The sequence below is a fragment of the Panthera uncia genome (genome assembly GCF_023721935.1).
Source record: "Panthera uncia isolate 11264 chromosome A3 unlocalized genomic scaffold, Puncia_PCG_1.0 HiC_scaffold_12, whole genome shotgun sequence".
Lineage (NCBI taxonomy): Eukaryota > Metazoa > Chordata > Mammalia > Carnivora > Felidae > Panthera > Panthera uncia.
This window is the reverse complement of record NW_026057579.1, coordinates 2864820-2928293: the sequence shown is the minus strand read 5'-3', so window position 1 is coordinate 2928293 and position 63474 is coordinate 2864820. Positions and strand designations below refer to the sequence as shown.

General features: G+C 52.0%; 1 protein-coding gene across 2 annotated transcripts; it reads right to left on the bottom strand.

Moving 5' to 3' along the window:
- Positions 1 to 3895: 3895 nt before the first annotated feature.
- PAX8 (paired box 8) lies at positions 3896 to 61840 on the bottom strand. Of its 2 annotated transcripts, none has more exons than XM_049652111.1 (11): positions 61731 to 61840; positions 29837 to 30002; positions 27187 to 27384; positions 25760 to 25848; positions 25324 to 25449; positions 24891 to 25063; positions 20680 to 20800; positions 20007 to 20213; positions 12841 to 12942; positions 6534 to 6620; positions 3896 to 5089 (listed from the first exon to the last, which is right to left on the bottom strand). In XM_049652111.1, exons 1-11 carry the CDS (start codon positions 61753 to 61755, stop codon positions 5013 to 5015), a joined length of 1371 nt encoding a protein of 456 aa, XP_049508068.1. In that variant the 5' UTR covers positions 61756 to 61840; the 3' UTR covers positions 3896 to 5012. The 2 variants fall into 2 exon arrangements, with proteins under 2 accessions (XP_049508068.1, XP_049508069.1); XM_049652112.1 differs by lacking the exon at positions 61731 to 61840 and adding an exon at positions 47734 to 47788.
- Between the last annotated feature and the right edge of the window lie 1634 nt (positions 61841 to 63474).

Below are 63474 nucleotides of genomic sequence, written 5' to 3'. Positions count from 1 at the left end.
ATGCGGGGGAGCAGGGCCCCGCTTCCCCTCTCCCCTCGCCCAAAGCCCCGCTTCCCGCCGCCCGCGGGCCCCGAGCCCCTGCCCCAAATCTCCGGGCAGCCTCTCAGCGGCCTCTGCTGCTTTGCAAGACCAGGAGAGAGGGCGCCGTCCAGGGGAGGATGCTGGCCCGGAGGGGACCGGCCTTGCCCGCTTCCTCCGGCTTCTTAGAAAGCCAGGCGGCTGGTTCCGTCCAGGGGCTGGGGCACGTGGAGGCGGGGTTGAATGTGGTGGGTCTGCCTTCAGGAGACAAGGCCTCCGTGCCTGTGTCCCACGGTCCCCCAAACAGCCAGGGGAACAGAAGAAGGTAATGAGAAGAACAAGAAGCCAAAAGATAAGCAGATGGAGAGAAGAGACGCACGTCCTGGCATTTGTGGAGCAGGACGCAGGACCTCTAAGCCCTTCCCGAGCGGTCACTTCCTCTCTCACGTGTCCACACCCCTGCAGGACGCAAATAGGGGCGGAAGGAATCCTTTGCTCCGGACCCAGCGGAGGAGGAACTGGAATAAGAAACTAAGAGATGCAAAATGTCAGGACAAAGAGGTGAGAGAGGTTGAGGGACGGGGTTCTCCACAAGAATCACAGCTATGGTCACTCAGCTTGGTCACTCCCTGTGGAGGGTGACGCATGAACTGCGGGCAGAGGAACAGTTAGATCCCCTATAGATGGAAGTGCTTTGTGACCCTAAAGGTAGGACGGCAGCTGCCAAGGGATGGCCGGAAGAGAAACTCACGGCCAAGGACAGCGGAAACGGGGTCAACCCGGTGCTCCTGGGCCCAGTCCTACCGCCTCCGCCCGTAGCCTGACCTCTGGACCTTCCATCCAGCACTGTTTGCCCTGTCAGGAGAGCATGGAAGTGCCCTGGGTGCTCACGTGCCTGCCATCCCTCCCCACAAAGTAAAAGCCGCCTGAGGTCTCTGCAGAAGCCTGGCCACATCCAGGTATCAAGGCCCTAGATTAGGATGCAGAGTTGGCCTTAGATTAGGGGTTGGGCTGTGGTCCCTGCTCCTCTGAATGACCTTGAAAAAGTCAAGTAATCGTTTGCTCTCAGTTTCTCCACGTGCAAAATGGGGCCGATGTTCAGAATCAGAGACAAAAGTTGATATGAATGAGCTTTATAAACAAAGACTAAGCCTATGTGGAGGATTAGGACGTCTTCTGAGGATGAGGGAAGATGGGGGTGGGGGTGGGGGGACAGTTAAGTAGGGAGTGAAGGGGGACCGGACAGGGACCTCCAATCCCTCTTGGCCTCCCTCTGCTCCTGAAGCTCAGTCCCACCGACCAGGGGGTGTTGTGATCTCCAGGCCCCTCCTCCTGCACCCACCCCAAAGGACAAGGACATCAGGAGTCTCCTAAAGAGGACCTAGGTGGGTACACGTGTGCATTGGGGGAGGGAAGCAGGAGGATGACTCGGGCCGGCAGGAAAGCAGCAGCCCTAGCAAGTGCCTCGACTTCCCTGGTCTCCTACTTCCTGTCTGAAAACTATGGCCACTGACTGCTCTTGCCTGAGCTTGTTGCCAGGGTGAAGAGCGTGCCCGCACGCGAGGGACAGAAAATTCACTTTCTTTGCTAACAACTCGTGGCAAGGATATTGGAGAAGGGAGAGAGGGGTTGGAACCCGCCTGGGGCTGGCCTTGGAGGCAAGACTCGCAGCTGCCCCTGTCCTCACCCCTGCAGGCTGTGGGGTCAGACTGGGGCGTCCACACAGCTCCAACCCACCTTAGAAAGGGGGGGGTGGGTTCTGTCTGCTCCACCTGGTGGCCCCGGGGGGTTTGAGCCGCTCTGTGTCTTAGCCGGAAGCTGTTCAGCTGCCTGCGGGGGCTGCCTGGCCCACTCAGACCTCTCGGAAGCTTCTGGTACCCTGGGCTGGCCCCCCTGCGCTAGGAGGGGCAGAGGGGGTGTGGGGAGGTGTGGTGGGCGGTGGGGGTCACTGAAGGTGATGGAGTGAAGACGAAATGATGGAACAGGAGCTGGGAGAGCTGCCTGGAAAGCTGAGGAGGCCTCCCCACACCGGCTGTGACTGGGATTGCTTTGGTTGAGAGGCAGGTGGGTGCCTCTCTCGCCTGCTCAGGCCCAAGCCTCACCTCAAATCCTCCTCCGCACACGCTCTACTCCCACAAGTCTTCGCAGAAACCAGGGCCTGACCTTGCTCCCCGGCAAACCGACCCCCTCACATGCAGCTACTCACGGGTGCTTCCCACATTCCCGCGTCTCCTCCCTCCTCACAATCCTTTACCCCCGCCGGGGCCACCCCAACTTCTCCCAACGCTGCCCCCAGTGCTGGGGCACCTCCAGTCGTTGCTTTCCCCCAATACAGAAACGACTCTATTTTCTGAGACCCAAAGGGGGACCATGGTTTGACCGTGGATCGAACGTCTGGACAGGCACCTGTCTAGTAGGACACATGGCCGTTGGCCCACACCACACACTAGTCAACACCCGCTTTGAGCACAGTGCCCTGAGACGCTCAGCTCACCTCAGAGAAAGGGAGGGGAGTTCAGAACCACGGTTACCTGCAGCAAAAAAGCACAGCCCAAGTCCCTTTGTCGTTTGGGGGTTGGAGAGGGCCTGCCAGGAGCACCAAGTGTTCCCAGAGAGGGTTCTGTCTGCAAATGCAAAATCGCTCTGCAGGCTCCTTGGGGCGCCATGCATCTCAAAGTGATCCTGGAACCAGGGCACCAGGGCGGGGGGGGGGGGGGCACTGTCTTAGGGCACTCAGGGACCCAGAGGTTCGAGATGATGAGGAGCCTCAGATACGACGGGATTCAGTCCTGCTTCCATGCTCATAGCTAGAGGCAAGTGCTATTCTTGGAAAATGAGCCTCATCTCAGATCCCCTCAGAAAAGGAGACGGGTTTTCTCTGCGGGAGGGTCCCGTGGCTCTACTCTCGTACCATCCTTGGCGAGCATCCCTGGCCTCTCTTTAGGGAGGATGGTGGGGCAAGAGGCCTATCTCTCTGCCTCAGCCCTCCTAGTCTTGGAGTCCCTGGTGGGTGAGGAGTTTCCTCTCCATCTGACAACCTCCCTTTGCTGCCCTGTCGTCAGCATTCACCTGGGCACCATGCTACACAGAGCCCTGCCCCTAGTTCCAGCTGTGTCCCCGGTGGAGAGGGTCCCCACAGGCCAAGCACCCTCGTGGGGGCACAGCCCTTGCAGTCACCATTTTATGTGACCCTTGTTCTCCAAAACTTCTTAGAAAGGGATTGTCTGCCCTGCGGCCTCCCTCACCCCCTCCTGGCCCTGCATGCCCAGGGCCACCCATTGCTCGGTCTTTCCAAGAGGACTTGATTGAACCCCACCCCCCACCCCCACTTCCCACCTGGGGCAAGTTATTTCATTTTGCCGGAGCCTCAGTTTCCTCAAATCTCGAATGGGGCTAATCCCAGCTTAATTTATGGGAGGCCCTCCACACGGAGCCTTGCACACAGTAGAGCCCGGGAAATGTCTTCTCCCTCCTGTCACACCGCAGGGCGCATGGGAGCGGTTACCTGGGCTCCGGTTTACAGTGTTCCCAGAACCTTCACCAACCCTCCCCGCTGATTCTCTGGCTTCCTGTGAATAACAGGAGCAGCTGCTTGTGGGGAGTCTACGATTGGCCCGGCATCGTGCCATGTGCTCATTTTAATCTCACATTCACTCACAGTGGAAATCAAAGCTTAGGATAAGTGGCTGCCCGGAGTTAAACATCTATTAACAGAGGGAGAGGGAGAATGCCAAGTCAGGGCTCCTGGGCATCAGACGGTCTTTCAACCCCCCCACCCCCCACCCAACATGAGTTCATTGTCCACAGGGCTCTGGGATTCTCTGGAGAAAGCCCAGACCCAGGGTGCTTCCTTCCCCAGCTGACCCCAAAGCCTGAGACCAAGAGTAATGGTTTATTGAGTTATGTGGTAATGGTGGGTTGTCTTTAAAAAAAAGAAAGAAGCGTCAAGGAGAGAAAGCCCAACATGGCAGGGAGACAATTCACTGAGAGGCCAAAGTCTAGGGGTGGACAGAGGGAAGCTTGACCCAAACAGAGCTTCATTTACAGTATTTACAGTCAGGCTTCTGGGGCAAGGGCTGCGAGGGGGCCAGGGGGGGAACCTCCATTGCTGGCTTCAGGGGGTCGCCTCAGGGTCTTTTCCGTTGCTGTGGGCTTGGGTTGTAGGCTGCATACCTGGCTTGGCAGGGGCAGTGGGGAGAGGGAAGCGGTCCCCGGCAATTCTGCCTCATTCTGCCCCCCGGGAAGGGCTGCAGCTCACTCCCCAGGAACCGGGGCCCTGGGGAATGTCTGTCTCAAGCTGTAATAGGCCGACTGGCTGGCAAGGAATGATCCACCGGAGGAGAACCTGGGGCGTGCTCACACATTCTCAGCAGCAGGCGAAAGGCAGGCCCTTGACCGCCAGGTGGAGCTTCCGGCTGACTCCACCCGGCCCTCAGCCCGTGGCCGGGAGGGAGGCGCGGAAAGAGCCAAGCAAGCCGAGTGGAGGAGGTGGACGGCCAGAGCCTCGGCTGTGGGGCAGGCTGCAGGTGACGATCAGCGGGGCTGTGGGGGGACAGCCTCCGCGCCCGGCTGTGGTGTGCGGGCTGGACAGAAGTGCTTACAGCCCAGGACCGCCAGAGCGCGTTGATGGAGCCACAGACGCCTTTGCGGCCCTAAGCCCCTCGTGGGGCGCGAGCCGTCCCTCTCAAGCTCCTCGGCGGTTCCCTCCTCTCTCCACATTTCTCCTCCAATTCTGTCTCTTTTGGAATGGGGCAGTGCTCTCTCCCTGGAACTCCTGCCCCTCATTGCGGAGTCTTTAGAGGACAGTTTGGCCTTCTCCAAAGTCATCCTGTCTTTCATGGTTCATTAAATCAACCACACAGGGAGTGAGCCGCAATGCTGGACTTGTGGTTATTTTTCATGTAATAAATAAAGATTCCTTTGTGTGACTCTCCGGGGCCTGTCCCAGGCCAAGTCCTCCTGTTGCTCAGTTGCTCCCACTGTCCCCATGGCAACTACAGGTGGTCAAAGGCTGTGGCAGTGGTGGGCGGTGCGCTTGGCCTTGATGTGGAACTGTAATAATATGGGGAACCTGGACGTGTTTTAAAAAAACAACAACAACAACAACACTGCTGGTCAGAAGGGGAAATTGCACCACAGCCTTCCCCTGCATCTGCTAACCTTTAAGACAACACAAGTTAATCATCTACCCCTCCGGCCTATCTGATCATCAAAGATTAACTCCTCTCTGGGCCTATTTCCTCCTTCCCTGGCCTCACCTTTGGGTTTCTGGCCAGAATGAGAACTGTTGGCTTCTTGCCCCTCCCCCCACGATGGCTTTGACCTTCAACACCCTCCTTTTCAGGGAGAGGGCAACTGAGAGCAGTTACATCTGGAACCTTGAAGAACCAAGCGCACCTGGGGATCACTGGGGCCTTCTCCAACCTTGCATACACAGTGCGAGGTCAGAGAATCTTCTCCTTAGGGCCCATTCTAGTCAGAAGGACTAGAATCCTGACTGGCCATGGAGGATGTGCGTTTGAGGATCTCCAAAGGGAGGCTCCCTACACCTGCAGGATGCGCAGCCCAGGAAGGCTTGGTGGGGAGGTGCCCTGCCCCTGGCCCATCTCAGCACCCTCATCCTTTCTGGCTAAATTGTACAGAAAGGTGAGTTGGAGTTGACCCCTTGTGGCAAACAGAGCCCAGGTTAACTACCCTCCCAGTCATTTTTGGAATGCCAGAAGGTAATGGGAAGAAAGGGGGTTCTTGGGGGATGGCTGGTCCTGCCAGGCCCTTGGGGTGGGCCACACTTGCTCCACTGCTCCTCTTGGGCTCAGGTTTGTTCTGAGACCCTCAAGGTCATCACTCAGGGAAACTCTAGTGGGATTCTTCAAGCCACTTATGGGGCTTGGTTTCCTAAAAAGCTTCCTTACCCAGCCCATGGCCCCAGGGCAAGAGAGGGGTAAACAGGAGCCCATAGCTCACTCTCTGGACCTCCATCCTGAAGGGTGTCCACATCTCAAGCCAAATATCAGGAAGGTACTGAACAAAGGGTCCCCGTATGAGGGTTCTGGTGCTGGATAATGAGTACCAGTGCGCCACTTAGATGGTTAATGTGTGTGACAGGACAGCCTTATTTGCACTCCTGTAGGGCGTCCTTGCCTCAGTGTCCCTGCTGCTGCGCTGTGAGCCCCGGAAGGCAGGAAGTCCACTCTTAGACTTTGCTGGAGTCCACCTTTGCCCTTCCAAGGCCTGAGCCCTGAATCTCACACAGAACCAAGATTTCAGAGACATGGCCTCAGGCAGTAGGAGGGAGAATGATGCCGAGAAGTCTCTTGCTTGTGTGCTCTCCCTCCAAACACCTAGGTACTTGGCCTTCCCTCTACCTGCTTGGACTGCCAAGAACACCTGTCTCCCAGAAGCCCTCCATCTAACCTGGGCCTCCGGGCTGCCTTTCAGGCAGACTTTTGGCCCAGTCTTGTACCCCAACCCTGCCCCACACAGCAGAGGGCCTGGGCGGCCCCGAGGGGACTTACTCAGCAAGCTGGAGTTGGGGAAGCGCCAGGCCTCGCCGTAGGAGGAGTAGGGGGTGTGGCCGTAGGCATTGCCAGAGTATTCACTTCCTGTTGGAGGCACACAGGTGAGAGGCCTGTGAGGTGGACGTACCAATGTAGGCTTGGGGGTGGGGGAGAAGGGTCTGCAGGGCTGGCACTGGGCCAGCCCTGGGAGCATGGACAGCCAGGGCAGAGACCATGTGAGCTCAGATGTCCCTCAATCCACCCTTTGGGGGCCCCTCAGCCTGCATCAATTTGGACAGGTACCAGAGGCGCCGCCCTGACAAGCTCAGTCCTCCCAGGTAGCCCAGGAGGGACGTGACATTATTGTGCCCATTTTTCAGGTAAAGAAGCTAAGGCTTGGAGACCTCTAGAAGCTCACACAGCTGAAGGGTTTGGTGATGTTTGGAAGCTGAACTGTGTCTCCGGCGCCCAGGTTCTACCACTTTTTCTGGGCCTGGACCTTCAACAGAAGACCTTTCCAGGAGGGGCAGAAGGGAGTGAGCGGGGTCACAGAAGCAGCCATAGAAAGAATTAGCACGTACAAACTTTTTAGCCTCCCTAGCTCTGAGTTTGTTAGGGACGGGTGTGGGGTATGTGTGAGGCCGTGGCGGTGGGGGAAGGGGGCTGCTGAGGATTAGAGGAAGGAGCCCAGGGAGGAGCCCTGCAAGGCACCAACCTCTTGGGGACTTGCTCTGAGGACGTGGGGGTCCCATCCTAAGTGGGCCACTTGAAGCAAACTCAGTGCATGACTTCCAACACAGCAAATCAGATCACCTCTTTCTGTGAGTGGATTCTTGGCTTTACCAAAAAGGAATGACTTACCAAAGAAATGACATAAGGATTCCCTTAAGTAACAACAAACCCAAGCAGACCGCACCATTACCATGGGGACTTGGTGGGGAGCTTAAAGTCTGCAAAACATGTTCCCATACACTATGCTCCTTTGTCCTCATCAGCATCCTATGCAGCACCCGTTAATATGGCCAATTGAGAGAAGAGGAAATTGGAGTGCCGCAGGATTAAGCAGTTTGCCTCACATCAAATGGCAGAGCAACTTGGCCTCAGGGCTCTTAACTCTGAATTTCGGATAATCCCTTTATGTGCTTCTGAGACAGTTTCGTCTGAAAGCCAGGTTCCTGCCAATCCTGCCAAACCATGAATATCTGCACCGCCTTTCAGAACCTCATCTGCTATTGGGAGCTAAGAGCCTTCGGTGGCTTCTGGTCTCCTTCACCGACACTGGAAGGGAAGCCTGAAACTGCCTGGCTCTGGAGCCGGCCTGCCTGGAATCAAATCTCTGCTCCCAAATCTCCCACTTCCTAGCTGTATAACCTTGGGCAAATCACTTAACCTCTCTGAGCCTTGCTGTCCTCATCCGTAAAATGGGACGAATTATTGTCTCTATGTCATGGTGTTTTAGGGAGGATTAAATTGGATAATATACGTTAAACGTTTAGCTCCACTCTTGGTATATAAAAAGCACTCAAGAAATGCTAGCTTTTACTATTTTCCCATCAAGCAGGCGCTAGAATAAAGCTCAACCGAGGATCACGAGTGAAGAAACTGCTCCCCAGAGAGGGAAAGACATTTACCCCAGATCCCCTGTTCAGTTAGAGCCTGCACTAATCATGTGCCCTAGCTCCTACCCCAGGGCTCTTTCTTGTATCCCACAATGGAAACTGTTCCCCATTAACTGCTGTTGTATCCTCGATTTGCCTGGTTTCAGAACACCCTAGAAGGAAGCTGATTCTACGTGGGCTACACAGCTGGGGCCTCTAACCACAACCCCCACTCACCCCACCCCCCTGCCCAGTGCCAAACTGGGCTTCGAAGGACAAGGAAGAGAGGTGGAAAATACAATGTGTTTCCTCTCTCATTTTGTCACTTATTCATGCATTCACTCACTCACACGCTTACTCATATACTGAACACACATTCACCAAATACCTATGTGCTTCGATCACACGGAAGCTGGCGGAGGGGTTGGGGCACAGGAGGCGACACGCACCTGGGTGCCGCGTCTTCCCACCACCAGACCCATCAACCTGCATGCAACCCCAGTGGATGAAATGTTTCCGCATCCGTGAAAGGCCAACCCGTCGTCTTTGCTCCGCATCCCACCCCTCTCACCTTTCCAAGGACTTTCCCCCTACAATCTATCCCCTTTTTTCCTGCTTCATCAATCCCTCCTTTTCTAATTCACCACTTCTTCCAGGCAGCAAACATGCTCTGCCATCTTCTGTTTTAAAAAATTCTCTTCCTGCCGCGTATCCAGCTACCAGCCCCTTTCTGTGCTCCCTGGTCTCTGCCCTCACCTCCTCATTCCCCTCCAAACAGGCCAGTGCTGATCCCCTGAAATCCCCACAGCCTCCATCCTGATCATTCCAATGGTCACTTCGATGCCCACCCCACCCCCTCAACCTCCTAGCCAACCTTGATTCAGGTCATTGCTCCCTCTATGCCTTTGGGTTTCACGATGCCTTTGCCATTAGATCCACTGTTCCCTCCCACTCACTCTCCTTGCTGGTGTCTTCTCTGCTCAAGCTCTAAGTGCTGAAGGCTTGGTCTGTGAGCCTTCTGTGATTTTCCATCCACATTCTCTTTCTAGTGATCTTGTCAAATCACTTGGCATTAAATAACAGCTTGGTACAATGGCTGAAATTTATGTCCTAGCCAGAATTCGTTCCTTCAGACATATATCAAGTGCCTACTAACTTATTAAACCGGGTATTTGGAGGTGTCTCAATCCTATTATGGCCCAGTAGAACTCTTGATTTCCACCTGCCACACATTCTATCCCTTCCTCTCCTGGTCTCCCATATATATACTCGCCAGCACCACCATCCACGCATTTTCCCAAGCTTCAAGCCTAGGAGTCATTCTTGCTTCCTCTGTTTTGGAACCCCCACAGCCAATTCACCAAGTGTTGTTGGCTGTACGGCTAAAATACCTTCAATGTCTCTTTTCTCCTCCCTCACTGCTTACCCCCCCGCCCAGCCCAAGCCACCAAGGTCTTGCAGGAACTATTACGGTTGTCCGTCCCCTAACTGGTCTCTGTGCTTCTTCTTTTGACTGTCTACCTTCCAGTCCCACTAAGCTCCTCCCAAGAATGAAAGAGCAGTCTGTTTCCCCGGCAGTTGTCTTAAAATTCGACCCAGCCACTACCAACATCCCCTCCTTTTGTAGTGCCTTCCCCATTTACTCGTTGTTCTTGGATATACTCACCAACTCCTTTTTAAGTGTGATCGCGCTAAACTAGTTCCTGCCTTGGGGCCTTTGCACTTGCTGTTCTTTTGGGCTGGGGGTGGTTTGCTCTAGTTTATCACTTGGCTGATCACTTTGAAAACCATCTCAAAGAGGTCTCCCCTGTTCACCCAATCTAAAGTGGTTATCTCCTCTCCCCATGGCTCTTTAATACATCATCCAACTTTACTGTCTTCACAGCACTTGCCACTATCTGAAATGATCTTGTTTACTCATGTGTTGACTTGTTTACTGTACTTTTTTCTTCATGATTAGGTTGTAAGCTCCATGAATAGAGGGGCCTCCTGCCTTCTTCACTGCTATATCCTCAGCATCCTATACCATAGATATTCAACCAGTATTTGTCAAGTGAAAAAGAGATGAATGGATGAAAGGATGCAAGAATGGTTTAAAGGCTGGAAACTGGATGATGGATGATGGAAAGGTAGACAGATGAAATGATGGATGTATAGAGGGATATATGGATGGATGGATGAATGGATGGATGGGTGGATGGGTGGATAGAAGGATAGATGGATCAATGAAAGGATGGATGTAAGAAAGGATGGATAGATGAACGGATAGAAGGAACTATCAATGGAAGGAAGAAATGGAAAGATGGATGATGGATGGATGGAAAAATGTGTATAAAGATGCATGGATGGAAAAGTGAGTAGATGGATGGACGGATCCATCTATCTGGAGTTGTCAGTTCAGCTCTAGAACTGGTGTGAGGGTCATCAACTCTGTTAATGGGGCAGGAAAAACAACAACAGCCATGAGAAGGCAAAACAGATGATGAGTGGACAGGAGAAGTCTGTGTCCTGGTCCTGTTCTTGTGTCATTTTGCTATAGCTTGCGTTGTTATTTCTAGTATTGGGGGAGGCAGTATGGTGTAGTAGAAAGAACCCTAGATTTGAAATCAAAAGACCTGGGTTTGAACAACTCAGTCACAGGGTATAGTTAATTAAGGCCCTGAGCACACTCCTTTGCTTTTCTAAGCTCGTTTCCTCATCTATATTAAACTAGAATGATACCAGCTTCCTAATTTTATGGTGAGGATTCAAGAGGAAAGTTATATCTATGAATGGCCAGGCACACAGGAATTAATGATCTTTTCCTTCCTTCCACAAATGATTGAAGAATGCCCACTGGCATGCCTTGTTTTAAGCATGTATTATGCATCTAACACACAGTCGGCACTCAGTGAAGTTTTTATTAATTTTAATAGAAGGAATCACCGTTTAGTCAACTGGGAGATTGCAGCTACTATAGAGATGGACAAATAATTTTTGTGCAAAAAAATTCCTTAAGGATTAATTTGTACCACGGAGTTCCTAGGAACCAGAGGATACATTTAAATAGTATTGCATTTTCTGAAACCTGATTTACATATGACTTACTGCAAAGTCCATGCACTGCGCAAGGCAAGGCCCACCCCTTTTGTAATTCACTTGAAGTTGATGTTGTAGTTGTGCTATTTTTTTTTTTTTTTTCCACAACACTCACTCAGGATGAGATCCTTCTGGAAACACCTGCGGGCCTTTGATGAGAGGCCCAAACCTTCCAGCTACCTCACGGGTCATACTCTGGGCCCCAGGACCCCCTTGCCCTGGGCCTGGCCTTGGGGAATGATTCATAATTAAGAGAAAAGCCCTGTGCTTTCTGTTTCCTCCTCCTCCTCTAAGCAGGCGGCAGGGAAAGGTGGAGAGGTTGGAAGGGGGATGGGGGGAGCCGACTGGAGCCTGGGATTTTGATTGAGAGGCCCCATTATCCACACTCTTAAAAAAATAACCGAATCTTTTCCTTTTTTATCTTGACCAATCTCATTTCACGCTCCAGAAGAGGAAGGGAGGGAGGGAGGGAGTCCAGGGCCAGGAGGGAGAGAGGAGTCAGTATTCTGTATTTTCAACGCTGCATTAAGCACATCGCCACGGTAACCAGGCAGCAACAAGTGCCAGCTCAGCAGGTTCCCAGGGAGCGCAGAGTCTCCTTGCCTCCTCTCTTCTCCCTCCCCTCCCTCTGCCCTGGAGAGCCCAGCCCACCTGCTTCAGCACAGGGCACCCAGAGTGGGTGGCTGGCAGAGAACAGCCCCTGCCAGGGAGGGAGGGAGGGAAGCAGCCTGGGTGAATGTAATGTGTTAAGTCTCTGGGGTCAGGGGCGTCTGCATGGGGGTCACAGATGTCCTGATTCAGAGCTCGTTCCAAAAGCTCCACGTCCTGGGGCCTCTTGGGGCAGTAGATATGACTCGATTCTGCCTTGTCCTCCCTTGGGTCTTTTCTATACGGTTCCTAAAAGAGTGAGTGAGATTCGCCCAGAAAAACTCCTTGTCCTCACTTGTCTAGACCTTGACACCCTGGGTCACTATTGGGTGATGATCACGCCGGTGGATAAAGAAATCCACATGACTGGCAGGCAGTATTCCAGGACAATGCCAGTGATGATGGAGAAATCCTTCCAGCTCATGTCCCTGCAGTACCTTTGGAGTACCTAGAACACGGGTCCTGCCCATGCAGGGTTGAGTGCATGTGGGGTGTGAAGGAAGGTATATTTCAACCATCTTCATCATCATCATCATCATCACCGACCCCATTCATATTCAAGTTTTACAGAAAGGGTGTACAAATGCATCAGAGTGAAAAAACTGGGAGACAATGGGTTGCTCAAGGGCCAGGCTTGTGTTTAGCTCACACTGTCCTGTGGACCCCTAAGGCACCCTCCATCAAGCCTCACTGAGTCAACGGAAGAAGTGGCAGAGTTTGGGTTTGAACACTGGCCAGTCTCAGCCCTGCCCATTTCATCACAGGGAATCTGGGAGAAGGTGGGAAGAAGGAAGCTGAGCCGGGGAGAGTTAAGGAGCCAGGACTGCAGTGAAATCTTTGCTCCAAGCGTTTCCAAGAAGATGCACCCTTTGGTGGGTCTTTCAATGCCTTTTGGGAAATCTGTGCATGGGACGCACCCTGCCTCTTGGCCCCTCTTGCTCTACCTTTGGCCAACACTTCCTGTTTGCAGTACTCCCCTCCTGCCCAGCCCCTCCCCTTACCTGCCACCATGCCTGCGATGGCAGAAGAGGCATAGCTGCCCTGTCCGCTGGTGGGGATGTGGGGTGGGTATCCGGGCAGCGTGGGCCCCACCATCTCTCTCCCTGGAAAAATACAGCAAGGAGTCATTAGTTAGGCCACTGTGGGCTTCTGCGCTTTCTGTCTTGCTTCCCTGAGGCTCAGCGAGTCTTCCCTCATGCCACCACCACTCCTCAAAGCCAGTCTCCAAACCCACTCCCCCTCCTCCCTTCTCTGAGCTCAAGCTTCTCCCTCTGTCTGGCCGACAGGACACAGGCTCCACCGTGCAGGGAGCACTTGCTATTGCAGTCCTGTATTGTGGCCCATCCTCCAGTGATTTTATTGGTGTGCATCTTATTTACCCATAACAATGTCATGGTTTTGAAGGCAGGGCGGGGGCTATCTCTTCTGGGTCTTTGTTATCCCCCCCAGCGTCCAGCGTAGCAGTGTGTGTAGCTGGCCTAAGTAATACATTAGGGGCCACTGGACTCAGAGCTCACATCCTTTCAGCTCCGCTTTGAGGATCAAGAACGAGGTCCTACAAGGGATGGCAAAGGCCTTTGGGCCACTACCTTTCACTATGCTTTTTTGGACCCGTGGCAGACATCGCTAATCAATCACTGAACTGTTTTCCAATGGGCCAGGGAGGGTGGTTCCTATTCCTCAACATGGTCTTCCAGGTGGATACAACCTATCAGAATTGTAAAGGACACAAAACCTACAGGCTATCCCTGACCTAGAAAGGAGACACAGGCTGAGAGATATTTGGTGTTAACACCTGAACATGAACCACACATCTGTCAATTCCATTCCTGGAAAAAAAAAAAAAAAAAAAAAAAAAAAAAAAAAAACCCATTCAAAAAAAAAAAAAAAAAAAAAAAAAAAAAAAAAAAACCACTTTCAGCAAAACAGACATCCAGCTCTCTCTTTATAATCTACGGGTAATGCCCTTGTCTTGGTGGCACGTGGAGACAGCCCTAGTGACCTGATTTCCCTGGCTCTACCTCTCCTCTACATCAGAAAGTTTGAACCTTCCCATTCTGGAGGCCCCGTCTGACTCGGTGAGTTTCTTCCACTTCTCTCATGTCCCACAGGCCCAGATCAGACTCTCCCTCACCCAAGGATTCTTGGCAATTCATCCTGCTTTGGCCGCATCTGTCCAGGTAATGACCACTGTCATTACCACTCAGCGTATTTATTAATAACATCTATTTTACTCTCAAATGCCCCATTTGGAATGATGAGTTATTTGGTCATTCCATTTCTTAGTGATGTTTACAGGGTTTCTCAGCTTCAGCACTATTGACATTTGGGGCCAGATGATTTTTGTGTGGGGGTCATCCTCGGCATCGCAGGATGTTCCACAGCATCCCTGGCATCTACTCGTTCGGTACTGGAAGCACTTCCCACCCCACAGGACAACCAAAAATGTCTCCAGATATTGTCATATGTCCCCAGGGGGCAAAATCACCCTGGGGTGAGAAACGCTGTGCTCGGTTATGACCATTTTACCCAAGCGCCTCTGCCTCCTTCACATGGGGGGCTGCTTTTTCTCCCGGGACTCACAGGGACCCCCTGTGAGTCGGTCAACCAACTTACCAGGGCCGTCCCCTCTGCACCACTGCCTGTCCAACTTTTCTGCCTGACATCCCCCCGAGGTCCAACATGCTTTGAACTCTTCAGGGGGTGGCTAGTAATGATGAAAGGGAAGGCACGTCCCATGGAACCCCATGAGTCGTCAGTACTGCAGCGACTAAATCTTACCTCTATTTTTAGAGATTTCCTGAAGACAAGTTGTGCATTCAATAAAGATTTATTGAGAAAGTATGAGGTCCCAGGCACTTTTCCGAATACTGGGGATACAGCAGTGAGTAAGAATGCTAAATTAGCAAGGCCAGCCACTAAAGCAAGATTGGGCATGAGCTGGGATAAGCGTGTGGAGCCAAGTTTAGGGGGTCAACAAACGAGACCAGGCCTTCTGGACTTCTGTCTTTCCTCTGAAGGAAGGATTTAGGAACCAGAGGACCTTGGTCCTTATCCTGCTTCTGCAACTAATTTTCCAAGTGTCCTTAGACCAGCCACCTATGTGCCCAAGCTTGTTTCTTCATTTGCAAAATGGGTGGGGGAGGGGGGAAATAAGAGTACCTTATATACCTTATTACTATTACTATGATGTTATCAGTATAACTCACAGCCAGGGTTTCATGTTATAGGTGGACATCGATTAGTGCAGTGGACACATTCTATAAGTTGTTACATCATGGGAACCCTTATAGAATAAACCCTATTTGAAATGAGCCATCAGTGTTCATTATTTAAAACTATGTGAATGTTTTCATAAAAATGAACACCATAGGTGCCGGAGCAAACAGGGTGGAATCCACTGGAATTCCATAGGTGGGTTCAGTTCACTTGACCCAAGGTCTGAATAAAGGAGGGATTGGAAACTCAGGTGAGGCAAGGAAATTTTAGTGCATTTAGAAGTAGAGGAAGGACTATGCAGAAAATACACCAAGGTAAAATCTGATCCTTCTTTGAAGAAGGACTGCAATACAATCAGCTATTGGACTCAGCCCCCTCGGCTCTCAGATGAACATTTAGCCAAAGACTGAAGGCTCTGAGAGGAAGGGGCGGCCATGAAGTCTGTGAGGGCAGCAGGTGTACAGGGGGTGGACAGATGCATGAGTAGGAGAGTGATGGAAGAGGGTTGGTGGCTAATTCAGGCCCAATGCCTTTTCTTTCCTTTTCCTGCTTCCTCTTCCCTGAGAGAGAGAAAGAGAGAGAGAGAGAGAGAGAGCTCTAGATCCAAGCCAGGCTGTGGATGAGGGACAAACTAATTTCTCTGAATCACATCTTTCCATCTGTCTCATGAGCTAGGTTAGATTAGAGATAGTAAATTAGGTTCACCTTATCACTTATTTCATTGGTAGGGGCTTCCTGGTACCCTGTGTTGAGAAGGATTCTGAGGCTGCACCTGTGTCTACCATGACTGGGGCTGGAGGTGAGGAGGTAACTCTTGGCTTTTAGGCCTCCTCTTTGCTGGTGCTGGTCTAGGTATTCTCCAGGTCTCCTTTGACCCTGGAGCCCTGTGGTTCCACACTCCCCTTTCTACTGCCCTCGACCCATCCCTTTCCATCACCTGGCCCTACTGTTTCTTGAGCTCCGCAGCTCAGTGGGCAGAGCACGAGGACACATGCTCCCCCGAAGCTGCAATTTAGTCACAATTGCCCCATAGGACCCCATCCCATGAGAGCTAGCCCCTAGACTGCTCTTAGAAATAAATTCATTAACCTCACTCCCTTATATTCTGAGATTTTAATCTTCATCTCTCCTTGACCACCGAATTTTCTCCCAGGGGAGCAGATGTTTCTGGATCCAGTGCTGGAGCAGACCCCAAAGTCTTCCATGAAACTTGGCCCTCCTGGAAAGCCTAGTAAGACTTTCTACAGGATGGCCCTCATCTAGCCTATGGTACCTTAAACTCCCCTGTCAATCCTTCAAAACTCTGCTTCAGTCCCTTGAATATGTGGTTTCTTCTAAAAAGCCAAGAACCTTGCGACCTTCTCAGAAATGTAACCACAGAAGCCATGAGGTAGATGCACTCCAACATGGCCTAACCATGACCTTTTACTGAATTACTTATTTTTGAAGGGTCTTCATCATTAGTTTCTTTGATTTGTTATTATTTATTTATTTATTTATTTATATTTTGAGAGAGAGTGCGCACGCATGTGTGCATGCATGAGTGAGGGAGGAGCAGAAGGAGAGAGAGAGAGAGGATTGTAAGCAGGCTCCATGCTCAGTGCAAAGCCTAACTCAGGGCTCAGTCCCATGACCCTGGGATCATGATCTGAGCTGAAATCAAGAGGAACGCTTTACCAACTGAGCCACCCAGGTGCCCTTAGGTTCTTTGATTTGCAATTCCTCTGCACTCAAATATACTTTCTACATGGCCCTATTTTTCAGAAGGTGATGTAGACACAGGTTGATGTTCACTGGCTGCAAAGTGGGGTTCTATAAAAAAAAACACTAGCACCCCAGAACTATTGGCAAGTGTTCTAAATATTGGTAGCGTCCAGGAGGAATTTAGAGGGTAGACGTAATTTCAGACAATTTTATTTGCCCACTTTGATGTCTGCCCTCTATTTGACCCCTTTTCAATTCCTTATCTTGTTCTGATAGCAAAGAAAATTTATAGCAATCCAGAAATCTCTTTGGCAGGACTAAATATAATTTTGCACAAAAGAATGGAGGCGGGTAATGGACTCTTTGATGATAAAACCAAACTCAGGGCTCTCTGATCAGCTGAGCTGGAATCAGCCCTGGAACACCCAGGACAAGGATGCCTTTGCTATCACTCTTGCAAATGTGTTGGGACCCAGACTGGGGCATCTGAAGGGAAATGGCAGGAATATTAGGGACAATCCTATTGTTCCCCAAACTCTGATCCTTCTTTTTTAAAAAGCTGATTAGGGAGAAGCTGAGACGCAGAGGGACAGTCACCCTGGAGACCGCACTATCAGAGACACTGGGTGAGGAGAGGAAGTGACCCCAGGAGGAGACTGTGAAGCAGCAGGGAGGGTCCTTAGGAAGCCACTCAGAGGAGGTGAGCTGGGAAGGCTCTGGTAGGTGAGGGCCAAGCTGATTCTGGAATGAAAACTCCTCTGGTCCTGCCTCTTTCCTCTTGTCTGCAGTACTACCTCGGCATAATTGAGTCTTGGCTCCCTTCTTTCTTTCAAGTTCACCTCTTCCTCTCTTGGATGGCTTTCTAGCCCCCGCCCCCCTCCGACTCTTGAGATCCTTCCTTCCTTCCAGCCTTCCTTCTCCCTGCATGTCCTCCCAGCCCGCTCACCGTGGCTCGGCCCCATGGTAGGTATTTTAGGTCCATTCTTGACCATAGTCTGCAGGTGGACAGTCTTCGAGGAGCCGCAGGTCAACACCCTGGGCTCCACATGGACACCAGCCATCCTGTACCTTGTGCCCAAGCCACAGGGCTGGCCCGGCTCTGTGAACTGCATCCCTGACTTGCTTCCTGCTCTTGGCAACCTGCCTGGACCCGGTGCCTCCAAGCCTGGGCGTTCCTTGACAGAGGAAGAGTCCCTGACTCTGGTGCTGCATCTTCAGCCCTCAGGCTGGGCCCTACAGCCAGCCATTGGCTTCCACAGGGGCCGCACTCTATACCCTGGTGTCTCCTGACCGCTTCTTTGCTCCATGGGGTGCATGACCTTCCAGTTCTGCTGCTGGTCTGGAATGTGGGCATGTCCACTAAACTGAGAGCTGACAGAGGTTGGAAGTGGCCCGCTGCTTTGACTGCATATCGACAGGGGGTGCGTGAAGCCCTAACAGGGTGACAGGGAAGGGAGAAAGTTGGGGGCAGGGAGTTTGCCACGGACCACTGTCCAAGACCGCTTCCCAATGCCATGCGTCCACTGCCTTGACCTCTCGAATGGTCCTGCCAGGTACCTGGGCAACTCACGCAGTAACTAAAGAACTACGTCCCATCGTTACGTGCTCCATCCACACCTCATCCCCTGCCTGGCTTATCGCAGCCCTCCTGGTTGGGGCCCACCATTCACACAAAGCAGGAGGTCTCACCCAGTGCTTGGGCCTCTCCATCCTGCGGCGGATATGAGCCCCTTTACTCCCTGGCTCCCCTCCCACCCTCCCATCCCATTTTCTCTGGCTGACATCACTCCACTCAGCTCACAGATTTTTCTCCTTTAATCACTTTGGTCAAAACAAATGACCCATCTCCGCTGACTTCACCCGCTTTTGAAATTTTGAACTCTGAGTCAACATGTGCTCCCGTGCCCCATACCCTGAAACACTGCCTCTCTGCCCACACATTGGGCTTCCTTCATGAACCCTTTACCTCTGTGCCCACCTCTTTCAAGAGGTCCTCCCACACTAGACGTGGGGATGCACAGAGAAAAACATCCCGGGTCCAGCCAGACTGTGCACTTGAGTAAGATGACCTTGCGGTCCCTCTGGGCAGGTAGAGGCCTTGTTCTTCTGGTGTGGTGGTTTTCGAGTCCAGGGGTTTTCAGGGGGGCAGAGTCCCTACTTCAAACAGAGTAGCTCTTCATTTGTCTGATTTGGATACCTGGCTTCTGTAAAAGCTGTCATTTTAACAGCGTGTTTTGAGGCCCAGCAAGGTGAAAAACACTGGTCCAGAAGGGCTAGTCCACTTCTGGCTTCCTCCATGGGTTCTGGTTCAGTGCCTTGGGCCCACATCTAACACAGTCCCATCTCCGTGGAAGCCCTTCGGAGAGCTGAAGGCTATCATGGGTCCCTCCCTGCTCCCCATTCTCGCTCCATCTCAGGTCTTCTCCTGCCCAAGCCAGACACCCTCTTTCAGCTGCTGCCCAGGCCCTGGCTGGTGGGCCGATGTCCTACTTCCAGGGAGACCCACTTCTGCTGAGGTCTGACCCACAGGCCGCATGCAGGCCGAGCCCTCACTCTGCCAGACAACCACACGCTTACGCAGGGGCCCTGGCCAGGCCCAATCCTTCCTGGGCCTCTTTCCCATCAATATAAGGAGAGATTTGCTCTAGATGCCCCTAAGGCACTTCCAGCTTTACTGTTTTGAGGCCAGTGAAGTTCCTGATGGGAGGTCCCCTGCTCCCTCATCTCTCAAGTTTCTCCGAGGGTGACCCTGTTAAGCTGGATACAAGGAGTGCTACACTGTGGAGACCCAACTGGGACGGACCCTCTGTCTTCTTTAGAAATTTGATCCGGAAATCGTCTCCAAAAGCCAATGACTTCTTCCCTCCAAAGTTTTCTTCTTTTCCTTCTTTTTTACTTTTCACCCAGACCAAGGGTTCACTGCTTTATACTGCCTAGCTCCTGGCCTTAAGGCCCCCGCCCTTCCACGGGTCTTTGGGGGGAGGTTCTGGAAATGTGCCGCGCACCCCACTTCCTGGCATCCCCAGAGTGCCTGCCCCTCCCACGGCCTGACTTGGCCAGCACCGAGCGCCACATCTTGGCACGTCCAAAAGCTGCGGGTAGATTTAGGGAATAGGGTGACGGTGGACAGGACTGAGGGCCAGAGACGGGGCTGCACCCAAAGCAGGGGACTGGTGGCCGGCCCTGAGGACCTCCCCCTCCCCCACCCGCGATAGCTGCACGGCCCGGGACCTCCCTGTCGTACCTGAGAGGAGGGCCTGGCCCGTGAACTGCCCGTACACGGAGGCAGCATGGGGAAAGGCATTGAAGGGCGGGACCGAGGCACCGGCTGGGACCCCGGAGCCGACTTGCTGCAGATCCAAAAAGGCGGAGCTAGATAAAGAGGAAGGGGTGGAGCTAGAACTGGACACCTCGGGGGTTTCCTGCTTTATGGCGAAGGGTGAATGAGGATCTGCCGGAGGGAGGGAGACAACAAGGAGAGAGGGGTGTGAGATGATGGGGTGGGCACATGCACAGACCCAGCCATGAGATGCGGGAGGGGTGCGGGCGGGGCGCGGGGGCAGGCGGCTCCTCTCTGAGTCTGGGGGTGGCGGGAGGGCTGCACGTGTTCCTCGGGGTGAGTGAGGGCTGGAGAGAAGCTCTGCCTCCCTGCTGTGCCTCTACTAGCATAGGAGTGTTGTGTGTGCCGCCTCCCCTCCCCTCCCCCGCAGCGGTGGGGGAGCGAGGAGGCACGGAGGGGGGCCTGGGATACGAGGCTAGACCCTCTGGACCCACCTGGAGGCCCAGCCAGCACAGCCCACCTCTCCTCTGCAGGCCCAAGGTCCTAGCACCCTCCTCCTCAGGGCCGGCGGCTCTCTGCCTTCCAGCCCATCTGTGCAGCTGGGGCCACGTGGCCCAGGACATTCCGGGCGTCGTACCTGCCACCACTGGGTAGGTCTGATGAGTCGAGAGGTTGCGCCCCAAGGGTGTATTGGAAGGGGTCAGGGTGGCCTTGCCGTCGTCCAGGGCGCTGTTGAGCAAGGGCAGCGGGTAGAGGCCCTGGGGAACAAAGAGAAGTCAGCGCACAGAGGCCCCTGGCAGGCGGCCTACCTAGAGACCCTGAAGCCTGATCTCCGGGCTTCCTCTCCTGCGGCCCTGGAATTCAAAGCCGGCTGGTCTCCCTCCCTGTCTCCCCACACGGTCTGGACCCACAGAGAGCAGGATGCAGGGCTGGAGCGGTCTGCCTCTGGCCTGGCTCGGAGTGCTTCGCTCCATTCATTAGTTTATTCCTCTCCGGTTAGGAAATGCAGGCACAGGGAAGCCAAGAAGCTCGTCATACTCCCATGTGGGGCAGAGCCAGGACCGAAACCCAAGGGGCCTGGCTCTCGTATGCATGCTCTCAAACGCTGCCCTAAACTAGAAGACACGATGACCGCTTCTGTTTGCAAAGAGGGCACGTTAGAGCTTTGCCAATGCCATCCTGACCCACTGAGCCCCATGGCCCTGTGATGTGGCCAAGCAGTATTTTGTATGTTTTGTACGTGGAGAGCCCGAAGCCCAGAGAGGCAAGTGTCCCCGGTAAGTATGAAACTGGTACCAAACAGAGGGCCCCGGATCCTGCCTCGTGTGCTCTTTCCTTCAATAAAGTGGCAGACAGGACACCCACCAGAACAGGTGGGTGTCTTCTTTCTCTTTTCTACGTCCGAGTAAACATTAACTCGCAGGTTCAGCTGGACGATGATACTTGGGGTCAATTTTGTTTAAAAATCTCTTTATCAAGTACCTGGGGGAGTTTTCTTTGTTAAGGCCTCATTTTAGATGCCATCCGGCCTCCCTGGACATGAGTGGGGTTATGTACGATTAAGGCAAGCATGCATTACCCCTCACCGGGACTCCCTCCCTTGAGGGGACAAGACAGCGCAAACAGGCACACACCCGATCCCCCGGGCAGGTCACACACATCACAAACACACTAGGTGGAGCCATGTGCATATTAAAATCGAGGAGCGTTCTGCGGTTACATAACAGCTCCACTAAAGGCAATCACTTCCATGGAGCCGTGTTCTCCAAGGGGCCACAGCACTTTCTGGTTGCATGCTGGGCACTTTTGGAAACTGCAGTCAATTCTGAAGGCCACCAGGGCACCATTACCATGTAGCAGCAATTACTGACTGAATGGTGCTCTGGTTCCATGCCTTCCGAGGGGAGACTGCTGCAGGGTAGGGTAGAGTTGCCTGGAGCCTGGCTTAATGAAATTGAACAAAATACCCAATTTCTAGAGAGTGTAAGAAAAGTTTAAAATGCCTTATGGATGTGTTGATTTGATAACAAATATCTACTCAAAATCCTATAGCTTTCCAGAATCCAGGCAATTCAGTGAAGGGGGAAAAAAAAATCCCCAAATCTCTAGAGTCAGACATCTTGGTGATGTTGCATTGAATGGTGGCGATATCCCAGTGATGGGATAAACTGGGATGGAGCCTGAATTGGAGTGCAGAGGGGCACAGTGCTTTCGTTTCCTGGGCCAGTTTGAGCCCTGGCTCTGCAATGACCAACCAAGTAGCTTTAATCTCCTTGACCTCTCTGAGCCTTGATTTTTTTTTTTTCTCCTACATAACAAGGATAATAGAATCTGATGTACGGATTGAATGAGATTTTATATACATATACTAAATGCTTGGCACAGAATGCCCAATAAATTGCTATCATAGGTATTATTATTTCAGAATTATGTGAAGAGTCGTAAGCTGCCAAATTCTTGCTGTCTGTCCTAATAGTCACATTCTGTTGATCTGCTTTTTATTGCACTTATAAAATAGAGGAAAAATACCTGTTCCTAAGCGTGACATCTAACTGTGCCTGATCGTGAAAGAATAATGAGAAGTAAGGCCACCGTCTTACTTTCCCCTTGTTGATTTTACAGAACCTGAGGTCAGGTGTGAGGACCTGTAAGCCTCTCTCTCTCCCTCTCTCTCTCTCTCTCTTTCTCGGCTCCCCAGGCCAGAGGGCCTTCCTGTGCCCAGATGAGAGAACACGGAGCGTCCTTTGATGGCACAGAGTCACCAAGGGTGGGAAAGGCAGGGGCTCAGATGCAAAGAGCCCTCGGGACAGGCTGGATTCTCCCTGCCCCCACCACCAACCCAGGTGAATGAATGAGCGAGCAGAAGACTGGCTGAGGGAGGGAATGAATCACGGGTGGACGTGGCTGAGCCTCAGTTTCCTCCTGTACAGGATGAGAGGTTGGAGGAGTTCCATGGTTTTCAAACTCTGTTTTTCCGGTCTTCACATAATAATGGACATAGAAGCACCATATCTAAAACAGGTATCAGTGGGCAAGTCTGAATGAAACCAGGGCCGGCAGGCCTGAGCTCCACAGCTGTTTGCTCCCCCAGGCTCCGTCGACCCTCCCTGGCCCTGGGTTATCTCCACGCAAATGGAAAGACTGGACTCAGTGGTCCCCGAGGTCCCTGCGGCTCGGAGGTTCTCTGATAACCATAATTCCCCATGTAGAACATAGGCCGGCTTGGTGTGGGGTCTCGGGGCTTCCTTGTAATCAAGGAATCAGCCAGGTTAATGGAGCCAGGAGATGGCTCTGTGACCCAGAGGGCGCCTGGGGTCTCAGCAGCAGGGTTTCTTTACCAGGATGGCTGCTGTTTGCACACTGGGGTTACGCAGGCTCCTTCCCACAGAGCGGGGTCCCCGTGGGCCCACGGCTGCGGCCCCATTTCCCTCAGGGAGCCATGTGCTGACTCTCCGATGAGCAGCCGCACCCTCTCCCCAGGTCTGCTGATGGCCAGCTTTCTCTGCACCCCTTCGTGGGGTGCAGAGCCCGGCCTGATAAAATCGCTGACGCAGATTGCCGGCCCAGCTGCGGTGCTGGCATGGACCCAGCAGCCCAGACGGTCACTGGCAGTGGTTCAGCTGGTTATTGGCATCGGCGACATTGTCCTGCTCAGACTTTAAAGGCGTAAGGCTTGCCTCATTCCTGGGTCAAACGCTAGCAGGAGCAAAGTGGGATGCGTGGACCCACCCTAAGGGAATTCCTCAGCTGGTTGATCCCGTGGGAGAGGGGGTGGAGGTCACGGCTACTGCGGACAGATACAGATGAACTGAGGGGCCAGCGGCCCTGGAGTTTCTGTCAGACTTGTGGAGTCTCTTTTGGGCTCGTGGGAGACCCGTGACATCTCTGCTACCTTGTCCCAGAAGCTGACCCACTATAAACCATCTCACCTGTCCTGAACACAAGAAATAAAAAAAAACAAAAACAAAAACAAAACAAAAAACTCCCCTGTAACTTGCGATTTATCATTCCGGATTTCTCAGCTCACTCACCCATACGTCTTCACTGGGTATCTATTCTAAAAGGGGCACAACATTAGGTGCTGGAGATTAAAAAAAAAAAAAAAAAAGATGCTTCAAGACGCCGCCCTGCCTTATGAAATCCACTGTCCACACCTCTGTCCACTAGACGGTTCCAGCACAATGTGAGAAGTTACCCGAGGGGCACGTTGGATATGCAGAAGCACAGACGAGGGAGAGACGGAGCATGTCTGAGGGGCAGGGCATACTTCATGGACAAGTGATGCTTGAGCTGAGTCATAATGGCCAAGCGGTACTTTTCCAGGCAGAAAGGTGGGAGGCAAGGCGCTGTGCGGGGAGGGCGTGCACTGTGCCAGTGCAGAGAGGTGTGAACGAGAGCGGTGTGCTCGGGAGCGTGAGTAATGCAGGGTCGTAGGGTGTGCAGGTGTGAGTGGCCAGAGGTAGGCTGCAGGTGCTGGCTGAGGTCATGGCGTAGGGCTTGGAGGAGCTGCTTTGGAGCTGTAGGACCCGACCCCTGCGGTCTGGGAAAGCCACGGGGCAACAGAGGGATGGTTGTGTTGCTCTTCCCGAAAAGGCAGAGCTCAGAGGCTATAGGTGAGGAGAGGCAAGAGTGCTGGGGGCAGGGGCGGGGGGAGGGGAGGAGATGCCAGCATCTGGGAAAATAAAGTCTGTGAGGCTTGGAGCTGCATGAAGCATGCGCCCTGAGCCCGTCGGAGCAAGTGCTAGTTGCTCTGGGGGCCGGACTGCAGGCTGACTGGGAGTCTTTGAGAGACGGCGCTTTGCCTCGGCCCCTACCCGCCGCCGCTCACCTGCTCACCCGGCTGCTCACCTGCTCGCCTTTGGTGTGGCTGGGGGAGGCATAGGCCTCCGGGTAGTGCTGCCGCTCGAATGGGCACTCGAGCGGCTCAAGGTGGTGCTGGCTGAAGGCGTCCGTGCGAAGGTGCTTGCGGGGCCCGCTGCTGCTCTGGGAGTCGATGCTCAGCCGGCAGCTGTCCTGGTCACCTGGCATCCCCAGGCAGGGAGAGAGCTTTCAGGGGACCCATCTACCACACCCCAGGCCAGAGTGGAAGGGCAGACTCGGGCTGCAGAGGGATGGGAAGGACCTGGCTCCGGGCTGCGGGACTGTGGCCAGCTTGGGGGGTGGGCCACGTGCTGTAGGCGGGAGTTGCAAAGTCTGGGGCCACCGGTCCCCGTGGAGCCTGAGCAGACTGCCCTCCTGCACCCCCCACCCCCGACCTGCCCTCTGGCTCCCCAACACTCACTGTCGTCCATTTTCCTCTTGCTGTCGCTGCCAGGCTGAGCAATCCCCAGGAGCCCGTTGATGGAGTAGGTGGAGCCCAGAGAGTCTGACTGGGGTGACTCTGGGGGCGTTACAGCTGAGCTGGGGACTGCAGTTGGGGGGGAGAGGGAGAGGGTCAGCACATGCAGGTGACACCCCTGGGAGCCCCCGCTGCCACCATGGGGGACACAGGGGGCCCACGGGAGTGGGGGTTCTTGGATCAAGGCTGCCAGAAATGTTTCCACCCCTAAGTATGTCAGTGCATCTTCCCTGGGACCCAGCAACGCTTTGTCAGTGGAAGGGCTCAGTCCGCACAGGCGGGTGTGTGTGTGTGTGTATGTGTGTGTGTGTGTGTGTGACTGTTTTTGCTGATGGGTATGGGCGTGCGAGGCTGAGTGTGCCTGCAGGTCAGCACTCACTCAGCGTGTGTCCCGGGCTCAGGGACTTGGTGGCCACGCAGCTGTCCATGGGGAGGTTGAATGGTTGCTGCACTTTGGTCCGGATGATCCTGTAAGGAAGACAAGAAAGGCTATTAGAGAGAAGAGGAGGAAACAGGACTCACGCTGCCCTGGATCTGTGCCTTTTTGGGAGCCCACCTGGGTATCTTAAAGGCACCTCGATTACAACCTGCTACAATCAAATGCATGGCCTTACTCCTCACACCTGGTCCTTCCCAGTTTTCCCGTTTCATGATCAGTTCCATTGGTCACTCAAGGCAGAGATACAGGCGGAGTTCACGTCTGCCTCCTTCCCTCTTCTCTCAAGCCCATCATGAGGTTCAGTGGGTTTGACCTTGTAAACCTCTCTGCTGTTGACCCCTCTCTGCATCTCACTGTCAGCAACTTAGTGCATGCCACTACCAAGTCTCTCCCTCCGGGATCGCTCCCTGGCCTGCCCCTATCTGCTCTTGACCTTTCTACTCGATTCTCCTGATTGTAGCTAGAGTGGACTTTTTGAGATGCTGGTCAGCCTCCTGCTTAAAGTCTGCCAAGTTTCTTATAGGTCACAGGTAAGAATATGTGACATGGCCACCCGCCTCTAAAGGGCAGTCTTTGCTGACCTTTCCACCTCAGCCTACCCCATATTCCCCATCTATCTGCTGGCTTTCTTTCGGCTTCTTGTCTAAGATCTATGAGCCACAGGTCCTTTGCATGTGCTGCCTCAAGGCTCCTTTGGCTCCCCTTTTCACTTATTTAACTCTTATTCATCGTTCTTACTCAGAGACATCTTTTCATACCTTCCTAAACCAAGTCGCTTTATGCTAGCTCACATACCCGCATGTTTCTCTCCTTAGGAGGACTTACAGTTGCTCTCATACAATTGTTTGTGTGGGTACTTGATTAGTATGTGATTAGTGTCTGTCTTCCCCCTAGACTGTAAGCTCCACAAGGACAAGGATTGTGTGTTTCCAGGGCCTAGCACATAAATCGAGTGAATCACACATACATGAATGAGCGAGTGAGGAACTGATTGACTGAGGTAGTGAGTGAATAATTGAATGACGAAACAATGGGGTGAATGCTTGAATGAGGGCCAGGTTAGGGGTCATGTGGCCCGAGAAAGGATCAATTCAAGATTCTTTCATTGACCAAAAAAGGATGTAGCATGTGAGGAAGGAAACTGTGGAAAGTACAACCCAGGGTGGGGTGGGGTGGGGGCAGAAATGTCTCCTAGCAGTGGGGAGGTGTGATATCTGCCCGGAGCCTGGGGTGCTTCCTGCTTAATTCTTCAGCAGTAGGCCCCTCCTCAGGCTCCCCTCTAGCCAAGCCAGGCCCTTCTTCGGGTCTCTGTCATGATTCCCCCAAAGCTCAGGTGCCTTGGCCCCCGGCTGCTGTGTCCCTCTTACCTATTGATGGAGCTGACACTGGGCACAGTGTCATTGTCACAGACCCCCTCAGCCAGGAGCCGGTCTCGGATCTCCCAAGCAAACATGGTAGGGTTCTGACGCTTGTAGTCTCCAATCTTCTCCACCACCTTGGGGGTGGCCACCTTGGGCTTGGAGCCTCCTATCACTCCAGGCCGGATGCTGCCAGTCTCGTAGTACCTACTCCAATAGAGAACCCCAAAGAATTACCCAATAAGCAGGTGGGGTCTTCCGGCCGGGACTTAGCCAGAGACTCTCATTCCTCTCCAAAGCTTCTGGGGAGGGGTTTGGGGGCTAAAACGCACCCCCCCGGGCTGGCCTCAAACACTTGATGTTCCTGGCACTATCTGTTTCCCTTGCATGGGTAGGTTTATGCTGCTGCCGAACTCTGCTAAAGACCTCACCCTGGACACCTGGCTTCTCTCTCTTTCCCTCAGGCCAGTGTCTTGTGTCTGAGCTCCTGCAAGAGCCACCTGTGGAGAACAAAAGATTTCCCTTCTTAGAAAGGAAATTGTGATGCACATGCTGCGTGTGTACAAGTTCACAGTGGTGGGTTTCTCTATCCGGCTTTTCTTTCTTTCTTTCTAATGTTTTTATTTATTTTTGAGAGAGAGAAAGAGAGACAGAGCGCAAGTGGGGGTGGGGGCAGAGAGAGAGGGAGACACAGAGCAGGGCGCTGTGAGCTGTCAGCACAGAGCCCGATGCGGGGCTCGAACTCACGAGCCATGAGATCATGACCTGAGCCGAAGGCAGACGCTCAACAGACTGACCCACCCAGGTGCCCCTCTATCCAGCTTTTCTTAGTTAAAGCATGACTCGCTGTTCTTGGCCATCCTGGCTTTACCCTCCCCAGGAAGCCAGCTTGGATCATTGGGCCCTCTGCCTCGGTCTGGCTGGTTCACCTTTGCTCCCCTCCCTTCCCCCCTGGCTGGCCACTGGTTTTCTACCAGGTTACATGTTTCAGGTTGAAGCTGCTTCTCATGGACTCTGGAATGCCAGCCTGTCCTGGATCCCTGGCTACGTCCAGCCCCATAAGCCAAGCTCACTCTCCCAGGCTGTCCACTTCTCCTCTCCTCTGAGCAACCAACTAGCTGCTTTGGCGGATCAGAGACTTAGGTCAGGATAGCTTTGCCCCCCTTGTTGTGGAAACTCTGTGGTCTCTTCTACAATGAAATAAAATCTGGTTCTTTAAAACTCTGCTTGCCTGTCACAGCCTTCCAGGGCTCATCTCTCTGGGGCACCCCAGCCCACCCTGGGAAGCCCTCTCCTGACCCTAGCCACAGAGCACATGTTACCCTGACACCTTCGGTAGGAAGCCAGGGCTCTCCACAGTTCAGTTACAGTTCAGGGCTCTTTGCCTCTTTAAACCAGAATTCCACTTGAATCCGTTAAAAAAAAATTTTTTTTAATGTTTCTTCATTTTTGAAAGACAGAGAGAGACAGAGCACAAGCAGGGATGGGGCGGAGAGAGAGGGGGACACAGAACCTGAAGCAGGCTCCAGGCTCTGAGCTGTCAGCACGGAGCCCAACGCAGGGCTCGAACTCATGAACTACAAGATCATGACCTGAGCCGAAGTCAGACACTTAACTGACTGAGTCACTCAGGTGACCTTCTTCTTGAATCCACTTATCAGTTGGGTGAGGGAGACAGGTACATTGAACTGATGCAAAGCCCCAAGTCCCCCAGTGCAGGGGCATTTTGGGAGTGGCTCTCCAGACTGTGCTATGTCAATCCAGAAGCAGGGCTTTGCTGCTCCTGGTTCCACCTGAACCTTTGGGTCAGTGGTCCTCAACTCTGGCTGCAGAAAGTTGGAATCACTTGGAGCCTTAGCACTGTACGAAAACTTGGGCTCATTCTCCTAAAGTTCTGCTTTAATTGGTGTGGGCTGGGGCCAAGACACACACACACACACACACATATATATATATATATATATATATATATATTTTTTTTTTTTTTTAATTACTTTTCCCCAGGTGACTCTAACGTGCAGCTGGGGCTGTGAGCCACTGCTCTGTGGTTAGTGTTCATACGTGTTACCTGGTCATCTCATAAAAATCACAGCACCCAGGACTGGCTTCCAGAGTGGATGCTGTGATTTATATGTAGGTCTGGACCAGGCCTTAGGAGCTGCCTCTCATCAGGACCCCCTGATGCTTCTGCTGCCGATGCTCTGGGAGTTACCAGTTTGAGAAGCACACTCAGACATCCCTCATGCAGGGCTTAGGCCGCAGGAGCCACCTCTGATCATGTGCCCCTCCCTGGTGGCTCCATTTCCTTTGGTCTCGGCGGTTGGCGGGGGGGGGGGTGGGGTGCTTTGGGGAAGATGCTCCTGCTTTAGGAGTAGAGAAGCCTATAAAAATAAGACATGAGACAAAGGAGAAAAGTGGGAGGGGAAAAAAAAGGAAGGAGAAGTGGACAAAGAAGAAGAAAGGGCAGGAAAATAACAGAAGAAGAGCAGTGCATAAGGGGGAGGTCCAGAAGTGCCATCACACTGTTCAGGTCCTGGGGACCAAGGTTGGACATCGGGAATGGACCCGAGTCCCCTGGGGGAAGGGAGGGTGGCTGCGAGGTGGGCCGCAGAAGGCAAGCCCTGCAGGGACGGTGGCGTGTGGTGAATTTTGTGCTTACCTGCCAAGGATCTTGCTGACACAGCCATGGCTGACTCGGAGCTGGCGGGAGATGTCGCAGGGCCTCACGCCCTGGTGGGCCAGGTCCACGATGCGCTGACGCACCACTTCAGGCAGGGGTCTGCCGTTCACAAAGGCCCCTCCTAGTTGATTCAGCCCTCCGTGGCCTAAGAAGACAGTAGTCCCAGGAACAGCTGTCAGGGGCCAGGCAGGGCGGGTGGGTAGGAATTAGCCCGGGCGTGGGTGCTTGTGTGCATGAGAGACCGTGCACGTGAACTCTAACCATCGTGCCCTCTGGTTCTCCTGATGCAATGCCCCCGGTTTCCCATTGCAGAGGGAGGCCAGCTGCCATTGGGGGGCGGTGTATGATGCCACAGAGGGGCACGCTGCAGTCTGGGCACCTCTTGGACCTGCACAGGCTCCTCTGAGACCCTCAGCCCTCCTCTCTGAATGCCAACCCCACCACCTTCTTCCCTCCCTCTGAAAGGGGTTGGAGATGCAGAGTCTTCCTACTCTGACACCGAGCTGTGTGATGTTGGAGCAGGTCCCCTCTCCTCTCTGGCTCCCCGTTCCTTATCTATCAGATGAGGGCATTCAGTGGTCTTTACATTTGTCAGAGCCAGATTTTGTAAGCACAATTGCACTGAGAAACACAAACACAAATGAACCGAAGCAGAGCTTCTCTGCTTGAGCCGGGGCAGAGCGGGCCCAGGCCCTGTGTGTGGGCTCCTGGCCCGAGTGAGTGACCCCGTGGTTTCTTCTTTATGGGCCAGAGGACTAACAGGACTGGCAGAGAACTCCCTGCCATCCATTCCCGGGGGCCCAGGACTATGTCAGGCTGCAGGCAGTTGTGCAGAACGTGGACAAGCCGTGGACGCGTGTGCATGTTCCTTAGCTGCCTTCCCGACTTGCCCTCTGCCCTCTGGCCCCAGCCTGTGTTTCATTCTGAGCCCTTCTACCTGTTCCAATGTATTTATTGAGTGCCTACTATGTGCCAGACCCTGCAGATGCCCAGGTGAATAAGACAGATGTGATCTCTGTTCTTGTCTCACGGGGTTTACTAAAGTGAGGGCCCAGACCAACAAATAGCCAATTACCAGACCACGTGACCACTGCTGGGACGGGGCCCAAGTAGGGAGTTATGGGAACCAGTGAAGGGGACCAAGCCTAGGCTTAGGGGACCATAGAAGGGTTCCTGGGGAAGTCTGAACTTTGACTGAACATAAAGAGGTGTTAGCCAAGTGAAGGAGTGAAGGGAGAAAACTGTTCCAGGCAGTGGGAACAGCATGTGCAAAGGCTTAGAGGTAAGAAAGTGCTTGTCTATTAGACTTACCAACCTTCTCAACTCTCTAAAATCCCTAGACCAGCTTGGACTAATTCCAGGGCTGAAATATCCCTTTTGCTGATGAAGAGACTGGGGCTTGGAGAGTTTTAGTGACCTGATTTATGACTTAGGTGACTCAGCCCGTTTGAGGAGCAACCAGCCTCTAGCTAAAGATTAAGGCTCCCATCAGTGCTTCTTGGGTTGAGTCCTGCACTTGCGTTGAGTCCAGAACCGACCGTGGAAGCTTAGCATTGCCCCTGCGGGCCTGCACTGAAGGTGCCATGGTCTGGGCATGAAGGAGATCTTTCCACACCGGGGCATGATTTGGTGATCTGGCTGGGATGGTGGAGCTTGAGGGGTGGGCGTCAGGGGGAGCGAGCAGGCAAGGAGGAAGAGCCAGTGCCAAGCCTTCTGTGTGAGCCCGTTAAGGACTATTTATGGCCAAGGGTGGGAAGCGCCTCTCAGAGCACACAGTGCCCATTATCGCCCACTGACTTAGCACATTCAGAACTGCCTTGCAATGTCCCCTCAGGGGCCCAAGCTGGCTTCAGCAAAATAGTCAATTTCTCTTGAAAAAAAAAAGAGTCTATAAGCCTTTGGCCTAGGCAATAAGTCAGGAGGAAAAAGCCTGCTGGCCAAATACCCAGCAGGAGGGACACAGTGATCCATCTCCCTGGTGGAGGCAACTGGGTGAGCTGGAGCACAATTTCCACCTGTGCTCTGCTAGGCAGCTTGTCCCAGCGAGTGCTTTGCCACCAGGGCTGGGAGGACATCCCAGATGACCCTCTCCTGAGCCTTCTCATGGCTACAGGCCCTTCTTGGAGAATGGCTTAGCCACTTGATCCTCATTCGTCCATCCTTATGGTCTTTTGGCTCGTTTGGGTCCAGACACTGAACACAAGGGGGCGCCAGACAGCCACCCAAACGCAGACAAGACCGTGAACTGTCCAGCTTTGTCCCCATTTTCCCCCTTCGATCTGCCACGTCATCTACCAAGGTTCAGGTGTTTGGGGGTGGGGGCTAGAGCCTCTATATCTGGAAGCAAGTTTTCCTGCAGGTGGAGTTCTTCATCCCTAGAAAGGTAGAAGTTGAAAAAACCAAGCGCCATTTTGGGGGTGACCTGAATTGGATATGGTGCCTAAAAAAATATCAACCCTATCTGTTTCTCTGTTGAAGCTGTATGGGCTATTGTCCTAAATCTTCCTGAAGGGCTGATCAGGATTCTTAGAGACCTAAGCCCTCAGGAACCTTCCCGAAGGCTTATTTATTGGATCATCCAGCATCAGTGTGAAATGGAAGGTGTTCTCATACCTCTGGCCCCTAAACTATAAATGCTCTGGTGCTTTATTTTATTTTAGTGGCTTCTGAGTGACTTTGTGTTGCTGTACAAGGAGCTCTGAGACAGAGTCTTGCATCGACTGTCTGTTTTTACTTTTATCATTTGAGAAAGTTGGTAGGTTTTTTTTTTTTTTCCAGCCCTACTGTTCTCATCCATTGAATGAAACTTTTTCCTGTGTCTAATGTTATGTCTCAAGCTTGGACCTAGGACTGGGGCAGTGGTTCACACACTTAAGCTTGCATCAGAATCACTTCGGGAACTTTTAAAAACACAGGCTGATGAGCCCAGTGCCCTGAGTTTCTGAAGCAACAGGTCGAGGATGGAACCATGAATTTGTTTCTACGAAGTTCCCAGATGCTGCCGATACTGCTTGTCTGGGACCACACGTTGCAAACCACTGGTTTAGGTTGGACAATAGCAGGGAAAGAAAACTGAGAGGAACTAAATATTTGTACATCTACCACCTCAGCCCTACCTTCTAAGAATAATAATTCATATTATTTGTATGTTAAAATTTTCATTTCTTTTTATCTCAACGTGTACGTATGAAGTGCCTACCACGGCTCAGGTACAGAGCACTGAGGATGCCATCTTGAATAGGACAGGAAACCAGGCCCTCAAGGAACTTACAATCTTTGGGGGATGCAGTCACATAAATTGGGAATCACCATGGTGAGGGAGAAGTTTCTTGACAAAGGTAAGTTCAGGTGTTAGGGGAGCCCATAAGTGCTCAGATTGAAGTTGCAGGGAGGAATGACCAGGAGGTAACCAGGTGAAGAAGTATCCACAGGAAAACAAATCCATGCACAAGGTCTTGGCGCTCTCAAGGCACTGGAAGACATTTACTGTGGTGTAGGACAGGCAGGTAGCAGGCAGGTAACAGAAGATGGAGATGGCCCGTATGGTTTGAGGCATTGAGCTGAGTCCCCATAATGGAAGGACTTTTGTCCTTCCTATGTCCGGTGTGGGGGAGTGGAGTCCTTTGGGTGAGTCACCACCAAATGCCCAGAGGTGGGTGCAGCCTTCCTTCCTGCACCAGGATGGGCTGGGCCGCCCACCGTGCTGACCGCCTTTCCATGCAGCTGTGGATGAGGTGGGCTTTGAGGCCGGAAGCCGGGAATGAGTGGGAGCTCCTGGTTGGACTAGTGGGAAGGTGTGAACCCGAAAGAGGTTGGAAGCTTCCTAAGCAAAGGCCCTTTGCATGGTCTGGAGCATCATGGGTGGGTATGGTAGAGGAAGACAAGACTACTTGGCCGGACACAAGCAGGTTCTGAGTGCGGAGGCCCTCAGACAAGGGGATGCCGACTTTCCCAGGGCCACAGAAGGAAACTGAGGGGTTTCGACACTGAGGGGTTTTGATCCTTGCAAAACCCCAGATGAAGCCTGCTGTCCGGAAGTGTTTACTATGGAAAAGTGCCATTCAGGAAGGCATTAGGATTTTCTTTGGTAATTTCTTCACTCCGTATAGAGCTCCAAGGAACAGGAATGGTAGGAGGAAAAGAGAGATGCTCATCGCTTAAAATTCTTGTTACGTGTACCAATCCCAAACCTTTAAGACACATGGAGAATTTTCCTGGGCCCATAGTCCTTTATACAAGTCTCTGTCATGTCACTGAGGGCACTGATAAGTCTCTTTATTTATATTCCAAAGGGCCCTCCTCAAGGGCAGGACCTTTGCTGTCTTTCTCTACCTGGCACCTGTCATAAAAGTCAAATTAATGCTTCAGCATATACATGAGACAGAAAAATGCTTTTCAAACGTGTGGGGCTGTTGTGATGGTCACATCGCACTGACTCTCCACTGTGGGATCTCTAAGTGGCAGACTCCAATACTCTCCTCTTTCTTTCTGCCTCATTCCTTACGCCTCTGCCCAGTCCCAGAGTGACACTGGTGCAATGTGCTGTTCTGGGAGAATTTCCATGTAACTCCCTGGGGATTTTTGCTTTATCTCCAAAGGGTGTCGAGGTGGAAGTTTGACCCTTGGTAGGACTATAGCGGGAGGGGCTTGTGGTCACCCACTGCAGCCTCCCAGCTGCTCCCCTTGGCCTGGTGCCTTTCTGGAATAAAGGCCAGGGCCTCAAACCATTCCTAAAGGAAGTGTTCCAGGACCACAGAAACCTAGTGTTCCAACCTCTTGTTCCACCTTGCACCCCAAGTCTGCACATCGGATTGCACTGGCATCCATGGTTATGGGTTCCCTGGGCACATTAGGACTTAGACTAGCACAAAAGGGGTGGGCATGCCAAGAGACAGCCTTCTGCATCTGGCTTTCGCCCCGTCTTGCTGCGTGGCCTTGGTGTCTGTGCCTTGCACTTCTCTCCCTAAGGCTGACTGACTGGGGCAGAGACAGTAGCTAGGTAAAGCTACTGCCTCTACTTCTCATTCATTTCGCATTGATGCCTCGCCCTTCTACCCGTTCTGGAACCCTACTCCATAAATTAGCCTCACATTTCTTTTTTTTTTTTTTTTCAAGTTCATTTGAGGAGCTGGGGGGGGGGGGGGAGGGGCAGAGAAAGAGGGAGAGAGAGAATCCCAAGCAGGCTCCGCACTGTCAGCACAGAGCCCGATGTGGGACTCGAACTCGCAAACCACGAGATCATGACCTGAGCCGAAATCGAGTTGGATGGTTAACCGACTGAGCCACCCAGGCGCCCCTCCTCACTTTTCTTTTGTGTTACTTACCTCTCCCTTTCTACTAGGTCTTTCCCTGGACCTACAAACTCAAGTACATTCTTCTATGCCGCTTCCCCAACCCCTCCCCGTCCCTGCAATATTCCCCCGTTGACTATGAAATGTTTTCTGATGATTGTTTTCAACCAGACTTCTCGAGAAGTAGTCATGCTTGCTGTTCTTATTTCTTTCATCTCCTTCCTTGCTATTCGGTGGTCAACTCACTGTGTGCCTCCAGCTTAGCGTGTGCTCAAACTCGGTACTGGATGGATGGCGGGTGGTTCTGTGCTAGGTTCTCCTCCTTAAAGAAGTTTCTATGACAATGCTGTCTCCTGGTTTCTTATACCTTCAGAGCTGCTTTTGTTTCTCTTTACTGGGCTCTCTTCTCTCATTTGTTCTATTATATATGTATATATATATATATTTTTTTTTTCAGGCTTTTCTCAAACCCCAGTGCTGCACCCACTTTACACCATCATCCTTGGTGATCACACACCCACTCTCATTGTACCTATGTACTGATGGCCCCATGGGCACCCCTGGGATCTCCAGCCCAGAACTTTCCCCTTCCTTTTATATCCAGTTTCCTACTGGAAATCTCCTGTTGGGTGATAAAGAGCCTCCTCTCCAGTGTTGTCTTGGTCAGTAAAAGCACCAGCTGCCATGCAAGCACAGAGCCTGCCTTTGGCTTCATCTCCCACCACCCTCAACCACAATGTGCACTGTGCCCTCCCTCATTGGCTTCGGCGTGACCTTAGAGCTACCAGTGCGTCCTTCTGCCTTGGGGCTTTTGCACACACGGTTCCCTCTGCCTGAACTCGTCTTCCCCTCTTATCTGGTTAACTCCTGCCCATCCTGTATAGGTTAGCACAAAGTCACTTCATCCAGGTGGCTTTGCTTTACCCTGCAGAGTAGGTTAGGGCCTGTGGTTAGACACCATCCATGACATCGTTTATCTTTCTTGCAATGCAGTCATTCAAATTTTAATTTCACATTCATTTGCATGATTATATACAGGAGTAGTGACTGTCTTCTCCCACCAGATCGAAAGCTCCATGAGGGCAGGACCGTGTCTGTTTTGTTCATTATTAAATTGTATTAGGTGTTCAATTAATATGTGCCACATGAAAGAACGAATGGTCTTTAGTTTCTTCCCTTCTGCTCATAGGGAGGACTCACTCAGCCATGACATTTTTACCTCTTAAATATTTACCTAACCAGTACCTTCCTAGCCATCCCCAGTGTTCACACATCCAAATATTCATTTATCCATTCAACGTGTATTCATTGAGTACCTACCACATGCCAGGCACTTTACTGGGACTGATCATATCGAATTGATGCCTGATCTCATGGAGCCCCTAGTCTAGAAATAGGTAGATATTTAAAAAGTAAACGCATAAATAAATGGATAATTCTTGCTAGGATAGTGCTAAGAAGGACACAATAGGGTGCAGTATTAAAGAATAAGGGGGTGGAGGGTGAGACATAGAATTAGTTCCAGGCGACCAAAGACAATCTCTCTAAGTGATGTAAAATCTGAGACAAAGGTAGGGGTTAACCAGTCCCCTGGACTCACTGGTCTTTGCTCTCAGTGTGCACACATGGCCTTTTGTGGGGAGCAACCCATCTAAAACCCGAGTCTGACCGTGTGCCCCCCGGTATTGAAGAAACCCGCTGGGGTGTGGTCCCATCTCCTATGGGTGACGTCTAAGCTACTAAATCTGGAGGACAAGGTCCATGTGAGCTGACTCTGGCTCACCTCTCCTCTCCAGCCTCGATTCCTACCTGCCTGAGCCTTATTTCTGATGACCCAGCAGTGCGGAATTGAGTGCTGTTCTTTCATAGCATCCAAATCCTCCCCTGTGTCCTTGTTTGTGCTGTCCTCCATGCCTGGAGTGGCCTTTCCTAACTGTCTCCTGATTGATTTGTACGCATACCTTGAGTCACTTCAGGAAGCTACCTCCTCCAGGAAGTCTCCCTGCCTTTCCTGCCTGTTGTCTCTGGTCCTTCCTTTTAAACATGCCAGGGCATAGTCTGTACCACTACACGTGGCAGAATATGCATCTATTTATACTGGCTGTGTCCTGCTACATAGACTGTGCCCCATGAAGGATGATTTTTTTATATGTCTGAAGCACTGATATCTAGTATAAGGTTTGGTGCACGGTAGGCACTCAATAAATGCTGGCTAATTATTGGAAGAAAGGAAGGAAAGAGGGAGGGAAGGAAGAAACAAAGGAAAGAGAGGGAAGAAGGAGGGAAGGAAGGAAAGAAAGAAGGAGGGGAGAGAGAGATGAAAGGAAAGAGGGTGGAAGGGAGGAAGGGAAGGAAGGAAGGGAGGGAAGGACAGAGGGACAGAGGGACAGGAAGGAAAGTAAACAGGCCCCAAACAAGTTTAGTGAAGCCCACACATTCTTTGCGCTAAGCAGAATTCTGTCTTGCAAAGTCATATTCTCTCAGACACGAGCTATTTTAAAAGGGGTCCAGATATCACAGTCCAGAAAAGAGAAATTTGCCCTCCTGTAGGAGCCATGGGATGAACACAGAGGCCTTCCTTTACATCAAGCCTTTGACGTCAGCATGAAATGTGTGGGCACTTGTCATGGCTCACTTACAGCCTATTTGGTCTGCAGGGGCTCCCTGTCACTCCCATGGGAGACTGTCACCAAGGCGGGCCTGCAGGCTTCAAGGTGAGAAGCCTTTTCCTTCTAACCCTGGCCTTGGAGGGCCTATGGAGAAAGATGCGGGGACACCTACACAGAGTGACCCTCACGGGGTTTATGGCTCTGGTGGGGAGACTTCAGTGCCCACCGAGGGAAGGAGCCACAAGAGAGAGAGCTCGGGCTAGGGATGACCGCTGTGTCGTGTCAACAGCTACCCCTCCTGGGACCTGGACACCCCAGAGTCAGAGGCACACTTGAGGAGAAGTTTCTGGCTCAGCGCTGCTGGGCAGTGACGTCCTTTTACGTCTAACAGGATCCAGTTGTTAAAAAAGAAACTGCTGTCCCAGGTCTCAGTGCCAAGAAGCTCAGCACTGTGCTCTGTGTTCAAGGCCAAGGACACCACCAAGCCAGTCCTGGAATCCTGTTTCCTCAGACCTCTCAGACATTAAGTAGCATTATCAGTCAGTGTCTAGTCAGAAGACCTGTCCTTAGGTATTTCCGCAGAGATGCTTCAATGTAGGAGCTTGCTTATCTGGCTGCTGGAGGGCTGTAAACAGAGCACAAAGAAACACTGAGGTAACCCTGAGGTGGTAACTACAGGAAGGACCCACTGCTCCTAGGGGAAAGAAAGGGAAGAAGCCTATTCTGGCCTGGTCATTATCTTGCTCTTGGAAGTTTCTGGAATGCCCTAAGGGACAGGCAATAATCCCAGCTCCGGCTTCCCTGCTCCTGGAGCCCCTGCTGAGATGGTTATTCATAGATTCTTGGGCTTGTCCATGTTGATTTATTCTCCTGGTCCATTGGGCTCTGTCCCTCTTGTGCCTCTGTGCACTTTAACGAAGCCCAAGAGGTCTCCAGGTTGGGAGGCCATGAGGACGAGCTCCAGCTCCCAGCTTCTCTCATCCCGTCATTCTGGTAAATTTGAGGGTCCCCGCAGGCCCTTAGGAACAATAGGATAAGAAGTTTGGCTCCCTTAGAAGCTCTGCCTTAGATCAGCCCAGAGGGTGGGAGGGTTTAGCACTATTCTTTCCTCCTCAACAGGGAGAGAGGGCTGGGAGGGGCAGAGGGAGGGAGACAAAGGGTGGGGAAAGAGGTCTCCCCTGGATTAGTCTCCAGCTGGGAAAGAGACAAATTTGGTATCTTGCCAGTGTTGGACTTAAAGAAGAGGAAAGAGGGGAAGGAGGAAGGAAGCAAGGGCTATTTTCAGGATTCAACCTCCTTCCCCCATTAGTCAATGCTTAGGAATAATACTAAGAGCCCATCTACAGGAGGTACTTACTCTAAGTGCATCTTTTCATTAGTTCCCATGACAACCCTTTGAGGTAGGTAGCACATTGTCCCCATTCTACAGATGAGGAGATGAGGAGCAGAGGCCCTGTGGAACTTGCCCAAGGCTGCATCATTACAAAGGGGCAGAACTGAGACTTGGGCATAGGGCCTCCAGGTTCGGCCCATCCACCCCCAGCCCCACCCCTGGCAGCACGGGGTGGTTCCAGAACAGTCAGCCCCTTCTCTAAGAGCCACAGTGTCTTCACATCACCTACCAAACAGGGGTACGTTCCGAAACCCACTCCAGGATTCTCCTCAGGTTTTCATTTTGTTGAGGCCCTAATCTTTCCTTTTTTATAATTTTCTTTAGTCATAAATTTGGTTCTTTTTAAAAAAAATTTTTTTTAAAGTTTATTTATTTATTTTGAGAGAGACAGGGACAGCATGAGTGGGGGAGGCGAAGAGAGAGAGGAGAGAGAGAGAGAGAGAGAGAGGGAGAATGCCAAGCAGGTTCCACACTGCCAGTACGGAGCCCCACGCGGGGCTTGAACCCATGAAACCATGAGATCGTGACCTGAGCCGAAACCAAGAGTTGGATGTTTAACCGACTGAGCCACCCAGGCGCTCCTAACCTAATTCAGTTCTATTTCCCCGTACCCTTCATGTTAATCCTGCACTCTATTTCCATGCTTCGCCACTGCCTTTGTGCCCAGTCTTTCCTGCTCTGGGTTTGATCCTTCTGCCCTCTCTTTTGATTGCCTTCTTTTCCTTTATTTCCAGCCCTTGCCGACTGCCCCTGCGCCTCCCATTCTCGTTTCCTCCCAGCCCTTTCCCTGCCCCAGTCCCTTGGTCCCGTCAAAGATGACAGAGCCCTCCCACCACCTCTCCCCTGCCCATTCACCCTGAGTGTTCCCTTCTTTCTGCCTCTGCGCTCCTTTGGCCGACCCCCTCCCTGCATCATCTTTATTGCCTGCATGACTGCTCAGGTTCTTTATCCCATCTTCCCCTCAAAGGCATTCGCAGCTCGGCTGTTATTCTTGTATTAGCATTGAACCCATTAAAGCTAATTTGTTTGCCCTAATCTCCATTTATTTTTCCCTAGTTGATATTAGATTTCCCTTTCTATTGCTCCAGCATGATTTTCTCTTTGTCTTCCTAATGGTCTACCCCCCTCTCTCTTCCTCTATTAATCTGGTTGGCTTCACCGTGTGTTTCAAGGCCTTTCTCCGCCTCCCCCAGCCCTCAGATTAACCCTGTCACCTCCCTCCCAGGAAGGGCCCCAGTGCATGGATTTCCGAGGATGGAGCTGCTGTAAATGTCCATAGACCCTTAAGCTTCCTAAGAAAAGTCCCACTTGACGTGAGGCCCTGCCCTGTCCTGAAGGCAGTCAGGATGCCTGGAACTCAGGGGCTGGGGAGCTGGAGGCACGTGGGAAAACACGGGCTGTTCTGAAGGGTCGCCAAACCTGAGGCTTCCCTGGCTAGGCTCCCTGCTGGGGCTGTCTCAGAGATTTCTGGAAGCCTCTGCAAGCTTTCTCAGATCCACACATTACATCGGTAAGCCACACAGTGGATGGGCCACTTTGTCGCTGTGATTAAGATTGGGTACCATTTCTCCTCCTTCCTTGGTTCTCCAGCTAGAGACACTCTGCCTCCTCTCCCAGAAGAGGTGAAGCCTCCTCTCTGAGGATGTGAATTTGGGGTGGCTAATCTTCACCTTGCACTCACGTTCCCCCAGATAGAAGCCTTCCTGGACCAGCTGTCAGGGACAGCTGTCAGGGACCTCCACTATCCCCTACCTTCCCCCATCCCCGACTGCCCCTGTCCATGGCCCCCTATCTGAATCTCATTAGGCCTCTCTCAGGGTCAATGCTTTGTCTGCATAGCTAGATGCCTAGCTCCTTGAAGGCAGGTGCAGTGTCCTATCTGGCCATATAAGCTTGCCTTGTAGGGGGACAGCCATGCTCCCACCTGTTTGCATGTTGGAATCACCTAGGGCATTTGCAAACTTTCTACTTCTGGTCAGTTCAACCAGACTCTCTTGCCATGGTGTCCTTAAATCTGTATTTTAAAAAGTTCCTCTGGTGATTGCCCAGAGTTTATATCCACTCATTAGATGCTCAATACATGTTTATTGAAAGCATTAATTAATTGATTGAACATAAAGTTCTGGTCAGAGGCTTCAGTGGACCTCCAGTGCTGGCTGGAGGTTGATTAGAGGTCATTCTTCTCGGCCCCTTCTCACTGAGTTTAGATGTCTCCAGACTCTCCGGAAGTGACACACCAGGGGCTATAGGAGAAAGGGCTCGGGCCTCTGCATCTCGGCGGGAGGGGGGGGGGGGGGGGAGACCTGAGAGGTGACAATGCCAGCACGCCCTGGACACGTACTTAGAAGCCCAGCAGCCACACAAATCACTGTGCCCCACCTTTCTATCACCCTCCCTGGGGTCAGAGTCCTGGGGATATTAATGTTGTTTTTTAAAATATGGGTCTATGTTAAAGCAATTTTCAGTTCGTTATATTTCAATTCAATGAGTACCCCCTCTAAGTCTAATAATATTCCAGGCTGGATGTGTGTGGGGAGATGGTTTCTGCATAGAAGACACAGTTCTTGCCCTTGAGAAACTTACAAGCTAATAATCCCTGACACGTTATAGAACCTTAAAATTTTAAAATCCGTTCACATGCACATCTCCTTCAATTCTTTCGACAAGCCTGTGGAATATCTATGGTGGGGGGTGTGCACGTGTGTGTGTGTGTGTGTGTGTGTGTGTGTGTATGAGGATGAATCATCAATAATTCACATCCTGAGGACATATGTTATGTAACGTTCGGCCAGGTTCTATAGCTCAAAGTTATAATGTTATAAATGTGGGTGTTGTAGACATTGACTTAAAAATCACCCAGAGGTGGGGAGGGGAGGAAGAGGTCAGGTAGCTTGAAGGACCCCTGGTGAACAAGGGAGGCCTTGGTGGAAGAGGGAGAGGGAGAGGCAGAAGGAGGGGGGAAGGAAGCAGCGGCCGGCAGGTGGGGTAGCTGCAGTGACTGAGAGGCCAGAGGTTCGAAGGACACCTTGAATAGAAGTGAAATCACGTGAAGAGGAGAAGCGGGAAATTTTGCCTCACCTAGAGGGTTGAACTAAATGACCTTGGAGATTCTCTCTAACGGGGATTCTATGCTTCTGAGGTCTTAATTAAGATAAGAGGTGGCTGACAAGCTCAGCAAGGAGGTGGCTGGAAAGGGTGAGCTTTGGTCTGAACTTGAGGCAGTTGGAAGGGTTGTGTGTGTTTGTGTGTGTGTGTGTGTGTGTGTGTGTGCGCGCGCGCGCGCGCGCGCATGCAGGTGCAGAGCCCTCAGGGCTGGGGTGGGAGGGGGAAGAAGGGGAGCCTGGCCGTCCTGTGGAGCAAAACAGGTAGGAACAAATGAAGAGGAACCGTGTTTTTGAGCCCGACACACCGAGCAAAATGTGTGACAAAACCGCGTATCTGTGTTTTCCACACCTGACGGCAGCTGGGCCCCCAGAACCTGGCCCCCCTGGCACCATAGCGAAGTGGATTACACACTCTAGAAGCCACACTCACGGCTGCATAAGGAACCAGGAGGGGACAGGCAGAGGTAGACTCAGCCTGCAGGTTATGGTTTCAGGGGAGGGAACAGGGGTGCTGAGACCTGGGTTCCACCCACTCTGTGACCCTACCTGGCTGTGCCTCAGTTTCCTCATCTGGTCTGAAGGCGGCAAATGATCTTTATTGTCCTCCCGATCCAACAGCTGCCACTCCAGGAATGCCCTCAGGCCTGGGAGCAGAGGTCAGACACCCCCAGGAGGGTGTGCACAGAGAGCTCTGTGGCGGGACGTTGGGCAACTTTTCCACACAGGAAGCTACCAGTGGGTGGCCCTGAGGCCACCTGTAGGAAGATGAGGGAAAGTGGCACACAGTGGGCCCCCTGGGCTGCCACGTGACCTGCATGATGACAGAGAGAGACGCTCTGGCTGACTGACTATGGAGGTGGCCATGGGCAGTATCTTAGTGCCAGAGTTGTGGGCCCTTCTAGAGCGTTCTTGGCCAGGAAGGGGAGGTGACCCGTCTAATGTCATAGACTCACTTCATGGCACAGTCAAGACTCAGGTTTTCTGACCCAAATCCCTGTTGGTTCCACCCTCCAGGAGGCCCTTTTGGACCTGGGCACCACCTTGGCTGGGGCCAACTTGGCAGACAGAGGAGAAAGAAAAGTGTGGGGATTGGGCAGAATGTGTTCTGAATCTCAGCATACCCTGAAAAACATTTCTGCTCCTCTTACCAGCTTATTCATTTGTCATTTTTATTTGCTTATGTGGTGAACCCAGACTCAAGGGTCTTGTCTGCAGGTTCCGGGTTTATGAAGCAGAGTCCTCTCCTCTGTGGGAGCACTGGGGTGGACACCACAAGAAAAGTTCTAGAGAACCCATATTGGTTTTTCCTCCTCTTCTGTCAGTCCCAACAGATGCTTCTACAGCTGGTGTCATTTGGACCTAAAGCAGCCAAGGGTCCATTCAGGGCTGGGTGGAGGGCTGACCCAGATCACCAACCTGCAACACTCAGATTGTTATGTGTTGAACTGTGTCCCCTCAAAACTCATATGTTGAAGTCCTAACCCCCAGTACCTCAGAATGTGACCTTATTTGGAAATAAGGTCTTTGCAAATGATCAGCATGAGGTCATTAGGGTGGGTCCTAATCCAACACGACTGCGTCCTTAAGAAAAGGGAAATTTGGACACACAGTGATGACGCAGGGAGAATGCCATGCGAAGACTGAAGTTATGTTGCCACAAGCCAAAGAACACCAAAGATGGCCAGCAAGCCACGGGAAGCTGGGGGAGGGGCATGAAAAACAGACTCCCCCTCACAGCCCTCAGAAGGAACCAATCCTGCCAGCATCTTGATCTCAGACTTCCAGCCTCCAGAGCCGTGAGACAACAACTTTCTGTTATTTCAGCCCCCCAGTTTGTGGTACTTTGTTATGGCAGCCCCAGCAAACGAATGCACAGATCAACAGGGTTCTAGCTCTGAACTGGATCCAGCAGGTTTAGGGAGGTGTCCTTGGGCTACTCTCCTGGGATATTTGGCTGCCTCTCCAAGTGACTTCACAGTATAAGGCAGGCTCAGTCAGGCAGAGAGCACTTTCTAACATCTGATCCTCTCTATGTGCCCCTCTCCTCTTGCCTTCGCTATGGTTCCTACAGAGCCACCATTGTGGTCTCCATTCCTGATCCTTCTATCATGTGGCAAATTCTTCTTTAATGTCAACATCAGCATAACAAAGCCTCCATGTAGGTGTCAATCACTCTTACCCAGCCAGGCTGGGTACCCCCCCCCCAACCCCCAGTCAATCAGGACCTCCAGGCTTCTCCTGCTTTCAAGAACTTTCCGGATTGACTTTAAGGGTTGGTTATGGACTCACCTAACATTTGCAGCACGCTTTCAAAGTGTTGGCAAATAAGTGATTCTTAAATTTAATTAAATTTAATAAATATCAATCGGGCCTTGGTTTTTATCGGAGATGGGTTTTCATAACTCTGTGAGAGAGGTGGGGCTAGCGTGTGCACTGGCTTGTGCACAGCCAGCTAAGAGCAGACTTGAGACCGTATGTCAGTCTGATCCACTCTTGCCCACAGCCAGATGGGAAATCTCAGTGAGGCAGGGCTGCTGTGCAGGAAGAAGGGCTGTCTCCCCAGCAGGCTGGCTTGACAGTCTCTACCTGTGAAAGACCTCTGGCTGGGCCTTGATGGGCTGACTATGGATCTGTGGTTCTCAAAAGCTGATCCACAGCAGAATCACTGGGCACCTGTGATGGGTGCAGACTCCAGGGCCCTACATCTGTTAGTAGAGCCCCGGGAGCTTCTGATGCTGGAGTGAAGACCACACTTGAGAAACACTTGTATAAAGCAGATTTTTAAAATGGTCATTTCATTTAGTGAATATTTACTAAGCATCTAGCATATATCTCCTATGTGCCAGAGGGGTTTGGGGCACTTAATTCATAGCCTAGAGAATCTTGTAAGCTTTGGTCCTTACAGATGGCCCTAAATCTGGCCATCCGCCCTGCCAAGCGGGTGCCCAACATCCACGAGGAAGGACCCCTGTTGGGCCAGTCTTGCCCAGGCCTGCCAATACTTTCTATTTCCAGGGGTCACTGCGGCCCAACCTCAACAGCCCCCATCGGGGGCCTGCGGCAATATCGTGTGAAAGGGCCAAGTGCGCTTCATGTTGGGAAAGCTTTATTCGCTAAGCTCAAATGTACGAGGTAGGTCAACTCCAAAACAAAAACATGCTGTTGGAGGATTATGTCAAAATTACCATCATCGGGGTGCCTGGGTGGCTCAGCTGGCTAAGCATCTGACTCTTGATTTCAGCTGTCATGATCTCATGGTTTGTGAGATAGAGTCATGTCAGGCTCTGTGATGACTTCTTGGAGCCTGCTTGGGATTCTCTCTCTCCCTCTGTCTCTGTCCCTCCCCCACTCGTACTCTCTCTCTCTCAAAATACATAAATAAGCTTAAAAAAAAAAACTACCATCATAGGCATTTTCAGAGCCCTCGTTTGATACAGGATTTTATGTCCAAGTGCTAGGGATGTAGAGAGAACAAAGAGTTCTCGCTCTTGCCTAGCTCGGAGGCGAGTGCAGTGGGGAGACAGACCAGAGGGTCACTAAAGCTGAGGGGAGCAGAAAGGGTCGGGTTAGGGAAGTGGAATGTGGGCGGGACCTTGTCTAAAGGGTAGGAGTAGGGATGATGTTCCAGGCAGCTGCCATCGCATGGGCAAATGCGCAGAGGTGGGACTGCACACGATGTGTTTTGGAAACAAAGACTAGTTGGCTGGAACATGGGTTTGCATATGGAAGTTGTGGGAAACAGTGTCAGGGAAGTGGGATAGAATGTTCTCAAACTGTATACCAGTGGTTTGCCCACAAATGCCTGTTAATGATTGGATGAAAAGGAAGTGCCAACAGGACTCTAAGATTATTTTGGAAAATCACCAGGCTAAGATACTCTAGATCAGGGATGGGAGAGGAGAGAAATCAGAACATTTTGATAATGCGAATCATCTAGCTATCACAGATTATTGCCAAGCTGTTCCCCTTAATAAAAATACCACAAAGCCCAAAGAGGATAAAATAGGTATGAGGCTCCAGCAAGAGAGCTAAAGGGACTATGAAAATCAACAAGGGAAGTGTGAAGTCAAGCCAGGAGAGGATGCAAGTTTTCATGCACGGTGAGTAAAACACTCCCAAACATGTACATGGAGTGCACTTGGCCCAGGCTTCCTGACCCTGACAGCAGGGTTGTATCAACAACACGTTAGCCTGGTCTCTCTGGTCAAAGCCCCCTATAAATCCCAGCTGACGTTCTGTTGCTGTATCCTTTGCCCAGAGCTGACTCTGGTCCCTGCCGGCTGCACACACACCTAAGACTCCACATCTCTGCTCCTGCTGGTCCCTCCCAGAGTCCTCTGATGGAATCCTGCCCCTGCCTTGGCACAGGCTCCCACCCCTGCCCCAATCATTGCCCTGTATATCCTCCTCTCCCACAGGCTCAGCATTTTGTGTCTATCTGGACTGAGGTTTTTCTTTTCTCTCCTGGCTTGTGGCTGAAAGTCCAATTTGTTTCCATTCTCTCTAGAATGTCAGCAAGAAGGTGGAGGCAGGGTGTCTTGAGTTCTGCAACCCCAAAGCCCAGAACCTACTGAAGGGTTCCATGCATGTTCACTCATTAAACTTTAAAGATAGAGTACAAATGTCCTTTGAGACAATTTGGAGTTAGAGCTCAAGGCTTATGTGGCCAGGGGATGAATGATTGGGTGAGAGGGCGAGGGTGTGTCACAGGACCCCGGAGTAGCTAAGCGTGGGCTATGGGGGGGAGGGGGGAGGGTGTGTGGTCAGAGACCTGTGCAGGGCACTGCCAGGCAAGTGCAAGCATGCGGGGAGTCAGAGGCAGAGAGTAGAGGGACCCTGGATGCTTCTTTAGGAGCTAGAGTATACCCTCAGGTGATCCAGGCCCAGGGGCTAGACTGAGCACCCACTTAGGAGAGAAATAGGCCAGGAGGAGAGGGGACAGTCTCAGGGCATTAGAGGTTGGGAAGAGAAGCATCTCTAGAGAGTGGTGGGCCATGTGGTTTGTGAACCTGAGAAAGAGGAAAAAGTAGATGATGATTTCTATGGCTGGTGTCATGGGTTAAATGTTGTGTCCCTCCCCCCCCCCCCCCCCCCCCCCCCGCTCAAATTCATACGTTGAAGCCCTAATCCCCAGTGTGATGGTATTTGGAGGTGGGGCCTTCGGGAGGTAATTAGGGTTAGATGATGTCATGTGGGTGGACCCTTATTTTTTTTTTTTTTAATTTTTCAATGTTTATTTTTGATAGAGAGAGACAGAGCATGAGTGAGGGAGGGACAGAGAGAGAGGGAGACACAGAATCTGAAGCAGGCTCCAGGCCCTGAGCTGTCAGCATGGAGCCTGACGTGGGACTCAAGCTCTGAATGGCGAGATCATGACCTCAGTCGCCCAACCAACGGAGCCACCCAGGCATCCCACGGGTGGACCCTTATGATGGGATCAGTGCTTATAATTCGAGCTTATAATAACGCTTATTCTTACAAGAAAAGACACCAGATCCTTCTCTCTCCAAGCACAGGAACCAAGTAAAGGCCATGCGAGGATACAGTGTGACGTCCCAGTCTACAAGCCAGAAAGAGCATCCTCACCAGACTCCACCATGTTGGTATTCTGATCTCATACTCTCAGCCTCCAGAACTGTGAGAAATAAATATCTATTGTTTCGGCACCCAGTGCATGGCACTGTATTGTAACAGCCTGAGCTGATGAAGACAAGCGGCTGGGATGGAAGGTGTAGGGGTGATGGGAGCTTCTGAAGAAATCTCAAGGAGAGGCGTCACAGCCCTAGGGATGCTCCAGGGCAGCAGAGAGCGAGACAGAGGGGCAACTCGAAAAAGCTGTGCGGGCAAGTGTCCTTACTCTGGCGCAAAGCCACTGGGTCCCTTAAATGACTGGCACATGTGTGCCAAATATCATATTCCTGGAGAGCAGGGGGCTTGTTGAGAAAGTAAAAGGGAGAGGTGGGGGCCCAGGGACATGGCTTCTTCCTTCCTTCCTTCCTCCCTTCCTTCCTTTTGATGTTTTTTTTTTTTTTTTGACAGTGGGGGGGGGGGGGAGGGGCAGACAGGGGGACAGAGGATGCACTGACAGTGAGAAGGATGCAGGGCTCGAACTCATGAACCACGAGATCATGACCCGAGCCAAAGTCAGACACTCAACCGACTGAGCCACCCAGGTGCTCCCACAGGGCTCCTTCCTTGATGGTGGCGGTGCAAATCCTCTGTGATGGAAATGCCTTCCCACACAGGAAGGTGCATCTTTCGATTTCACGGAATTGGGGTGCTGCACCCACCACGCGGACATCAGGCAACTCCAGCCTCACATCAACACTAGCTGTTCTGATACTTGTCAGGAGACAGGGCACCTGGAAGTTCACACACACGTCCACCGAGAGCGTGACCACACGGCAAGCTCCACGTAGCAAAAAGTATAGTGTGCTGCGAACTCAATCCCAGATCCTAAGGAACGTACGACGTTGTGCCACTAAACGGAAAAAAAATTACACCTTGAACTCGAAGGTGGTTTGTCCACCAATGCACTTTCTCCTGCCACCCTTGCTCAGTTGCATTATATCAGTGAGCACGTCTGCCTGCTCTGCAGGGAAACATTGAGAATCACTGATTTATGAAGGTTATACAAATATTTGTGGATCAAATGTACAAAGCATTCATGATGACGCCATATTGTTTGTGATAATCAGTTCATGCAGGTGCTGCAGTAGGCGTTGTGCGTCCGTGAGATTGAGGTGCACACTCACGTGGCCCCTGCACATTTTAGTGAACAGGGGCATGTGTGTTCATAGGGTTGCAGGGCCAGGACTGAGCGGCTCAGAGGACCGAGCGGCTCAGGGCACCGAGCTGCCAGGGAGTTCTGATCAGGGCAGAAGATTCGACAGGATATTCCTCATGGTCTGAGCAGAGGTCGGAGCCCTCCAGTGACAGTGCTCAGCCACCAGGGGACCAAGAGCCCAGATCTCTAGAATAAGCAAGTCCTGCTGCTGTTGCCCACCTGCTCAGTAACTCTGTCCTCATCTGGGAAGAGCCACCATGAATCCCAGGGACAGAGCACTGCTAGTGGCTCTGACATTGGCCGAACGAGTGGCCCATGCGAATGACTGTCTTTTGGTCTCATTTGAAAATAAGGTCTCTGCGGGGTCCCCATGACCACCTATGTTCCGTCACTTAAGTGGGGGCCCAGGCAGGAGGGCGTGGCTGGACAGTGGAGTTCCTCTGCTCAGATCTCAAACCATAGGTTACAAGAACGGGGAGGTCACAGGTCCATGACCTCATGTCTAAATTGTCCAGAGCTGACCCACCACACAGAGCAGATTCTCTGGATATCTTGGACCTCACTTTCCCTACCACGTCTATTATCGGTGCTTCTCAGCAATTGTGGACTCAGTCGGGACTCAGCAATGGTGCCTGTATTTCCTTGGGGTGTCTGAGAGCAAGGGCTTCCTATGTGTATGTGTGGGAGCATATGTCGCCCACATGTGTACGGGTGTATGTGGGTGTGTGAATCATATATAGGGGACTAGGGCAGGACGGCCAGGCACCCAGGGGATAAAAATTTTTTTTAAATTTTTTTTAACTTTTTATTTATTATTGAGAGACAGAGACACAGCATGAGCACTGGAGAGGCAGAGAGAGGGGAGACACAGAATCCGAAGCAGGCTCCAGGCTCCAAGCTGTCAGCACAGAGCCCGACTCGGGGCTCAAACTCAACAAACCCACAAACCGGAGATGATGACCTGAGCCTAAGTGGGACGCTCAACCAGGAGATAAAATTTAAGGAGGCATTCACTCTCAGGGCCAGCCTTGCCCTTTCGTGCACCTGAGAGTGAGCACTTCCTTAAATTTTGCCCTCTGGATGCCTTTGTGCCTCACCCCTAGTGGCAACCCTGGTGGGGTGTATGTGTGTGCATTTGCATGTCTGTGTGTGTTAGTGTCTCTGGCTTCAGCGGTCCCTGCCAGCAGGCGTGGGAGCCCCTCTTCCCAGTCCCCTGGGTCAGTGCTCACTTAGAACAGGCCATAGCCAGTACTCCCTGGACCTGAGTCAGCCCTCACTCCTCCGCAGCAGACTCTGAAGGCAGCCGGGTGTCACAGAGAGAGCGCTGGAGCCTCTGCTGTGTCACTAAGCAACTGGGGTCTGGGGCAAGGCACGGCCCTATGAGTCTCCATTTCCTCGTCCATAAAATGTGGCCACAGGGCCCCGCCTGAGAACCCCTTCTCTGGGGTCTAGGTAGATTATTTGACGTAACAAAATCCTATGACGTTCCTGTGATATGAGAGGCCTACCCACTCACAGGTGTTCAGGTAGGTCAAATCTAGAAGGCATGAGTCACAGAGAGAAATATTTCTTTACAAAGCAGACTGTAAAACATACCATAAAAGTAAAGGTCTAGGGGGCCCTGGGAAAGGGGTGGAGAAGAGGGAAGGCTTTAGGGGCGGGTGGCGTTGGAGCTGGGCTGGTGGAGGATGGCTGGGATGTGGGGAACCCCCGACTAAGTGCTTCGCCAGCCCGAGGTCAGCCAGTCCCCACAGCAGCCTGCCGAGACAGGAACCTTGAGTCTACTTTTCTGCAGGTGTAAGAGGTTGAAAGGGGGACTCAAAATCCCCAAGGCCAGTTCCTTTGGGGCTCCCTTCTGCCTTCCAGCAAGGAGAGACATGGGCTCCCTGGCCTCAAGATGGGCGCCGTCTTTGTGGGGCAGATTGGCGAACTCACACAAAACTGTCTGCAAACAATAGAAGGCTGTGCGCAATTGTGTGCGTGCTGCGGTACAGACAGTGACTTCCAGGGAGGTGGGGACAGAGAGCAGAGTGGGCAGGGGCATGAAGCGCTCCTGGCCTCAGACCTCTCGGGGAGATGGAGACCTTCCAACCAACAGGATCCAGCCAGCCAGGAATGCAACTGTGAGAAAGCAATCAGGACAGCACCCGTGTCACTACCATCAGGACTCTCGAGAGCAGGTCTCACCTGCCAGAGGGTGAGCCCTGAGGTCCGGGCGGGCTTGTCACAGTTAGGGACACCTGTCCAGACAGCTCTGTGGCCAGCAGGAGAGGGGACGCTTGGGGGGCACAGGGATCTCCCTGGTGTGGGGCACTGTCATAAGGTCACAGAATACAGGGACACTGTCCCTACTTGTCCTGTCACACTGTCACACTGTCACACCTTGTCACACTGTCAACGAGATGGGAGGCCTAGAAGGGAAATCCTTTGAAGTCTGCACATCTCTGAAGGTGTGGGGGATACGCGTCAGAAGTGTCTGGCAAGCATTTTGATTTAGCAGAAGTGGGCACATCTCCATGGCATTTGCACCTGCAGAAGGGTGACGTTTTGCCATGAGCCAGCCAGTCACCCCACTCCAGAGTCCTAGGGCAGACCCCCACGGAGCTGGTTGAGCCGCCACAGGCTCACGTGCTGCCTCTCTGGAACATGTGCTCCGGGGACCAACTAGACTCAAGAAGGCCAGATGAGGTTTATCTGTTGTCGGCAGTGACGTGGACAGGGAATCACAAGACTCCAGCTGCCCACTGGAGTGAGGATCACCCCTGTATTTACCGTCACTACTGAGGCAGTGAATGCCACCATTGCTGGCCTGGTGCCCTGCACGTGGCAGGGGGCCCTCCACCAGGGCTTGTTAAATTGAATTAAAAGGCTGACCCTTGGGTTCCCGTTGGCTCCTAGCTTGACTCTAGCACCTTTCCTGCCCTGACATTCTCCCTCCCATCCTCATCTCCCCCCCCTCCACCCCACCTTGTTTCCACCTCAAAGTCACAGCCAGATGCCCAAGGACCTGTCAAGAGGTTGCCCCATTCTTGCCACCTCCATTTCGACAGCGCTCTGACATGATCTCAGTGTCAGAGGAGACGACCAACCAGAGCTGGCATCAGTGATTTTGGTGCTCAGCTAATTTCAAATGTCAACCAGGGTCAGGCGCCTGGGTGGCTCAGTAGGTTATTCATCTGACTTCGGCTCAGGTCATGATCTCACAGTCCACGAGTTCAAGCCCCGCTTCAATTCGAGCCCCGGGTCGGGCTCTGTGCTGACAGCTGACAGCCTAGAGCCTGCTTCGGATTCTGTCTCTCCTTCTCTCTCTGCCCCTCCCCCACTTGTGCTCTGTCTCTCTCTGTGTCTCTCAAAAATACATAAACGTTAAAAAATCTTTTTTTAAAAAAAGCTGTTTCTAAGTTCCTTGCTTACAAACATGCTTGTCTCATCATACTAAAATTAAAAATCAATCAATCAATCAATGTCAACCAGGGTTTGCTTTTGTGACAAAGCTGGATGATTATTATACAAAGCAGGAAAATATAAGATGGGGGTGGGGTGGAGGGAGGGAGAGAGAAAGAGAGATTAGTGAATTTTAACTTTTTGAAGATAAATGTATGGCTTTGTGTCCGTCAAGAACAAGTACCAAGACATGTCCTCCCATGGTCCTCTCTTACTACACACACAGGATAGCTGCACACCACTTCGGCTCATCTTCCCTCTAAGACTCTAAATTCTACGAAAACTCTAGAACGTTCTGGATTCGGACATGAAGTCCACGGATAGCCCATTCTAGCGTTTCCGCCATGACTGGGTTTTCTGGTAAAATGAATTAAAGAATCGTTTTCCAGAGTGAGTGGCGGTCACCGTTGATAATGGCCACGGGGGTCTGAGTCAGTGCTTCCCATGTGTCTTTTCATTTAATCCAACACCCCTGGGTCGTAGGCCTCTTATTTTGTCCACCTGGAATTCGTGAAAGATCTGTCCTAAATTTTAACAGGAACAAAGTTTAAAGGCTGGGTATCAAGTTACTCACGGAGAGTTTCACAGGAAATACTAAAACAATGTCATGTTTGGGCATCTGCCCTGGAGAATTTTTGGAGACTCTCCTCCCTGGTGACCACTGTATGAAGCAGGAAAAAAAAAATTTGGGGTGTCTGGGTGGCTCAGTGGGTTGAGCGTCTGACTTCAACTCAGGTCATGATCTCGCGATCTGTGAGTTCGAGCCCTGCATCGGGCTCTGTGCTGACAGCTCAGAGCCTGGAGCCTGCTTCGGATTCTGTGTTTCCCTCTCTCTCTCTGCCCCTCCCCCGCTCATGCTCTGTCTCTCTCTCTCTGTCAAAAATAAATAAACATTAAAAAAAATTTTTTTAATTAAAAAAAGGGGCGCCTGGGTGGCTCAGTCGGTTAAGCGTCCAACTTCAGCTCAGGTCATCATCTTGCGGTCCGTGAGTTCGAGCCCCATGTCGGGCTCTGTGCTGACAGTTCAGAACCTGGAGCCTATTTCAGATTCTGTGTCTCCCTCTTTCTCTGACCCTCCCCCGTTCATGCTCTGTCTCAAAAATAAATAAACGTTAAAAAAAAAATTAAAAAAAAAATTCTTCAGTAGTTGCTATGTGCCAGGTGGGGATACTGGTTTTACTTTCAGAACTTTCTAGAAGCCCCACAACATCTTTTTATTTTATACACATGAGGAAACTCAAGCCCAGAGAGACAACTGACTTGCCTAAGATCACACAGGAAGAAAACAGCAAGGTGAGGACAGGCAAAGCCTCCAAGGCATAGCCCCTTCTGCTGCCTGTAGAGACGGGGAGGCTGCCACAGGGCCCTAGCTTCACAGTGATTTCAAACTCCCTCGCCCTCTTGACACCTCCTGGCCCTGGAGTTTATTCTAAGAATAATAGTTCTGCTGTCCTCCTGGGGCAGCTGAGGGATCAAAAAAGCAACACACACAGAGGGCCCTGGGTGTGCAAACATGCAGTTCACATGATGACAGCAGATTAAGCTATTTCTTAGATGTGTCACCCAACCAGCTCCCGACCTCTCCGCTGTGCTGGTCTGACAGCGACAATATGTCCCAGTGGACTAATTAGCACTAACTACTCAGGTCACTCCAAGGCCACCTAGGAGAACAAGTGCAGGAGAAAAACTGATGGGCATCGTGGCTGAAGACGGGAGGAGAAAGAAAAGAGTTAAAAGAAGGGAGAGAAAACAATGCTTTTTTTCTTTCTCAATCTCTCTGCTTAAACTACAGATGGGTTTTTATCCGAGAAAGGCAACCAGCTCAGGAGCTGGGCAGCTGTTCTCACAGCGAAGAGTGAAAACGTTAAAATTAAACCCGGTACCGGCTAATGTTACAAGTTGAACCACGGAGGTGGCTCTGAAGGAGCAGACGATATGGTTTTGAACCCCTGAGTGAGAGGGACCCAGCAGAGGGAATGAACCTAAACTTGGGAAAATGAGACGGGGCACCTCAAGTGCTCAGCACTGGCTGCCTGTGGATGGGGCACCAGCGGTGTCCCCTGACTCTAAAACTCCCATTACACCCGCTAACTCATTAGTCTCTACAGTGGACCCACGTCGGGAGGCCAGGTGTGGTTTGGGATGCCAAGGGACTAAGTTCCTTGTTGGCCTATGATTTATTGAGATGCTGGAGTATAGCTGTCCCCTTTTTTGGTGCAGGTGGAAATGTGGGAGCCTTGGGGGCATGCGTTAAAAGAATGCCCCCTCTTTCTGCCTTTCCTAGTGGACGATCATTTCCTTCCTCCTCACAGCGACCTCCAGGAGGGACATCCAGTTCGACGCCACTTCTCCCATTGTGCAGATGGGAAGATTGAGGACTGCACTGAAAAAGGATCTATCCTAACTGAGCTGGAGAATTAGGGACTCTGATGAGGAGAACAAGCTGGTAGACTGAAGGCCCTGCCTGTCACCATCACTGTTGCTATCGTACAGGCCCTGTATTTTCTCACCAGGGGACCTGGCCGAAGATCCAGGCAGAGCTGCGGGCACGAACCATCCAATGCCACAGGGAGTTTGGATGAGCTGGACTTTGGGACAGGGGTGCGGGGGAAAAGGGGGGCATGGAGTCAGATCAGCCTCTCTCAGGTCCCTTCTCTTCTGAAAAATGTCAATAACAATAACTACCTGGCAGAGTCCTGGGAATTAAACTGGAGGATGATGTGCCCTCTCCAGTGGAATACCATACCAATGACAGCCCTCGAAGATACTAACACAGCTCTCATTTACTGAGGGCTCACTAAGTGCCAGGGTGTGCTGAGCTCTTTGCGTATTACTTCTCTTTCTTTGAATATGAGAGTGGCACTTGCAGAGCTGAAGCAGCTACGGGCTGGCTGGCTGTGCTGAGGTTTAGCAAGACAGGGCATCTTCTGCGGCATTCAGGACTAGGGGTGGATCCTGGGAATGAACACAAAAGCAGGACCCACGTGCAGCTAGGGGCAACTCTGCTGAGCTTCTGGCCCCTTGATCTTGGATATGCCTTAGTAAGGAGATGCTGATTTCTGCCCAGGCCCATTCCTGGGGAAGGAGCCCCGGTCAAGGTAAAGCCCAGACTCAGTGACATGAATTGTGGGTTTAATAGAAAGATTCCTGTGAAGATTTTTCTGGCCCATCGCCCGTGTAAGAGACATTTGCTCATCGTGTCCTCACCTGGCCAAGGGTGAGATCGAGAGGGGCTTTCAAAAAACCGAAAGAGGCTTGTCAGCCCTAACTCTGGACTTGAGGAAATAGTTAAGACACTCAAAGATCCACTTAAGAGAGTGCCATGACCACAGATAAATAAGGAAGAGTGGATGCCTCTGCCTACCCAACCCTGACCCAGAGATTCCATCTGAATCACCGAGATGGACTGAAAGAACTGGGATTGGCCTGGGATAGTGCAGCTTCTGGGAACCAGGAGACCCCTGGATTGTTGTTCTCTATTTCTTCCCCCAAAGAGAAATATCTAGCACCCCTGCAGAAAGCAGTCACCACACAGATTTCCTAGGCAGAATATCTTCTAGCCCCTTCTCAAAAGAACCCCAGGCTGAAGTATTCTCATCTGAACCCAGAAAGAATCACTCCCCCAAAGAACTCTGAGTATGTGGGTGCATTCTCCCCGCTTTTACAGGGTGTTTTACATCCCCAGGTTCTATCTCTGAAGGGAGTGGGGGCTGGTGGGGGCCAGTGACTCAGCTGTTCCCCGAGTTTCAACTAAAACAAAAGCAAACTGCAGTCTTGAATAGGGGTGCATTCTCTTGTCCTCTCCTTTTACAATCATCTTTTTTTTTTCTTAAATGAAATCGTTTCTTTTATCTTTTGGCTCCTTGTGTACTCAGAACCACAGAGCTCAAAGCTTTCTCGGCGCAACTGAGAACTCGGCACCTCTTGGACTGATAAATAGAGCAGCTTTAAAATGCTTAGAACTGAAGACAGACCAACTGTGGCGAGAGAAAGTAAACACATCCGTGCACCAGTCAACCCTAGCAAGCTCCTCGCTGAGATTACAAACTGCAGTTCCTGCCTGAGCTGGCAAGGATGCTGGAGCAGGCTGGGGAGGGTGGGGGGCACAGCCACAAAGCAGCCTCCTCTGCCTGCCTGGGTTAGTCCTGCCCCAGGGGAGATGGGTCACCTGGGAGTCTGCTCAGGACCAGGTTTGGATGTGTCTAAGCATAACAGCCCCTGCCAATGTGTTTTCCCATTGGTTTCACACTTGGAAATGTCCCAAGAGAAGAGGGGACCAGCTTCATTCTTCTGATTTAAAGGGGCTCATCTCCCTCATCCCAGACTCTTTGTGTGCAGGTGAAATTCACCAGTGATAGAATTGGGATTTTTCACAAAAAAGAATGTGATCACTACATAATTTGATAGGAATAGTTGAGGAACTTTTCCTATGAAAAAGAAATACTTTAAATATCTACCCCCCCCCCGAAACACGCACACAAATTGTTTTTATGAGAACCAATTAATAAATGCTAATTCATTCAGGCATATCTCTACTAAATTACTGTTTCATTTAATTGCAGGGGAATTTTCCATTACTAAACTCTCCCTTGCTGATTTTTTTTTGCATTATTTATATATTTTTTCAGTTTCACTAATAGTGAGATTGGTATGTGATATTATCTAATGTTTGTACGTCTTAAATTTCTTTTTTCATTTAAAATGTTTCCTCATTCTTGCAGCTCCACGTAATCTGGGAGAAACATCGTTAAAAGCAGACAAGATTTTATACATAAATGGTTGAAAAAGGCACTGGCTGAAATTAACCTAACAGGAGCGCATCTTGTCTGATTGAGTTTCTTTCATTTCAGCTGTGCGTGAGTGTGGGCAAGAGTGTGTCTCCACTTTGGGTTTGTGTGAAAACGTTTTCCTATGTCAGTGAGTCACAAGTCTATCTATGGAGAGCTTATGGGTATACAGCTAGGAGTGAAGATCACAGGGGCTTTAATAATAAAAATAAACAACACTCAAATCTCTTTATAAGCCCCCCCCCGCCCCCCCGCCACCGTGCCCTAGCACAGTGCGTATTTTCTGGCTTCCTTTTTATGGACATCACATCAAGACTTTTGCATCTAGACACCCAAGAGCCAGACCAGCTGGCTCCTGAAAACCCTGCTTCGTTTTATGCATAGAAAAGTGGGGAGTTTCCAGTGGTGTTTAGGGGTAACTTAGGGAATATGGTAGAGATCCCTGTTCAAAAGGATGTGTTTTGAAGTAGAATTTCCATTTTCTTATATTGAATGACCAAGGTCCTGTGCACCTGGCTATCTTCACTCCTGAAATAACTTCTTTCATTTTTATTCTCCCCAGCCACCTTCTCCCTCTCTCTCTCCTCCCCCTCCCCCCTTGCCTCCTTTCAGTGTCTTTTTCTCTTGATTCTTTCCTTTCTTTCCCTTCTTTCTCTTTCAGAGTAAGTATTCTGGATGATGTGAATGATTAAACTGTTTACTCCGAGGTTCAAGTATGAAAAGGCATGTCACCGAAGCAAAGTTTCACCTTCATACCCAACTCTATCAATAATTACAAAACAGGGATGACGATTAGTAAATCTTTCTTACAATTATCTCTTACGAAAATGATGCCATGTAATCTGAGCATACTGAGTTCTACTGATTTTACCGTTCACAAAAATTAATTACAAAGCACAGTAACCTCCAAAATGAAGTCAGCATATACAAGGATTGTGAGGATACCCATGGGAAAATATATACCCATTAAACATGTGCCCTGTTAAAATCCAAGGCTTGAAGCCATAAATAGAAAGTTTTGACATATTATTATATTGGTAGATGCTCTCCTTGGAATAAAAATTGTGCAATCATTAATATTTCGTGAGACTGACTTTTTTGTTGTGGTTTCTTTCACTTCCTTTGTCCTCTTCAGCAAAATTAGGCACAGTCTTTTGGGTATCGACTGATAAAATTAATTAACTTTTCTTCCACCCCAAAAAGGTCCCAAATAAATGCTTCCAATAGACATCAAAAAAATGTCAATTAGAAATAATTACTTCTTATCAATCAGCGGAGCAATTAAAGTGACAAAAGCTTGAAAAGATACTTATCTTAAAACTAATTCACAAGGTAGCTAAATTATCTCCTAATTAACTTGCATTGAGGAGGGCGGGAGGATGGAACATCTTGAAACAAAGATGAATTGAGGAACCCCAATACCTCTTTATGTTCCCAGAGACTGTTTTCCATCCGGAGACCTTGTTTTCAACCCAGGCAAGAAACCTGGGAAGAAAATAGATCCTTCCCAAATGCATTTGGTCCCCTTTCCTCCTTTCGAAAACCTAGAGGAATAGGGCTTTGCATCTCAGATCTAGGAAGTCAGAGGCACGTTCCTCCTGGATCTTAAGTCTCATTTTACCACTTGAATAACCTATTTTCAGCAGCTGGGGTAGAGGGTTGCTGCAAATTAATTGCACATAACTTTTAATCAAACTTGCTTGCTTTTACTGAACTCTTTTCCTTGCCGATATAGTATTATTTTCATTTTAATATTTATGTGGCACTTATCTTAAAACAGTTTTAAAAAACGGTTTTGCTTTACAGGATCTTTGTTCCCTGATGCTACAAAATTCCCAGTAGATTTTACAAAAAACGTTCAGCCCATTGCTGTCCAGCGCGCATCAGAATAACTCCCTATGCGCTCTCCACATCCTTTCAGAATAAAGCTGTAGAAAAAAAATTAAGACCTCTCTCCACAGCAAGATCAGCCAAGAGTGAGGAGAGCAAGCCGAGGGTGAGCTGCAGCGGCCAGGTGGGCAGAGGCCGCGCAGAAAACTTTCCTGGGGCGTCTCCGGTTTTTGGAAACGGTGCCCTGGGCCTCGCTCCCGCGAAAAGCCCCGTGGCCGCCTGCACCTCGGGATTCTGTTCTACGGAAAACTTAAATGGAAGCTTTCCAGGCAAAGCCGAACTCAGAAAGGAAGTGTCCCGGGCAAAGAGGGAAGCTGCTAAAGCCTGAGGGAAATGGGCTTATAAAAACAGGAGGCGTCAGCTTATGAATTTATCTTTAAATATAAGCAACAGTGTTAAGTGAACTGATTAGAGAGACGCAGGTCTCTGGCTCAGGTTTTCCAGAGAGGATTTAGAAAAGAAACAGGATAGCCTCGAAATGTTTGAGCTATGTTTTAGGCAGTTTTCTTCTGTTCAATTAGCATTAAATTAAACTAAAGGAGAAAGGCTCATTATCCTTCCTTGCAGCTTTATCTCTTTATTTGTTTGGGGGAAGGTTTAGAAGAAGTCCCTCTGCCTTCCTTGAACGGAAAAATACCTCTGCCCTGGCCCTGCCAGGGAGTGGATGGCTCTCTCACCAAACCCAAGGACAATTTGCATCTGAGCTAGTGGAGAAGGGGCCTCTCTCATCTTCTGGGCCTGTTGCTGATTAAAAACAAAGTAAAAATAAATGGTGTCCTTTTATTTCTTTCCTTCTTTTAGTCCCATTTATTCTAATGAGTGCTTCTAGAATGAAAATAAGTAGCGAGAACAAAATCAAGCCAACATAAGGGACCGTGACATCGTCTTATTTCTAGCAGCGACAGAGGGAAAGGGGTCTGGCGCAGCAAGGTAAATTCGAGGTCCAAGAGCACCCACTCCTACCGGAGCCTGAAAGGTCAGGGGAAGGTCGGGCTGCGGGCGGGGGAGATGGAATCGGGAACCGAGCGGAAGGGGCCGGGACCAGGCTGGTACAGGTTGGGGCACTAGGCGCTGAGCGCTCGGCCTCGGAGACTGTCTTGATCCCGAGGCAGGGGCGACGTCCGGTATTGTACCCCGGTTTGGCTAATGACTGAGGGGCTAAAGCCTGGTTCCAGCCTCAGAAAGTGGTCAAGAAGCGCGCGGCGCCCGGGCGCGGCTGGGCAAGGGGTGCCAGGCAGCTCCGCTCGGTTCCCTGGCTTGCTGACCCCGCCGCTCCCGGAAAGGGCCGCGAGGTCTCGGGTCTTTGCCCCGAAAGCGGCCCCGCGCTCGCAGAGGGCGGCCGGGATGGCTGTGGCCCCGCTCTCCCAGGGGGACCAGGGTGGGGAGGCAGGGTACCGCCGACTCCGTCTCCCAACCCGGGGCAAACCAGGACGAGCAACCTTCCGGCGCCCTGCGGGGTTCCCCGCACCCCATGTCGTGCAGCCTCGGCCCCGGGACCCGAGGCTGCGCGGCGAAGCTCGCGCTCTCGGCTAAATAGAGATCTCAGCCGCGCGCCGCGCCCGATCCGACCCTGCTTATTATAACAAATGTCCCGTTTGCCGAGCGGGACTTCATATTCGCCGAGAATTCATCTGAAATATTGATTTCCTCTCACTTCGCCGGCCCAAATCGATAGCGCTGCGCCCTGGCCCCATAAATCGCCTTCCCCGCGGCCGGCCCGGCTCCATCCATCACCGCGGGCCGGGCCGCGCCTCTGCCCGCCGTCCACACTTGCTGCGCGCCGGGGCGGCGGTGCCCACCTCGCCCGCCCGCCCGCCCCGATCCCGGGCCTCCGTCTCCGTACACACCTCCCCCCCTCCCCCGCACCCTCCAACCCGGGGCCTGGGTCAGGAGGCAGGGGAGAGCAGGCGCCGCGGCCGAGGACCCCGAGCGCTTTGGAAGGCCCTGGGCCGGGACGCCGCCGGAGAGGGGGTTCGGCCCCGCGGGCAACCCAGTGCTCGCAGGCCGGACGCCCCGCGCGCGGCTCCCCGCCTGCCCCAGGGTCGGCCAGGAGGAGTCCGAGAGCAGCCGAGGGCACTCAGAGGCCCCCAGGCCCCTGACCGCGGGCTCCTTTCCCGCTGGCTTGAGGGGTGCGCGGGGCTCACGGTCCCGCCGGGGCAGCCACCGGCAAGAGCAGCGCACACCCGGAACAAGGGCTTAGAGGTCGGGGGCGACGCGGGGCCTGAGAGCGCACAGGGTGTCCATTCTAATGGGCCGTGCAAGACGGGGGTGGGGCGCGAGGGACAGACACCCCTCTGACCCGCACGGAGAGCTCCTCACCGCTCCGTGTGGTCCGCAGAAACCAAGGCCTGGGGAGGGCGGCTCGCCGGGCCGAGGGGGACCTCGGGGCCTGAGAACGGCGCGATGGCCGCAGCGGAGAGCTAGGCCGGCGGCGCCCCCAGCTGTGTCCCCACGCAGGTGGGTCCCACGAGCCCGGAGCGTAAGCTCTCCAGCCCCACCGACCCGAGCGCACGCACGGACGCACGGCGACGCGGGGGCTCCGGGGTCCCGGCAACGCCGCGTCCTTACCGGATCTGATGGAGTTGTGAGGCATCGCCGGGGAGTCGCTCGCAGCCCGCCGAGGGCTCAGGGCTTCCTCACGCCGGTCCCCGCCGCGCCCGCCGCCACGCAGCTGCCCTGTACAGACCCAGGGGAAGGGGCGTAAGATTCGCTGTCCCCTGCTTATGCCTCCTCCCCAGGCCCTGTCCCTTAGGCTCTCATCATGTGGCAGGAGTCGGAGGATTTTTAGGCGAAGGGTGGCCCACCTCAGCCCGGCTACCTAACACACGTTTGCCCGGAGGATCAGGGATTGGGTGTTCGCTGGGGAAGCCCCAAACTCCAGCCTGGGTGCCCTCCTCTGTGGCCTCGGCCTTATCCAGTTTAACTTAGGAGAGGAAAGGCTGCCAGCCTTCCTGGGACCCTCTCCCTTCTCGAATCACTGCTCTCCCCGTCAGCTTTCAGCCAACCCCTGGACAGCATACCTGGCCAGCCGGCCGCAGGCCCTCAACGCCTGGGTCCGCTCGCGAGGGTGCCCTGGGCCCTGCGTCTCTCCTCCTTCTGAAGTTTGTTCCCATCCACCCGGCATCGCCGCCCGGTTTTATCCCGCCAGGGCCCTGAGAGATGGGTCTGGAGAGGCTCGCAGGCCTCGGATTGGCTGGCTGGGTGCAGGGGGGTGCGGGAAGGGGAGGATTTTGCAAGGGGGACATGGCTGAGTGGACTCAGGAGTTAGAAACATTCGCTGGAGCTTCTGTTTCCAGCGGAGAGGGGAGAGGGAGGCAGCTGAGCCCGAACTCAGCGGGCCTGGAAATATTAGAGGAGTGGGGACATGGAGGCCTCAGAGCCTGACGATGAGGAGCTCTGGGTCCTCCTGGGGTCACTGACTGTCAGAGTGGGAGAAACAGTTTCTCTGTGATCCCCTGCAACCTTCCTCTCACCCCTGCTCTCCTCTAGGGAAGCAGCCTTTTCTTTCATAGATGGGGAACTGTTGTTTTTAAGCCTGTTTCTTAAGGTGGAAGCCTGCAAATAGGGCTGGAGATATGAGGGTCCCACCTTGTCACCACTGGTGTGGACTCCTTCCCTGAACAGCCCCCGATCCCATTCCCTCCATATCACGCAGCCGGGAACCACACCCTCACATTATGAGGCTAATGAAAATGGTCCCATAGCCTATTCAACAGGGATTCCCCTCCTGCCAAACACACATGGCCACCAGCCAGGCTTCCTTCTTGCTCCTTAAGGAGTTTGAACTTGGTAGAAGAGTTCAGAGGGCGGGCAGTGAGGGTCTAGGTCTCACTTCAACATGGGTGTCAGAAAGGGACAGGACTGAGCTGACCTCTGGCCTTGTGGGTGGGGATCAGCGGCCTTGGGAGTTGCGGGCCTGGGTGTAGATAGGAAGGGGTGTTTTGGTGGGGAATGAGCAGCCCTCTCTTTCTTCACAGGTTTTCTTTTCTGTCCAAGAGGCTGGGCCCAGGGAAGATAGTGTGGGCAGACAAATGTCTTGGCACATCTGTAGGCTGGGAGGGCAGGGCCTGGATGCTCCCCAGTTTCAGACCAGATGGCCAGACTCAGGAGCACAACTCCCTGGCCTGGAGGGACTGCTCTGGGACACAGAGGCCAGAGATGCCAGAGTGAGAGAGGAAGGAAGGGGCACAGGAAGGGAGTTATTCACGGGACGTGTGTGTGTGTGCATGCACAAGTGTATGTGTGCCTGTGTGTAAAAAACCACATGATTTTTGTTAATGAAAAAAAAAATCTTTCATGTTAATCTGCTTCC

Excerpts from the sequence above, each read along its gene's own strand:
- PAX8 (XM_049652112.1), bottom strand. The coding sequence starts at position 47,788 with ATGGCCTTTACTTGGTTCCTGTGCTTGGAGAGAGAAGGATCTGGTGTC. Across the intron at positions 27,385-29,836 it reads GTCAGCAAGATCCTTGGCAG|GTACTACGAGACTGGCAGCA; the intron begins GTAAGCACAAAA and ends CTATTGGAGTAG. Across the intron at positions 20,214-20,679 it reads GACCTACCCAGTGGTGGCAG|ATCCTCATTCACCCTTCGCC; the intron begins GTACGACGCCCG and ends TCCCTCCGGCAG.